Source organism: Oncorhynchus tshawytscha, linkage group LG16 (assembly GCF_018296145.1).
Source record: "Oncorhynchus tshawytscha isolate Ot180627B linkage group LG16, Otsh_v2.0, whole genome shotgun sequence".
Classification (NCBI taxonomy): domain Eukaryota; kingdom Metazoa; phylum Chordata; class Actinopteri; order Salmoniformes; family Salmonidae; genus Oncorhynchus; species Oncorhynchus tshawytscha.
The window spans coordinates 81331817-81403905 of record NC_056444.1 but is presented as its reverse complement, the minus strand read 5'-3'; the positions used below and the strand labels follow the sequence as shown (position 1 = coordinate 81403905).

The 72089-nt window shown below is 45.5% G+C and overlaps 1 protein-coding gene across 1 annotated transcript; it reads right to left on the bottom strand.

The window, feature by feature from the left end:
- Nucleotides 1-14275: 14275 nt before the first annotated feature.
- LOC112264180 (sodium-dependent neutral amino acid transporter SLC6A17) lies at nt 14276-59421 on the bottom strand. Its single transcript, XM_042299759.1, has 12 exons — nt 59113-59421; nt 43231-43641; nt 37335-37492; nt 35836-35965; nt 31375-31556; nt 26154-26264; nt 23648-23889; nt 22642-22834; nt 20504-20699; nt 16541-16700; nt 15000-15162; nt 14276-14783 (listed from the first exon to the last, which is right to left on the bottom strand). Exons 2-12 carry the CDS (start codon nt 43526-43528, stop codon nt 14409-14411), a joined length of 2208 nt encoding a protein of 735 aa, XP_042155693.1. The 5' UTR covers nt 43529-43641; nt 59113-59421; the 3' UTR covers nt 14276-14408.
- Nucleotides 59422-72089: the final 12668 nt, after the last annotated feature.

Sequence of the window (72089 nt, the reverse complement as noted above, 5' to 3'; positions counted from 1 at the left end):
ATCATGAGACTATCAGTCAATATCCAAAGGGAATATGGAAGACCTCAACAAGCTACTGTAGATTCAGTTGCTTGTTGACAGACAGATACAGTGTTAGACTCCATGTCTCTCCTCTGAAAAGATCAACAGAAATGTGATTTCTTCAACACTTTTCCTGAAGCGTTGAACATTCAGGCTAAGACTCACGTTCAAATTAAACATCTATGCTAAAATAAAGGACACGAACCTACACACTGTATAACGTGGTTCATACAAGTGGTAACTTTTATTTCAATTTTGTCAAAGACAAAAAGATAGATTGCTACAGTGCTAATGCTCATGAATTGTCACACAGTATTTTTATTTTGTGGGGAGGGGACCACGTTCAAGTTGTCATTTCTGTGGAGTCAGAAAGTTGTCCTAAAGAGCAACTGAAGAGACACATAACACTGATAGATTAGCTTAGCGTCACAACTGACTTCACATCAATGAAGGTGGAAATCAAGAAACACACAACCAGTTTTAAACAATGACATCTTACAGGTACACAGAACACGCACGCACGCACACACACACGCACGCACACACACACGTATTCACACACACACGTACACACACACACACACACACACACACACACACACACACACACAAATCAAAGTACAGTCTCTCCAGTTATTTTGACTGAGAACAACAAACTCACACTAATAATATATTTACATTGTAAATCTACAGACACAATAAGGGTACATTATACGTACAAAAATCGGAAATATCTAAAAATATACAATTATTATATACAGCTCAAGTATTCACCCTGTCACTCCTACTATATTTATAGATAGATATATTCATTTTGAATTTGACAGAATGTACATCAACATCTACAGAGTAAATATACAGGAAAAAGGGGACGTTAGGGGATTTTACAATTTGATGTTAAATGGTTCGTCTTCTAGGCCAGGAGAAACTGTAACCACCAATGAATACTGTTTTCTCTAAACAGAATCTACAAACTTTAGCTACTTTTAGCCACCGCTAGCTGACAATCAATGGAAGTGAATGGTACAAACTTTAGCTACCTTTAGCCACCGCTAGCTAACAATCAATGGAAGTGAATGGTACAAATTTTAGCTACCTTTAGCCATCGCTAGCTAACAATCAATGGCAGTGAATGGTGCATCTAGACTTCTACCAGGGTGAGGAACCAGCTAACATCAAGTTGTAGAATCCTAAACTTCCCCATTAACTACTGTAGTTCAATATATTGATCTTTCACAGAATAAAGCATATTATCACTGTTATATAAATACACTATCACTGTAATTTGAGAGAAATTGAGATAGTCTACACAGGATTAATGTATTGTACAAGGCAGTATTGAGACAGTGATAATACATACAGGCCCTGGAATTGACATTACATTACCTCAGTACGTGATTTAGGGAACTTAACGCGAATGAATTTTTAGGCAAATGAATGATTAAAGGTCATGTGCAATATACACCTTCTAGTCTCTGTCCACTTTGTCTCCTTTTAGACTGTATGTTTCTCTCTCTCTCTCAATCTCTCACTCACTCTCAATCTCTCTCTCTGGGTCTTTCTCTCTCTCTCTTTCCCTCATCTCTCTTGCTCTCTCTCTCTACTTCTTTCTCTCCTAGTCTCTTTCTCCCACTCTCTTCTTCTCTCTCTTTACCTCCTATCTCTCTCTCTTTTTCCTCCCTCCCTCCTTGGCCTCCTTCCATCAATAATAGTTCAAGTGATTCTAGCTCTCTAATTGGTAATAATTTCCTCTATGACCTTTTAGTATAATTCATTCATGAACCATGTTAGTCTGTTTAAGTGCTATACAATCCGTAACTTTTTTTTAAAAGGAGAAAGAGTTTAGGTTTCCTGTGTTTACGTCCCAAATGCACTATATAGGGAAAAGAATTCCATTTGGCATACAACCTGTGAGTTTCTGCCGTACACATTAGCCCATACACGTACTGTAGCCTGTATGGGTATGTAGCTAAGTGATCTGTTTGCTCGGCTTCCAACATGACCATTTAGTCCCTAGCAACCTGCGGCTGTGATCCACCAGTCAATACAACGCTATGAGTAAGTGCTGTGCTCTATTTGCTGGTAACAATGCAATAATCTATTCTGCTATCTCACTTCCTTTGTGCTTCCACAGGGGTGCTTCCACAGGTGTGCTTCCACAGGTGTGCTTCCACAGGTGTGCTTCCACAGGTGTGCGCTTTACTGCTGTGCTTTACTGCTGTGCTTTACTGCTGTGCTTTACTGGAATCTATAGAGGCGTTCTCTGTTTGTGCCTGGACTTTATATCCTGTGCTGGGTATTGTGTATTGGATTGGCTGCTACCATTAGAGATCTATCACTCCTAGGGGTTGAAACATTTCCCAAAATTCCCAGGTTTTCCCGAAATACTGGTTGAAAGATTCCCTGGAATGAAGTGAAGAAAAACCAGGGAATAAAGGAATCCTCCAAACTGTATTCTGGGAAAAAACCTGGTGGAATTTTGTTCAAGTTGCAACCCTGAGACAAGACAAGCTCTGTCACTGGTGTTCTGTTTGATCAGTGCATGGTGTTCAACTCCAGGGTCTCTACCTGCGGTACAGTGTCCACGTGGCTGGGACTATGTGCTATGTACTACATAACGTCTCCATAAAGACGACTTTAACAGAAGGCTAACAGACAGACACAGAGATGCTGTTCAGGCAACGGCAACAGGTTGGTCAAAGCCTGTAACAAACATTATAAACCATATCTGGGTCTCAGTCACTTAAAAATCTGTTCTCTCGTCATTTTCTTTCCTTCATCTGAACTGTTTAGAAAAGCACTTGGCCCGGATTCAATCTGTATCGCTGAAGTATCGAAGCAGATCTGAGTTAAAAGTTAATTAAATAAAGTAATTTCCAATTGAGCCGAGATACATGTATGCAGTGTTTACCGTGAATGCAGTGTTTACCGTGAATGCAGCGTTTACCGTTAATGCAGCGTTTACCGTGAATGCAGCGTTTACCGTGAATGCAGCGTTTACCGTGAATGCAGCGTTTACCGTGAATGCAGTGTTTACCGTGAATGCAGCGTTTACCGTGAATGCAGCGTTTACCGTGAATGCAGCGTTTACCGTGAATGCAGTGTTTACCGTGAATGCAGTGTTTACCGTGAATGCAGTGTTTACCGTGAATGCAGTGTTTACCGTGAATGCAGTGTTTACCATGAATGCAGTGTTTACCGTGAATGCAGTGTTTACCGTGAATGCAGCGTTTACCGTGAATGCAGCGTTTACCGTGAATGCGGGAACATTGTCTTTCAATTTCAATCAAGCTATAAAGTGAATGTTCCGCGCTACGTGAAGGCAGTGATTCAGCTTGTATCCAGTCTTTCCCCCTCCATGCCCCCCTCCAGTCCCCCCCTCCAGCCCCCTCCAGCCCCCTCCTAGTCATTTCTTTCAGATCAGAGTAATGAAGTAGAGGAGCCAAGGAGAGTAGGCAAGGAGAGGATGGATGTTTTTTTAGAAGAGCTACAGTGTGCTCTGTGTGTATCATCACTGTCTTCAGGGTGAGGCAGGAAACACACAGATACTGTCAGGAACTCCTCTGGTGGCCAACAGTGTCACCATGTGGTTCACGTCTGCTATTGCATCCCAAAAAAAAAAACGAGTTTCATTTTGTACACGACATTACACACGACATTATATCCACATAATAGTTATTATTTAGACAAATCTCACACTATCATACAAATATTTCAACCATGAAAATAAAATATATATATATTTTTTCAAACTTGACAATTCACAGAAATAAAATCTATTATTAGTGCCATTGATTGATCAGAGTGCTTATCGAAGAAGATAATTTGAGGAATGTACAATATTAATTAACCTTACATTTCCCATTGATCAATTTTTGACGGTCAACAGCCATCCCCTGGGTACATATTTATATTTCTAATACTGGGGTCACCTGGGCTGTCTGCAGAGCACACACAATGCCTGGTGATCAAACGCTAGCTGCTTGGCTTATCTGAGCACAGATGAATCATGCTGCCTTCTAGGACTGGATTAAAATGGGGGCCCTCTTCATCTAGTCTATGATAGATGAGGACTGCCATCAACATCCGTAGTGGCTCTGCTCTGTTTGGTTTCATAGGGGACTTGTTTTGTTTGGTTCAGTGGTTCAGTGGGATTTTAGGGGCGACGTGGGGGTTTAGGGGCGAAGTGGGGGTTTAGGGGCAACATGGGATTTTAGGGCCGACATGGGGTTTTAGGGGCGACATGGGGTTTAGGGGAGAAGTGGGGTAGAATGACACTACTGCTCTGTGTTAAGGCTTAGATATGGGGGGCTGTTCTTTACAGCTAGGTGAACAGTAGAGAGGGGGCTGTTCTTTACAGCTAGGTGAACAGTAGAGAGAGGGGGCTGTTCTTTACAGCTAGGTGAACAGTAGAGAGAGAGGGGGCTGTTCTTTACAGCTAGGTGAACAGTAGAGAGAGGGGGCTGTTCTTTACAGCAGGTGAACAGTAGAGAGGGGGGCTGTTCTTTACAGCTAGGTGAACAGTAGAGAGAGGGGGGCTGTTCTTTACAGCTAGGTGAACAGTAGAGAGGGGGGCTGTTCTTTACAGCTAGGTGAACAGTAGAGAGAGAAGGGGGCTGTTCTTTACAGCTAGGTGAACAGTAGAGAGAGGGGGCTGTTCTTTACAGCTATGTGAACAGTAGAGAGAGGGGGCTGTTCTTTACAGCTAGGTGAACAGTAGAGAGAGGGGGCTGTTCTTTACAGCTAGGTGAACAGTAGAGAGAGGGGGCTGTTCTTTACAGCTATGTGAACAGTAGAGAGAGGGGGCTGTTCTTTACAGCTAGGTGAACAGTAGAGAGGGGTGGGGGCTGATCTTTACAGCTAGGTGAACAGTAGAGAGAGGGGGCTGTTCTTTACAGCTAGGTGAACAGTAGAGAGAGAGGGGGGTGTTCTTTACAGCTAGGTGAACAGTAGAGAGAGGGGGCTGTTCTTTACAGCTAGGTGAACAGTAGAGAGAGAGGGGGCTGTTCTTTACAGCTAGGTGAACAGTAGAGAGAGGGGGCTGTTCTTTACAGCTAGGTGAACAGTAGAGAGAGGGGGCTGTTCTTTACAGCTAGGTGAACAGTAGAGAGAGGGGGCTGTTCTTTACAGCTAGGTGAACAGTAGAGAGAGGGGGCTGTTCTTTACAGCTAGGTGAACAGTAGAGAGAGGGGGCTGTTCTTTACAGCTAGGTGAACAGTAGAGAGAGGGGGGCTGTTCTTTACAGCTAGGTGAACAGTAGAGAGAGGGGCTGTTCTTTACAGCTAGGTGAACAGTAGAGAGAGGGGGCTGTTCTTTACAGCTAGGTGAACAGTAGAGAGAGGGGGCTGTTCTTTACAGCTAGGTGAACAGTAGAGAGAGGGGGCTGGCTAGGTGAACAGTAGAGAGAGGGGGGGGGGCTGTTCTTTACAGCTAGGTGAACAGTAGAGAGAGAGGGGGCTGTTCTTTACAGCTAGGTGAACAGTAGAGAGAGAGGGGGCTGTTCTTTACAGCTAGGTGAACAGTAGAGAGAGGGGGGTATGTTCTTTAGAGCTAGGTGAACAGTAGAGAGAGGGGGCTGTTCTTTACAGCTAGGTGAACAGTAGAGAGAGGGGGGGGGGCTGTTCTTTACAGCTAGGTGAACAGTAGAGAGAGGGGGCTGTTCTTTACAGCTAGGTGAACAGTAGAGAGAGGGGGGCTGTTCTTTACAGCTAGGTGAACAGTAGAGAGAGAGGGGGCTGTTCTTTACAGCTAGGTGAACAGTAGAGAGAGAGAGGGGGCTGTTCTTTACAGCTAGGTGAACAGTAGAGAGAGGGGGGGCTGTTCTTTACAGCTAGGTGAACAGTAGAGAGAGGGGGCTGTTCTTTACAGCTAGGTGAACAGTAGAGAGGGGGCTGTTCTTTACAGCTAGGTGAACAGTAGAGAGAGGGGGCTGTTCTTTACAGCTAGGTGAACAGTAGAGAGAGAGGGGCTGTTCTTTACAGCTAGGTGAACAGTAGAGAGAGAGGGGGCTGTTCTTTACAGCTAGGTGAACAGTAGAGAGAGAGGGGGCTGTTCTTTACAGCTAGGAGAACAGTAGAGAGAGAGGGGGCTGTTCTTTACAGCTAGGTGAACAGTAGAGAGAGAGGGGCTGTTCTTTACAGCTAGGTGAACAGTAGAGAGAGAGGGGGCTGTTCTTTACAGCTAGGTGAACAGTAGAGAGGGGGCTGTTCTTTACAACTAGGTGAACAGTAGAGAGAGGGGGCTGTTCTTTACAACTAGGTGAACAGTAGAGAGAGGGGGTGGGGGCTGTTCTTTACAGCTAGGTGAACAGTAGAGAGAGAGGGGGCTGTTCTTTACAGCTAGGTGAACAGTAGAGAGAGGGTGGGGGCTGTTCTTTACAGCTAGGTGAACAGTAGAGAGAGGGGGGGGCTGATCTTTACAGCTAGGTGAACAGTAGAGAAAGGGGGCTGTTCTTTACAGCTAGGTGAACAGTAGAGAGAGGGGGTCTGTTCTTTAGAGCTAGGTGAACAGTAGAGAGAGGGGGCTGTTCTTTACAGCTAGGTGAACAGTAGAGAGAGGGGGCTGTTCTTTACAGCTAGGTGAACAGTAGAGAGAGGGGGTCTGTTCTTTACAGCTAGGTGAACAGTAGAGAGAGGGGGGTCTGTTCTTTACAGCTAGGTGAACAGTAGAGAGAGGGGGGCTGTTCTTTACAGCTAGGTGAACAGTAGAGAGAGGGGGCTGTTCTTTACAGCTAGGTGAACAGTAGAGATTGGGGGCTGTTCTTTACAGCTAGGTGAACAGTAGAGAGAGGGGGCTGTTCTTTACAGCTAGGTGAACAGTAGAGAGAGGGGGGGCTGTTCTTTACAGCTAGGTGAACAGTAGAGAGAGGGGGGCTGTTCTTTACAGCTAGGTGAACAGTAGAGAGGGGGAGGGGGCTGATCTTTACAACTAGGTGAACAGTAGAGAGAGGGGGCTGTTCTTTACAGCTAGGTGAACAGTAGAGAGAGGGGGCTGTTCTTTACAGCTAGGTGAACAGTAGAGAGAGGGGGGGTGTTCTTTACAGCTAGGTGAACAGTAGAGAGAGGGGGCTGTTCTTTACAGCTAGGTGAACAGTAGAGAGAGGGGGCTGTTCTTTACAGCTAGGTGAACAGTAGAGAGGGGGGCTGTTCTTTACTGCTAGGTGAACAGTAGAGAGAGAGGGGGCTGTTCTTTACAGCTAGGTGAACAGTAGAGAGAGGGGCTGTTCTTTACAGCTAGGTGAACAGTAGAGAGAGGGGGCTGTTCTTTACAACTAGGTGAACAGTAGAGAGAGGGGGCTGTTCTTTACAGCTAGGTGAACAGTAGAGAGAGAGGGGGCTGTTCTTTACAGCTAGGTGAACAGTAGAGAGAGGGGGGGGTGTTCTTTACAGCTAGGTGAACAGTAGAGAGAGGGGAGGGGGCTGATCTTTACAACTAGGTGAACAGTAGAGAGAGGGGGCTGTTCTTTACAGCTAGGTGAACAGTAGAGAGAGGGGGCTGTTCTTTAGAGCTAGGTTAACAGTAGAGGGGGGCTGTTCTTTACAGCTAGGTGAACAGTAGAGAGAGGGGGATGTTCTTTACAGCTAGGTGAACAGTAGAGAGAGGGGGCTGTTCTTTACAGCTAGGTGAACAGTAGAGAGAGGGGGCTGTTCTTTACAGCTAGGTTAACAGTAGAGAGGGGGCTGTTCTTTACAGCTAGGTGAACAGTAGAGAGGGGGCTGTTCTTTACAGCTAGGTGAACAGTAGAGAGAGGGGGCTGTTCTTTACAGCTAGGTGAACAGTAGAGAGAGGGGGCTGTTCTTTACAGCAGGTGAACAGTAGAGAGAGGGGGCTGTTCTTTACAGCTAGGTGAACAGTAGAGAGAGGGGGCTGTTCTTTACAGCTAGGTGAACAGTAGAGAGAGGGGGCTGTTCTTTACAGCTAGGTGAACAGTAGAGAGAGGGGGCTGTTCTTTACGGCTAGGTGAACAGTAGAGAGAGGGGGCTGTTCTTTACAGCTAGGTGAACAGTAGAGAGAGAGGGGTCTGTTCTTTACAGCTAGGTGAACAGTAGAGAGAGGGGCTGTTCTTTACAGCTAGGTGAACAGTAGAGAGAGGGGGCTGTTCTTTACAGCTAGGTGAACAGTAGAGAGAGGGGGCTGTTCTTTACAGCTAGGTGAACAGTAGAGAGAGGGGTGGGGGCTGATCTTTACAACTAGGTTGAACAGTAGAGAGAGGGGCTGTTCTTTACAGCTAAGTGAACAGTAGAGAGAGGGGTGGGGGCTGATCTTTACAACTAGGTGAACAGTAGAGAGAGGGGGCTGTTCTTTACAGCTATGTGAACAGTAGAGAGAGGGGGCTGTTCTTTACAGCTAGGTGAACAGTAGAGAGAGAGGGGGCTGTTCTTTACAGGAGGTGAACAGTAGAGAGAGGGGGCTGTTCTTTACAGCTAGGTGAACAGTAGAGAGAGGGGGCTGTTCTTTACAGCTAGGTGAACAGTAGAGAGAGGGGGCTGTTCTTTACAGCTAGGTGAACAGTAGAGAGAGAGGGGGCTGTTCTTTACAGCTAGGTGAACAGTAGAGAGGGGGGGCTGTTCTTTACAGCTAGGTGAACAGTAGAGAGAGGGGGCTGTTCTTTACAGCTAGGTGAACAGTAGAGAGAGAAGGGGGCTGTTCTTTACAGCTAGGTGAACAGTAGAGAGAGGGGGGCTGTTCTTTACAGCTATGTGAACAGTAGAGAGAGGGGGCTGTTCTTTACAGCTAGGTGAACAGTAGAGAGAGGGGGCTGTTCTTTACAGCTAGGTGAACAGTAGAGAGAGGGGGCTGTTCTTTACAGCTCGGTGAACAGTAGAGAGATAGGGGGTGTTCTTTACAGCTAGGTGAACAGTCAGAGGGGGCTGTTCTTTACAGCTAGGTGAACAATAGAGAGAGGGGGCTGTTCTTTACAGCTAGGTGAACAGTAGAGAGAGGGGGCTGTTCTTTACAGCTAGGTGTACAGTAAGAGAGAGGGGCTGTTCTTTACAGCCAGGTGAACAGTAGAGAGAGGGGGCTGTTCTTTATAGCTAGGTGAACAGAGAGAGAGGGGGCTGTTCTTTACAGCTAGGTGAACAGTAGAGAGAGGGGGCTGTTCTTTACAACTAGGTGAACAGTAGAGAGAGGGGGTGGGGCTGTTCTTTACAGCTAGGTGAACAGTAGAGAGAGAGGGGGTTGTTCTTTACAACTAGGTGAACAGTAGAGAGAGAGCGGGGGCTGTTCTTTACAGCTAGGTGAACAGTAGAGAGGGGGTCTGTTCTTTAGAGCTAGGTGAACAGTAGAGAGGGGGGCTGTTCTTTACAGCTAGGTGAACAGTAGAGAGATTGGGGGCTGTTCTTTACAGCTAGGTGAACAGTACAGAGAGGGGGCTGTTCTTTACAGCTAGGTGAACAGTAGAGAGAGGGGGCTGTTCTTTACAGCTAGGTGAACAGTAGAGAGAGAGGGGGCTGTTCTTTACAGCCAGGTGAACAGTAGAGAGAGAGGGGGCTGTTCTTTACAGCTAGGTGAACAGTAGAGAGAGAGGGGGCTGTTCTTTACAGCTAGGTGAACAGTAGAGAGGGGGCTGTTCTTTACAGCTAGGTGAACAGTAGAGAGAGAGGGGGCTGTTCTTTACAGCTAGGTGAACAGTAGAGAGAGGGGGCTGTTCTTTACAGCTAGGTGAACAGTAGAGAGAGGGGTGGGGGCTGTTCTTTACAACTAGGTGAACAGTAGAGAGAGAGGGGGCTGTTCTTTACAACTAGGTGAACAGTAGAGAGAGAGGGGGCTGTTCTTTACAACTAGGTGAACAGTAGAGAGAGAGGGGGCTGTTCTTTACAACTAGGTGAACAGTAGAGAGAGGGGTGGGGGCTGTTCTTTACAGCTAGGTGAATAGTAGAGAGAGAGGGGGCTGTTCTTTACAGCTTGGTGAACAGTAGAGAGAGGGGTGGGGCTGTTCTTTACAGCTAGGTGAACAGTAGAGAGGGGGTGGGGGCTGATCTTTACAACTAGGTGAACAGTAGAGAAAGGGGGCTGTTCTTTACAGCTAGGTGAACAGTAGAGAGAGGGGGTCTGTTCTTTAGAGCTAGGTGAACAGTAGAGAGAGGGGGCTGTTCTTTACAGCTAGGTGAACAGTAGAGAGGGGGGTCTGTTCTTTACAGCTAGGTGAACAGTAGAGAGAGGGGGTCTGTTCTTTACAGCTAGGTGAACAGTAGAGAGGGGGGTCTGTTCTTTACAGCTAGGTGAACAGTAGAGAGGGGGGGCTGTTCTTTACAGCTAGGTGAACAGTAGAGAGGGGGGCTGTTCTTTACAGCTAGGTGAACAGTAGAGAGATTGGGGGGGCTGTTCTTTACAGCTAGGTGAACAGTAGAGAGAGGGGGCTGTTCTTTACAGCTAGGTGAACAGTAGAGAGAGGGGAGGCTGTTCTTTACAGCTAGGTGAACAGTAGAGAGAGGGGGCTGTTCTTTACAGCTAGGTGAACAGTAGAGAGGGGGGGTGGGGGCTGATCTTTACAACTAGGTGAACAGAGAGAGGGGGCTGTTCTTTACAGCTAGGTGAACAGTAGAGAGAGGGGGCTGTTCTTTACAGCTAGGTGAACAGTAGAGAGAGGGGGGTGTTCTTTACAGCTAGGTGAACAGTAGAGAGAGGGGGCTGTTCTTTACAGCTAGGTGAACAGTAGAGAGAGGGGGCTGTTCTTTACAGCTAGGTGAACAGTAGAGAGAGGGGGGCTGTTCTTTACAGCTAGGTGAACAGTAGAGAGAGGGGGCTGTTCTTTACAGCTAGGTGAACAGTAGAGAGGGGGGGCTGTTCTTTACAGCTAGGTGAACAGTAGAGAGAGGGGGCTGTTCTTTACAACTAGGTGAACAGTAGAGAGAGGGGGTGGGGGCTGTTCTTTACAGCTAGGTGAACAGTAGAGAGGGGGGCTGTTCTTTACAGCTAGGTGAACAGTAGAGAGAGGGGGTGGGGGTGTTCTTTACAGCTAGGTGAACAGTAGAGAGAGGGGGTGGGGGCTGATCTTTACAACTAGGTGAACAGTAGAGAGAGGGGGGATGTTCTTTACAGCTAGGTGAACAGTAGAGAGAGGGGGCTGTTCTTTACAGCTAGGTGAACAGTAGAGAGAGGGGAGGGCTGTTCTTTACAGCTAGGTGAACAGTAGAGAGAGGGGGCTGTTCTTTACAGCTAGGTGAACAGTAGAGAGGTTGGCTGTTCTTTACAGCAGGTGAACAGTAGAGAGAGAGGGGCTGTTCTTTACAGCTAGGTGAACAGTAGAGAGAGAGGGGCTGTTCTTTACAGCTAGGTGAACAGTAGAGAGAGGGGGGCTGTTCTTTACAGCTAGGTGAACAGTAGAGAGAGGGGGCTGTTCTTTACAGCTAGGTGAACAGTAGAGAGAGAGGGGGGATGTTCTTTACAGCTAGGTGAACAGTAGAGAGAGGGGGCTGTTCTTTACAGCTAGGTGAACAGTAGAGAGACTGTTCTTTACAGCTAGGTGAACAGTAGAGAGAGAGGGGATGTTCTTTACAGCTAGGTGAACAGTAGAGAGAGAGGGGGCTGTTCTTTACAGCTAGGAGAACAGTAGAGAGAGGGGGGCTGTTCTTTACAGCTAGGTGAACAGTAGAGAGAGGGGGGCTGTTCTTTACAGCTAGGTGAACAGTAGAGAGAGGGGGCTGTTCTTTACAGCTAGGTGAACAGTAGAGAGAGGGGGGCTGTTCTTTACAGCTAGGTGAACAGTAGAGAGAGGGGGACTGTTCTTTACAGCTAGGTGAACAGTAGAGAGAGGGGGGCTGTTCTTTACAGCTAGGTTAACAATAGAGAGAGGGGGGCTGTTCTTTACAGCTAGGTGAACAGTAGAGAGAGGGGGGGCTGTTCTTTACAACTAGGTGAACAGTAAACCTTCGTCTTCAGGCTAAACCTTCCTCTCCTAACATTTAGGTTTACATGTCAATATAATGATTTCTATGTCTCACAATACATTGTAAATAACGTAAAGATAGAAGGCGATCCATTTTACTGGATGGGTACAATAGCTCACATTTAAGAGTTAAGGTACGACGCTGTAGAAGACTGGTTTACTACTGAGGATGCGTCACAAATGGCACCCTATCCCCTATATATAGTGCACTACTTCTGACCAGAGTCCTATGGACCCCTCTTCCCTATATAGTGTGCTACTGTTGACCAGAGTCCTATGGACCCCTATTCCCTATATAGTGCACTACTGTTGCCCAGAGTCCTATGGACCCCTATTCCCTATATATAGTGTGCTACTGTTGACCAGAGTCCTATGGACCCCTCTTCCCTATATAGTGCACTACTGTTGCCCAGAGTCCTATGGACCCCTATTCCCTATATAGTGTGCTACTGTTGACCAGAGTCCTATGGACCCCTATCCCCTATATATAGTGTGCTACTGTTGACCAGAGTCCTATGGACCCCTCTTCCCTATATAGTGCACTACTGTTGCCCAGAGTCCTATGGACCCCTATTCCCTATATAGTGCACTACTTTTGACCAGAGTCCTATGGACCCCTCTTCCCTATATAGTGTGCTACTGTTGACCAGAGTCCTATAGACCCCTCTTCCCTATATAGTGCACTACTTTTGACCAGAGTCCTGTGGACCCCTCTTCCCTATATAGTGCACTACTTTTGACCAGAGTCCTATGGACCCCTCTTCCCTATATAGTGTGCTACTGTTGACCAGAGTCCTATGGACCCCTCTTCCCTATATAGTGTGCTACTTTTGACCAGAGTCCTATGGACCCCTCTTCCCTATATAGTGTGCTACTGTTGACCAGAGTCCTATGGACCCCTCTTCCCTATATAGTGTGCTACTTTTGACCAGAGTCCTATGGACCCCTCTTCCCTATATAGTGCACTACTTTTGACTAGAGTCCTATGGACCCCTCTTCCCTATATAGTGCACTACTTTTGACTAGAGTCCTATGGACCCCTCTTCCCTATATAGTGCACTACTTTTGACTAGAGTCCTATGGACCCCTCTTCCCTATATAGTGCACTACTTTTGACTAGAGTCCTATGGACCCCTCTTCCCTATATAGTGCACTACTTTTGACTAGAGTCCTATGGACCCATCTTCCCTATATAGTGCACTACTTTTGACTAGAGTCCTATGGACCCATCTTCCCTATATAGTGCACTACTTTAGACTAGAGTCCTATTCCCTATATAGTGCACTACTTTTGACCAGAGCCCTATTCCCTATATAGTGCACTACTTTTGACCAGAGCCCTATTCCCTATATAGTGCGCTACTTTTGACCAGAGCCCTATTCCCTATATAGTGCACTACTTTAGATCAAAGTCCTATGGACCCCTATTCCCTATATAGTGCACTACTTTTGACTAGAGCCCTATGGACCCCTCTTCCCTATATAGTGCACTACTTTAGACCAGAGCCCTATTCCCTATATAGTGCACTACTTTTGACCAGAGTCCTATGGACCCCTCTTCCCTATATAGTGCACTACTTTTGACTAGAGCCCTATGGACCCCTCTTCCCTATATTGTGCACTACTTTTGACTAGAGTCCTATGGACCCCTCTTCCCTATATAGTACACTACTTTTGACCAGAGCCCTATTCCCTATATAGTGCACTACTATAGACCAGAGCCCTATTCCCTATATAGTGCACTACTTTAGACCAGAGTCCTATGGACCCCTATTCCCTATATAGTGTGCTACTTTAGACCAGAGCCCATAGGATTCCATTCAGGATGCACCCCGGTCAGATTTCCACTAAGAGGGTCTGTAAAGATTGTTTCATGTGATAAAAGTGAGAGAAGAAAGTGATGCTTGGTGAAGTGGAAAATGCTGTGTGCTAGTCTGAATCCCCTTCTACTCTATGGGATATAATCCTCTTCTATGGAATGAAGAAAGGACTTTAAGAGCTTCCTGAGATAACACAGCTCCTTCCATCGCCCAAAATAAACCCACAAGGTCTATGATCAGTGTGGCCGTCGTATTGCAGTGTTTGACTTTAACACAGTTACACCAAAACACACCGTACCTCTTAACCACATTACCTGGAGAAGAAGAGATCCTAATTATTATGGATGGAGAGATGCTGTTCTGTAATGGAGGAATGAAGTGGAGGGGGTTAGGTTACACTGAAACCTCGTCAGTCACTCTGTCTCTGTCTCTCTCTCCGTCTCTCTCCGTCTCTCTCCTCTCTCTCTGTCTGTCTGTCTGTCTGTCTGTCTGTCTGTCTGTCTGTCTGTCTGTCGTCTGTCTGTCTGTCTGTCTGTCTGTCTGTCTGTCTGTCTGTCTGTCTGTCTCTCTCTCTTTCTCTCTCTCTCTCTCTCTCTCTCTCTCTCTCTCTCTCTGGATGGGTTTTCTTGAGTTGTGTTTGATAGATAGGGTGTCTTGTGCTTCAGTCAGTCAGATCAATCATAGTTCGGACTCTGGCGAATTAATATTCTGATAACCCGTCTTGGTCGGTGTCCCGGTACCATATCCAGCCGTGTTGGTCATCTCCTGGGCTCCGCCGGGCCCCAGGTAGGGGCGGTGAGAAGGCATGGGCGAGGGGCTGGGGCTGGGGGTGCCTTTACCGAGGATGAAGCGAGACTCGTTCTCCTCCTCTAGGCCAGAGAGTTCCTTGGTCATGCCTTTACGGTAGGAGACGGACAGCTTGTTGGAGCCGTCAGAGAGCAGGTTGAAGTGGCGCGCGATGAAGACGCAGGGGAGAGGAAGCATGGCGGCGATGATGAGGGAGTAGGCCACGCCCAGAGCCCACGGAGGATAGGAGAGGAACTTCTCCGATGCCTGGGGGGGGGGGCAAGAGGAAGGAGAGTGTGAGTGAATGTATTAAATAATTAAACATACATGTACTATCTAAACAATCATTAAACTGGCAGGAAAGTCTTAGAACAGAACATTTGAAAAGCAAATGCACATCTGAAATACAAAGCAGATAGTAAGACAGAGGATGAAAAAGAGAACGAGACAGAGAAGCTACCACGAGAGAGATGATTCACTGACCAGTTCCTCCACCCAGGCGTTGTACCCTGCAGGACTGACGGCCATCTCTATCACCGTGGCAACGATGAGCACGGTGAGACAGGCAGGAGACACGTACTTCCACATATAGAAATAGAAAGAGTAGGGTCTGAAACCCAACATGTCCTCTAGGTCCTGCATGAACCTGAGAGAGAGAGAGAGAGAGAGAGAGAGAGAGAGAGAGAGAGAGAGAGAGAGGAAAGAGAGAGAGGAAAGGGAGAGGGGAGAGAGGGGAGAGGGAGAGATAGAAAGGGGAGGAGAGAGGAGAGAGGGGGAGGGGGAGAGAGAGAGAGAGAGAGAGAGAGAGAGGGAAAGAGAGGGAAAGAGAGAGAGGGGGGAGGGGGAGAGGGAGAGATAGAAAGGGGGGGGAGAGAGGAGAGAGGGGGGAGGAGAGAGAGAGAGAGAGAGAGAGGGAAAGAGAGGGAAAGAGAGAGAGGGGGAGGGGGAGGGGGAGAGGGGGAGATAGAAAGGGGAGGAGAGAGGAGAGAGGGGGAAGGGGAGGAGAGAGGAGAGAGGGGGGAGTGGGAGAGGGAGAGAGAGAGAGAGAGAGAGAGAGAGAGAGAGAGGGAAAGAGAGGGAAAGAGAGAGAGGGGGAGGGGGAGAGGGAGAGATAGAAAGGGGAGGAGAGAGGAGAGAGGGGGGGGGAGGGGAGAGGAGAGAGAGAGAGAGAGAGGGAAAGAGAGAGGGGGAGGGGGAGAGGGGCGAGAGGGGGAGGGGGAGAGGGAGAGATAGAAAGGGGAGGAGAGAGGAGAGAGGGGGAGGGGGAGGGGAGAGAGAGAGAGAGAGAGAGAGAGAGAGGGAAAGAGAGGGAAAGAGAGAGAGGGGGGAGGGGGAGAGGGAGAGATAGAAAGGGGGAGAGGGAGAGAGGGGAGGGGAGGGAGGGAGATTAAGGTGGGGAGAGAGGAGAGAGGGGGAGGGGGGAGGGAGATTAAGGTGGGGAGAGAGGAGAGAGGGGGGGGAGGGAGGGAGATTAAGGTGGGGAGAGAGGAGAGAGGGGGGGGGGAGGGAGGGAGATTAAGGTGGGGAGAGAGGAGAGAGGGGGAGGGGGAGAGGGAGATTAAGGTGGGGAGAGAGGAGAGAGGGGGAGGGGAGGGAGGGAGATTAAGGTGGGGAGAGAGGAGAGAGGGGGAGGGAGGGAGATTAAGGTGGGGAGAGAGGAGAGAGGGGGAGGGGAGGGAGGGAGATTAAGGTGGGGAGAGAGGAGAGAGGGGGAGGGGCGGGAGGGAGATTAAGGTGGGGAGAGAGGAGAGAGGGGGAGGGGGAGAGGGAGATTAAGGTGGGGAGAGAGGAGAGGGGGAGGGGAGGGAGGGAGATTAAGGTGGGGAGAGAGGAGAGAGAGGGGGAGGGGAGGGAGGGAGATTAAGGTGGGGAGAGAGGAGAGGGGGAGGGGAGGGAGGGAGATTAAGGTGAGGAAGAACAAAAACGAGTTTTGAACACATTCATCATGATACAAATCTACAAATCCATTTCTCCATGGCTGTAAAGTAATATGTAAGTGCCGTGTCATGTTATGTATCCAGTACCTCTTGGTGCCGTAGATCCAGGCGACAGATATATTCTCCAATATAACCACCACAGTGAGAGGCAGGCCAGCTGAGTAGTCATCAAACATGGTCACAAAGTAGTTCCCGGAGCGCTGGACGAACAGCAGGCCACAGAAGAACGCCACAATGCAACAACCAACTGAGAAGAGGAGGAGGAAGAGGAGGAAGAGGACAAAGAGAGAAGGAGGATGAAGAGGAAGAGGAGGAATAGAAGGAAGAGGAGGACGAGAGGAATAAGGAGGAAGAGGAGGAAGAGAGAATGATGAAGAAGGAGGAGGAAGAAAGAAGGAGGAGGAAGATGAGGAATAAGGAGTAATAAGGAGGAAGAAGAGGAAGAGAGAATGAGGAAGATTGAGGAGGAAGAAGAAGGAGGAGGAAGAGGAGGATATATGAATAATCAAACATACAGACCACAAAAGAAGGCTACGACGCAACAGCCCACTGAGAGAGGAAGGTCCACTCTTCATCAGATCCATTATCACTATTCACACTGCCCTAACACATCTGAACAAGAGGAACACCTATGTGAGAATGCTGTTCATTGACTACAGTTCAGTACTCAACATTATTGTTTCCCTCTAAGGTCATCACCAAGCTCAGAGCCCTGGGTCTGGACACCACCCTCTGCAACTGGATCATGGACCTCCTGACGGGCCGACCACAGGCTGTGAGGATTGGGAACAACACTTCCTTCACACTCTTGATACAGGACATCAACTCTTAATACAGGACATCGGACGACATCAACTCCGTCATTAAGTTTGCTGACGACACTACGGTTATAGGCCTGCTAACCAACAATGATGAGTCATAGGGAGGAGGTAAGTGAACTGGCATTCTGGTGCCAGGACAACAACCTCTCCCTTGGTTGTTGACTTCAGGAAGTAAGGGAATACCCCCCTGAAGTGGACAAAAATGAATGGGAAGTCATTGGCATCGGACAAACCATATACACATTGGCCAATACCACCCAATTCGGCGTTGATTCATGCAAAGTGTATTGCAACTGCCATATGGCGATTGCCTATTGTAACACTTTAAAAATTCAACAGGTGGCGAATTCGCTCCACCATGGTTTTTCATATTGGAAATGTCACCCAAGTCAACATCCAAAAGCAACATTTTGAAAAAATGATTTTTTTGTCAAAAACTTATCACCCCTTAAAAAGTGCTTTCTGGACCGTTTTCGAAATTCTTTCGATTTTTTTGTCAATTACACATGTGTAAGAACTGTATGAATATACTTTTGTCCAATTTTATCATCATATTTTTTTTTTTTTTTTTTTTACATGGGCATAAGTAATATGTTTTGTCCATTTTCAATATGATTTCATAGGAAGTCAAAAGTCAAAAGTCAAAAATGTCAAAATTTTGTAAAAAACTTCACACACCCTTAAAAAGTGCTTTCTGGACCGTTTTTGTAATTTTGTGTCAATTACACACGTATAAGAACTGTATCAACATACTTTAGTTGTATTTTACCATATGAAATTTGACATGCTCAAAAATGCAAAATTGACTGGCCTGATGATGAACACAGGATGGCCGAGCAGTGATAGTTGTTCCTTTCCATCACTCGTTGTGTTGATTTCATCATGTCCATTTGGTGATGTTTTTCACATACAATCATATTGCAAGTGCACGTGCATTTGCAATATGGTTCAATGGGCATTTACCATATGAAATTTGACATGCTCAAAAATCCTGCAGAAATGCAAAATTGACTGGCCAGATGAACTCGGGATGGCCTGGCAGTGATAGTTGCTCCTTTCCATCGCTCGTTGTGTTGACTTCATCCTGTCCATTTTGTGATGTTTTTCACATACAATCATATTGCAAGTGCACGTGCATTTGCAATATGGTTCAATGGGCATTTACCATATGAAATTTGACATGCTCAAAAATGCAAAATTGACTGGCCTGATGAACACAGGATGGCCGAGCAGTGATAGTTGTTCCTTTCCATCACTCGTTGTGTTGATTTCATCATGTCCATTTGGTGGTGTTTTTTCACTATAGAATCATATTGCAAATGCACGTGCATTGTTGTGCAACTGGTAACCCAAAAATAAAAATATGGTTGTAAATGCATTTACCGGGACTCCTATTGTCCATGCCCGCTATGGGAGTACCCTACTACGGCCCTCTATCCATGGGGGCCGCCCGGAGTGCTTTATGGACTGTTTAAAATAGGCACCTGATAACCCAAAAATAAAAATATGGTTGTAAAATGTAAGCGAGCTACGGTCAAGCGGGATATCTCGTTGAACTCGGCACGGCCTAGGGTATATGGTAATGCCATTGCCTTCTCTCTGTGTCTTTAAGCACCGCACTTTGTCACTCCATCCTTGCTGTGTGTGTGTGTGAGAGCTTTTCTTTGACATCTGTTGGGAGAAATGACTGACTTACAGTTTATGGGGATTGCCTAATCACACATATGAAGTTTTGAAAAGATCTGACCTTTTTAACCCTTGGAAACTGCCACTATGACATCATTTAAGGCACTTCCGGTTGGCACAGGAAGCTATAAATAAACCCATATCCTGATTGGGGTATGCCTTTACAGAATCCTGAGTTTTAAGTCTTTACGTTAAGAACTGAGTTATTTACAGAGGGTTTAGTGAGTGTGTGTTATTTCAGAAAATCATAGAAAATCACAGAAATCTCGCAGAGCTCCGCAGCACACTTTAAAAAGATTCATAAGAACACCCTGCAACTGGATCTGTAACCGTTGAAAAAAAAAACACCTATCCGTGAACATCACCAATCTGTCATTGTACGATTTCTCTTCAAATGACGATAGATAAATGGCTGGTTCTTTTTTTATTGACACCGGAGGCTCCTTGACTTTGACATGAAGTGGAAAAATAATTTCTCTATTTTCATTTTGGACCTTTAATCCCAGATAAATGGCCATAACTCAAAAACCGTTGAGGCCTGGACGCCATCTTGTTCGGGGCCAACTGCCCATTATGCCAAACCTACGCTCACCGAGTTTCGGCTTCGAAATATTTTCCGTTTCGAGATAAGGCCCCGTCGTGAATCGTGATGTTTTGTCCGATAGCAATATGATTGCTTATGCCCCCTGTGGGATATTCTGGGACAGTGGAAAAATGACCAAAATCTTATTATTTTTGTGAAACGGAAACCGAATGTCCGACAAAGTTCATTTGATGACTTCCTGGTAGGTCCGGCCCTGCCGCTCGGCCCGACGCCGTCCGCGAATTTTACAAACGTTTTCGGACGTCTAGTAAGGGACCGTACATTTGCAATATGGACTTTCTCACTAACCATACGGCAAATGCCGAAATGTTCCCTTAAGGTATGTAGAGGAAGGAACATGGCCCAATCCTCATCAACAGGACTGCAGCAGAGAGAGTCAGTTCCTCAGCGTCCACATCACCGAGGACTTAACATGGACCAACACCACCATCCTCATCAACAGGACTGCAGTAGAGAGAGTCAGTTCCTCAGCGTCCACATCACCGAGGACTTAACATGGACCAACACCACCATCCTCATCAACAGGACTGCAGTAGAGAGAGTCAGTTCCTCAGCGTCCACATCACCGAGGACTTAACATGGAACAACACCTCCACAACTCTGGTCAAGAGGGCACAACAGCGCATCTACTTCCTAAAGGCGTCTGAAGAAATTCGGCATGCCATCCTCTCCAAAAACTACCGCTGCACTATCAAGAGCGTCCTGACCGGTTGCAACACAGCCTGGTACAGGAATTGCTCCGTCCACGACCCGAAAGGCCCATCCAGAGACCACAGGATGTTGGTGGCACTTTAATTGGGGAGGATGGGCTCATGGTAATTGCAGGAACCCCCCCCCCAACAGCCATTGGCTGATGCCAACAGACCTTTGACTAATGACTGATAAATAATCAATCTATCAATACCAATCAAACAACCAACCAATCAATAGAAGCCTCACCACAGAGGAACTCCTTGCGGATCTTGGGAAAGGCGTCCAGTACAGGTGTGGTGATCCCTGTCATGGTGCCGATCATGGACCCCAGCCCCAGGTTAATCAGCATGAAGAAGAACATGACAGACCAGAAGGGAGAGGCAGGGAAGTGGGTCATGGCCTCAGTGAAGGCAATGAAGGCCAGGCCTGTACCCTGCACTGCCTGGGGTAAGAGAGAGAGAGAGAGAGAGGTAGGTAGAGAGAGAGAGAGAGAGAGAGAGAGAGAGAGAGAGGTAGGGAGAGAGAGAGAGAGAGAGAGAGAGAGAGAGAGAGAGAGAGAGGTTGAGAGATAGAGAGAGGTAGGTAGGAGAGAGAGAGAGAGAGAGAGAGAGAGGTAGAGAGAGAGAGAGAGGTAGGTAGGAGAGAGAGAGAGAGAGAGAGAGAGAGAGAGAGAGAGAGGGAGAGAGAGAGAGGGAAAGAGATAGAGAGAGAGGGAAAGAGAGACAGAGAGAGAGAGGGAAAGAGATAGACAGAGAGAGAGAGAGAGAGAGAGAGAGAGAGAGAGAAACCAACAGAGATGTTTTATGTAGGGTAGAGTGGGGTAAGTTGAGCCATATTTTACATTCAGCATCACTCTGTCAAGCGGTATTCTTTCTAAAAGAGATATCTACATGTATTTCAGGATGTTTTTTTTATCCCTTGAAATAATCATGTAAACATGACAGTTTATTGTGCCAGTTTTGAAAACATTTGTCCAAAAAAAGTGGTCTCCTGGCACAATTTACGGGTATGGGGTAAGTTGAGCAGCGGTAAACTGAGCCTCAGGACAGGGTAAGATACGCCTTGAAATATTACCACTACCTTTTAAAAATCTATCTATCTTCATTTACCATAAACTACCAAAATAAAGAAAGTCGCATGCTCTATGTATAATCTCCCAGCAATTTAATGGGTATTTACCAACGTTTCAGCATCACTGTGCCTTCCCCATGTCCATTGGCTCAACTTACCCCATGCCCATTGGCTCAACTTACCCCATGGCCCATTGGCTCAACTTACCCCATGCCCATTGGCTCAACTTACCCCATGCCCATTGGCTCAACTTACCCCATGCCCATTGGCTCAACTTACCCCATGCCCATTGGCTCAACTTACCCCATGCCCATTGGCTCAACTTACCCCATGCCCATTGGCATGGCCAACTTACCCATGGCCATGGCTCAACTTACCCCATGCCCATTGGCTCAACTTACCCCATGGCCATTCATGGCCAATGGCTCAACTTACCCCATGGCCATTGGCTCAACCTCATGGCCAACCCCATGGCCATTGGCTCATACCCCATGGCCAACGGCTCATGGCCATTGGCTCAACTTACCCATGGCCATTGGCTCAACTTACCCCTGCCCATTGGCCAATGCCCATTGGCTCAACTTACCCCATGGCCATTGGCTCAACTTACCTCATGGCCAATGCCCATTGGCTCAACTTACCCCATGGCCATTGGCTCAACTTACCTCATGGCCAACGGCTCAACTTACCCCATGGCCATTGGCTCAACTTACCTCATGGCCATTGGCTCAACTTACCCCATGGCCATTGGCTCAACTTACCCCATGCCCATTGGCTCAACTTACCCCATGGCCATTGGCCCATTGGCTCAACTTACCCCATGCCCATTGGCTCAACTTACCCCATGCCCATTGGCTCAACTTACCCCATGCCCATTGGCTCAACTTACCTCATGGCCAACGGCTCAACTTACCCCATGCCCATTGGCTCAACTTACCCCATGGCCATTGGCTCAACTTACCTCATGGCCAACGGCTCAACTTACCCCATGGCCATTGGCTCAACTTACCTCATGGCCAACGGCTCAACTTACCCCATGGCCATTAGCTCAACTTACCCCATGGCCATTGGCTCAACTTACCTCATGGCCAACGGCTCAACTTACCCCATGGCCAACGGCTCAACTTACCCCATGGCCATTGGCTCAACTTACCTCATGGCCAACGGCTCAACTTACCTCATGGCCAACGGCTCAACTTACCCCATGGCCATTGGCTCAACTTACCCCATGGCCAACGGCTCAACTTACCTCATGGCCAACGGCTCAACTTACCCCATGGCCATTGGCTCAACTTACCCCGTGGCCAACATACCTTGTTGAGTTCATCCTCCAGTATACAGGGGTCCAGTCCTAGCTGATCGAAGCTGTCCTCCCTGACAGTCTTGATCACTCCATACATCTCCTGATAGTCCACAGCTGACAGGTGAGAGAAGTTGACGTGTGGAGGGATCAGCTCAAGACTCAACACACCTGACTTAAGGTAACCTAGGATCTTCTCTGCATTCCTGTAGACAGGAGGAGAGAGGAGAGGAGTGTAAGGTTAGTATTGAAAGAAGAACCTAATCTATTTTACAATGACAATATGCGATTGGTTATGCTATTTGAGTTTGATTAAATGATTTGAGTTTGGGTGAGTTCTCTGTTGACAAGATCGGAATTCAAACAAACACAGATTAACAATTAAAACAATTTTTTTTAAACACTTTACTTTGAAGTGTTTTTATACCTGAGCCAACATCTGCAGTGTTTACAGAGATCTCCATCTCAGCCAATGTCTGGTGGATTGTTTCTAAAAGTTTATTGCTGTGCCCAGGTCATTAGTCCTGCGTTGGATTGAATCTTGGCCTTTAAGCTTTTTAGAATTACTATGTACTGCAAAACAGACATAAATTGTCCCATAATGGATTCAAGCGTAAAGACAAGAGGAACGACTGAGCGGACAGCAGATTTACTCCAATGACACATAATAATAAATCAGGATTATGTAGCAGATTTACTCCAGCACAAACAGATCTGGGATCAGAAGACAGTACAAACAGATCTGGGATCAGAAGACAGCACAAACAAATCTGGGATCAGAAGACAGCACAAACAAATCTGGGATCAGAAGACAGTACAAACAGATCTGGGATCAGAAGACAGCACAAACAAATCTGGGATCAGAAGACAGCACAAACAATTCTGGGATCAGAAGATAGTACAAACAAATCTGGGATCAGAAGACAGCACAAACAAATCTGGGATCAGAAGACAGTACAAACAGGTCTGGGATCAGAAGACAGCAAAAATAGATCTGTGACCAGGCTAGATATACTCACTCCACAACACATTTCTCGTTCATGATGTTGGCCTTGAACCCCAGCACGGCGAACACCACCAGCGTAGCCAGGATGGAGGTGATGAAGTTGATGATAGAGACCAGCGCTGCGTCAAAGTGACAGTTGTTGTCCCGTTTGTTGTAGCTGGAGAAGGCTATGACCCCTCCGAACCCAAGGCCCAGAGCGAAGAACACCTGGGTGGCTGCCTCCCTCCAAACCTGGGGCTCCAGCATCTTTTCCAACTGGGGTTAAGATGTCAAAATAAAGTAGGTTTTATTGTCACGTACACCAGAAATGTGTTGTGTTACAGGGTCAGCCATAGTAGTACAGCGCCCCTGGAGGAAATCAGGGTGAAGTGACTTGCTCAAGGGCACATCAACAGATTTGTTCTTATGTTGTTGGCGCAGGTATTCAAACCAGCAACCTTTCAGTTACTGGTCCAACGCTCTAACCCCTAGGCTACCTGGCGCCTATTTGAGGTTAGAGGGCGGGGGGGTAGAGGGGGTAGAGGGGGCAAAGGTCAACAACTTAATGTTCCACACACAATCATTTCTGGCAAATGTCTACCTTCGGAGGAAAATTACATTATTACACATGAGTACCTCAGTCAGCCTTTAGAGGGCGCCAACAACCACGCGTTCATATTTTCAGTCGAAGTGTATACTGATGACACACAGTAAATGAAGGGTATGGTACAGTACAGTACAGAGGCTCTGAATCCATTCATTAATGACAGCTGAGTGTCCTTCATACAAAGCATATCCCTAATCCACTTTATAAATCGAGGATGAGGAACAAAATACCGCAGGACAAACACTGCACTGCGACTAGAGTTTCCTATCCCTACATAGAATCCGGTCCAGACAGACAAACAGACACGGCCATATCAGGAAACTGTCTCCTCTCAGTATGTGGGCTCTGTAACAATGCTCTCTTCTGTCTCCAGGCTGAGTCTGTGATGACATAACCGCGTGTTTGATACTGGGGTTAGCGTGTCAGACTGAGGTTAGCGTGTCAGACTGAGGTTAGCGTGTCAGACTGAGGTTAGCGTGTCAGACTGAGGTTAGCGTGTCAGACTGAGGTTAACGTGTCAGACTGAGGTTAACGTGTCAGACTGAGGTTAGCGTGTCAGACTGAGGTTAGCGTGTCAGACTGAGGTTAGCGTGTCAGACTGAGGTTAGCGTGTCAGACTGAGGTTAGCGTGTCAGACTGAGGTTAGCGTGTCAGACTGAGGTTAGCGTGTCAGACTGAGGTTAGCGTGTCAGACTGAGGTTAGCGTGTCAGACTGAGGTTAGCGTGTCAGACTGAGGTTAGCGTGTCAGACTGAGGTTAGCGTGTCAGACTGAGGTGTCAGACTGAGGTTAGCGTGTCAGACTGAGGTTAGCGTGTCAGACTGAGGTTAGCGTGTCAGACTCAGGTTAGCGTGTCAGACGTGTCAGACTGAGGTTAGCGTGTCAGACTGAGGTTAACGTGTCAGACTGAGGTTAGCGTGTCAGACTGAGGTTAGCGTGTCAGACTGAGGTTAGCGTGTCAGACTGAGGTTCAGCGTGTCAGACTGAGGTTAGCGTGTCAGACTGACTGAGGTTAGCGTGTCAGACTGAGGTTAGCGTGTCAGACGTGTCAGACTCAGGTTAGCGTGTCAGACTCAGGTTAGCGTGTCAGACTGAGGTTAGCGTGTCGTGTCGTGTCAGACTGAGGTTAGCGTGTCAGACTGAGGTTAGCGTGTCAGACTGAGGTTAGCGTGTCAGACTGAGGTTAGCGTGTCGTGTCAGACTGAGGTTAGCGTGTCAGCCTGAGGTTAGCGTGTCAGACTGAGGTTAGCGTGTCAGACTGAGGTTAACGTGTCAGACTGAGGTTAGCGTGTCAGACTGAGGTTAGCGTGTCAGACTGAGGTTAACGTGTCAGACTGAGGTTAACGTGTCAGACTGAGGTTAGCGTGTCAGACTGAGGTTAGCGTGTCAGACTGAGGTTAACGTGTCAGACTGAGGTTAGACTGAGGTTAGCGTGTCAGACAGAGGTTGAGCGTGTCAGACTGAGGTTAACGTGTCAGACTGAGGGTTCAGACGTGTCAGACTGAGGTTAGCGTGTCAGACTGAGGTTAGCGTGTCAGACTGAGGTTAGCGTGTCAGACTGAGGTTAGTGTGTCAGACTGAGGTTAGCATGTCAGACTGAGGTTAACGTGTCAGACTGAGGTTAACGTGTGTGTTATATTTTATAATGAATACATTAATCTTTGGGGCTGTAATTCTCAGAACCACAGATGAAGGATGGTGTGGTGTGTACCTTTGGAGTGTGTGAGTGTGTGTACCTTTGGAGTGTATGTGTGTACCTTTGGGGGTGTGTGTGTGTGTGTGTGTGTGTGTGTGTGTACCTTTTGAGTGTGTGAGTGTACCTTTGGAGTGTATGTGTGTACCTTTGGGGTGTGTGTGTGTGTGTGTGTGTGTGTGTGTGTGTGTGTGTGTGTGTGTGTGTGTGTGTGTGTGTGTGTGTGTGTGTGTGTGTGTACCTTTGGGGTGAACATGTGAGCGATGCCGTCAACAGATCCTTTGAGCATCAGGCCTCTGACGAGGAAACAGATCAACACCACGTAGGGGAAGAGAGAGCTGAAGTACATCACCTGAGGGGAGAGAACACACACGTACACACACACACACACACAAACTGTTATCATGAAGTATATGACCTGAGGGGGGTGACAGACAGAGGACGATACACACGTCACACTGTTACCATGGACACTACCACACTGTCGTAGTCTCACAGCGTAGAAGACGCGTGCACACTGTGGCGTGAACACACACACACGTACGCACACACACGCCATGTACAGTATGCACTATGTTGTGGTTGACACATCTGTGTAGTGTTCCCTAATGTAGAGAGGAATCCTTGAGGTTTTGACCGAGAGAAAGAGAGCGAGAGAGAGAGAGAGAAAGTAAGAGAGAGAGAGAGAGAAAGTAAGAGAGAGAGAGAGAGAGAGAGAGAGAGAGGGAGAGATTCTCTTCCTTAAGCATTTCTGCGAATGTCTTTGACCTTGCTACCCTAATGGGATTATGACAGAGTCCCATGTTTTAAAGTTTGCTTTCAAAATGGCACCCTATCTCCAATATAGTGCACTTCTTTCGACCAGGGCCACTGGAAACAGGTAGTGCACTATATAGAGAATAAGGTGCCATTAGGACCTCAGAGTGTGTCAGATCTTGGCAAAGTCTCTTAAATATTCCCCTATTCCACAATGTCTCTTATATATTCCCCTATTCCACAATGTATCGTATATATTCCCCTATTCCACAATGTCTCGTATATATTCCCCTATTCCACAATGTCTCGTATATATTCCCCTATTCCACAATGTCTCGTATATATTCCCCTATTCCACAATGTCTCGTATATATTCCCCTATTCCACAATATCTCGTATATATTCCCCTATTCCACAATGTCTCGTATATATTCCCCTATTCCACAATGTGGCTTGGATGTTGTGTTGTGATCATGAACTCATTGTTTGGACTGAGATGAATCCCAAATGAAGATGAATCCCAAATCCCAAACTTCAATCCCAAATGGCACCCTATGTCCTACATATTACACTATATAGGGAATAGGGCCCTGGTCTAAAGTAGTGCACTATATAGGGAATAGGGTGCCATTTGGGATGCAAAAACAGAGTTGTGAGCCATCTAACATACACTACATGACCAAAAGTATGTGGACATCTGCTCGTCGAACATCTCATTCCAAAATCATAAGCATTAAAATGGAGTTGGTCGCCCCCCTTGCTGCTATTACAGCTTGCAAAGCTTTCCACTCTCTGCCATCTATCTACCCACAGGGGTGGCAGGGTAGCCTAGTGGTTAGAGCGTTGGACTAGTAACCGGAAGGTTGCAAGTTCAAACCTCCGAGCTGACAAGGTACAAATCTGTTGTTCTGCCCCTGAACAGGCAGTTAACCCGCTGTCATTGAAAATAAGAATTTGTTCTTAACTGACTTGACTAGTTAAATAAAGGTTAAAAAAATTAAACATTGCTGCAGGAACTTGATTCTATTCAGCCCCAAGAGCATTAGTGAGGTTGTGCACTGATGTTGGGCGATTAGGCCCGGCTTGCAGTTGGCGGTCCAATTGATCCAAAAGGTGCTCATTGGAGTTGAGGTCAGGGCTCTGTGCAGGCCAGTAAAGTTCTTCCACAACAATCTCAACAAACCATTTCTGTTGTCATGCTGAAACAGGAAAGGCCTTCTTCAAATTGTTGCCACAAAGTTGGAAGCACAGAATCGTCTAGAATGTCATTGTATGCTGTAGCATTAAGATTTCCCTTCACTGGAACTAAGGGACCTAGCCCGAACCATGAAAAACAGCTCCAGACCATTATTCCTCCTCCACCAAACTTTACAGTTGTCACTCTACATTGGGGCATGTAACATTCTCCTGGCATCTGCCAAACCCAGATTCCTCTATTGGACTGCCAGATGGTGAAGCGTGATTCATCACTCCAGAGAACACGTTTCCACTGCTCCAGTCCAATGGCGGAGAGCTTTAAACCACTCCAGCTGACGCTTGGCATTGCGCATGGTTATCTTAGGCTTAGGCGTATGCGGCTGCTCGGACATGGAAACCCATTTCATGAAGTTCCTGACTAACAGTTCTTATGCTGACGTTGCTTCCAGAGGCAGTTTTGGAACTCTGTAGTGAGTGTTTCAACCGAGGACAGACTATTTTTACGCGCTATGCGCTTCAGCACTCAACGGTCCCTTTTTGTGAGCTTGTGTGTCCTACCACTTAGCGGCTGAGGCGTTGTTGTTACTAGATGTTTCCACTTCACACTAACAGCACTTACAGTTGACCAGGGCCGCTCTAGCAGGGAAGAAACCTGATGAACTGACTTGTTGGAAAGGTGGCATCCTATGATGGTGCCATGTTGAAAGTCACTTAGCTCCTCAGTAAGGCCATTCTATTGCCAACGTTTGTCTATGGAGATTGCATGGCGGTGGCTCGATTCTATACACCTGTCAGCAATGGGTGTGGCTGAAATGGCCCGAATCCACTCATTTGAAGGGGCTTCCACATACTGCTGTATATATAGTGTATTTTATAACCACACTGAGCCTAGTGGTCTCTTAAGACTAACCTCTTAAGACTTGCCTAGTTAAATAAAGGTTAAATCAAAAATAAAGACTAACCTCATACATTTTGCGTGCTTCTTTCTCCATAAACATAAGAAAATACACAAATAGTATTGAATCGTGATATGCTTAGCATTTTTAGCCTTTCTCAACATAAACTAGTTTAGCCAGTATAGTTTAGTGTAGTGTCATAGTTTAGCCAGTATAGTTTAGTGTAGTGTCATAGTTTAGCCAGTATAGTTTAGTGTAGTGTCATAGTTTAGCCAGTATAGTTTAGTATAGTGTCATAGTTTAGCCAGTATAAAACTCTTCATGAAAATCACTAGACGTATACACATGACAGGACACATATTTATACAGCGTGGAAGTTATTGAAAGTCTATAGGGAAAGTCTATAGGGAAAGTCTATAGGGAAATATCTGGATTTGAAACCGTAGAAACTCCAGCACACTAGTATTCTCTAACACTCCATAAGCAACTGAATAGATCTCTTGAGCCCTCAAAGAAGAAAGTTCAACAATACCAGTGTTTCTTTTTCAAGTAACCCCTCCCCCACAGAATCACGTGAATCACCCTGCACCTTTCCAGAGCCATATATACCTTCAGATAGTATATTTAAGCAATAAGGCACGAGGAGGTGTGGTATATAGCCAATTTCCCACAGCTAAGGGATATTCTTATGCAAGACGCAGAGTGCCTGGACACAGCCCTTAGCCGTGGTATATTGGCCATATATCACAGACCCCCGAGGTGCCTTATTGCTATTATAAACTGGTTACCAACGTAATTAGAGTTGTAAAAATAAATGTTTTGTCATACCTGTGGTATATGGTCTGATACACCACGGCTGTCAGCCAATCAGCATTCAGGGCTCAAACCACCCAGTTTATAAGCACATACTGTATGTACTATATGTACCGTTTAAGTCATTTAATCCTAGTAAAAATGACCTGTTTTAGGTCAGTTAGGATCAGTTGAAGTTTTTTTAATTTTATTTTACCTTTATTTAACTAGGCAAGTCAGTTAAGAACAAATTCTTATTTTCAATGACGGCCTAAGAACAGTGTGTTAACTGCCTGTTCAGGGGCAGAACGACAGATTTGTAACTTGTCAGCTGGGGGGTTTGAACTTGCAACCTTCCGGTTACTAGGCTAACCACTAGGCTACCCTGCCGCCCCTAGTAAAAATTACCTGTTTTAGGTCAGGTAGGATCACCACTTTATTTTAAGAATGTGAAATGTCAGAATAATATTAGAGAGAATGATTTTTTTAAGCTTCTATTTCTTTCATCACATTCCCAGTGGGTCAGAGGTTTACATGCACTCAATTAGTATTTGGTAGCATTGCCTTTAAATTGTTTAACTTGGGTCAAACGTTTCAGGTAGCCTTCCACAAGCTTTCCATGTTAAGTTGGGTGAAATTTGGCCCATTCCTCCTGATAGAGCTGGTGTAACTGAGTCAGGTTTGTAGGCCTCCTTGCTCGCACACGCTTTATCAGTTCTGCCCACAAATGTTCTATAGGATTGAGGTCAAGGCTTTGTGATGGCCACTCCAATAGCTTGACTTTGTTGTCCATAAGCCATTTTGCCACAACGTGGAAGTATGCTTGGGGTCATTGTCCATTTGGAAGACCCATTTGCGACCAAGCTTTAACTTCCTGACTGATGTCTTGAGATGTTGCTTCAATATATCCACATACTTTCCCCTCTTCATGATTCCATCTATTTTGTAAAGTGCACCAGTCCCTCCTGCAGCAGGAACCGCCACAACATGATGCCACCGCCCCAGTGCTTCACGGTTGGGATGGTGTTCTTCGGCTTGCAAGCCTCCCCTTTTTTCCTCCAAACATAACAATGGTCATTATGGCCAAACAGTTCTATTTTTGTTTAATCAGACCAGAGGACATTTCTCCAAAAAGTATGATCTTTGTCCTCAAGTGCAGTTGCAAACCAAAGTCTGGCTTTTTTTATGGCGGTTTTGGAGCAGTGGCTTCTCCCTTGCTGAGCGACCTTTCAGGTTATGTCGACATAGGACTTGTTTTACTGTGGATACAGATACTTTGTACCTGTTTCCTCCAGCATCTTCACAAGGTCATTTGCTGTTGTTCTGGGATTGATTTGAACTTTTCGCACCAAAGTACATTCATCTCTAGGAGACAGAACACGTCTCCTTCCTGAGCGGTATGAAGGTTGCGTGGTCCCATGGTGTTTATACTTGCGTACTACTGTTTGTACAGAACCTTCAGAACGTGGTACCTTCAGGCATTTGGAAATTGCTCTCAAGTATGAACCAGACTTGTGGAGGTCTACAATTTTTTTTTTCTGAGGTCTTGGCTGATTTCTTTTGATTTTCCCATGATGTCAAGCAAAGAGACACTGAGTTTGAAGGTAGGCCTTGAAATATATCCACAGGTACACCTCCAATTGACTCAAATGATGTCAATTAGCCTATCAGAAGCTTCTAAAGCCTTGACATTATATTCTGGAATTTTCCAAGCCGTTTAAAAGGCACAGTCAACTTTGTGTATGTAATGAGATTTAATGACTTCAACCTAAGTGTATGTAAACTTACGACTTCAACTGTACATATGTCTCGGCCTGTTACCTTCCCAGATGACTGAATACCCTTGATCACTGCCAGACAGACGATGAGCCAGGCGGCGAACAGGGACATGGTCATCTTCCAGTTGAGGCCTCCGCTATCCTCGATGGTGCTGGTGATGTTCAAGGTCTGCCGGTACCAGAAGTAGGTGGTGGCAGAAGACTTTTCACACTCCGGTTCGATTACTAGAAGAGGAGGGGAGAGGGGGGAAGAGAGAGGGGAGAGGTGAGAAGGGGAGTGTGGGGGAGGATGATGGGTAGAGGGGGAGGAGAGGAGAAGGGGAGAGGGGAAGATAAAGCGGGGGAGGAGAAAGGGAGAGGGGGAGGATATAAGTGAGAGGGAAGGAAAGAGGGGAGAGGCAGAGGAGAAAGAGAGAAGGGGATGAGATAGGTAGGAGAGAGGGGTGAGAGGGGGAGGAGAGAGGAGGACAAGGTTTGAGAAATGTGGAGTGAGAAATAGAATAGCTGTGAAATAGAGTGAAGTCTAAGATGGTGGTGAATCTGTCTGTCTGTCTGTCTGTCTGTCTGTCTGTCTGTCTGTCTGTCTGTCTGTCTGTCTGTCTGTCTGTCTGTCTGTCTGTCTGTCTGTCTGTCTGTCTGTCTGCTGATCTGAACTGGGTGGGATAGTCCTTAACTGATCTGAGAGAGCAGCTCTGATGCTGCATCATGTCAGAACATATGACCAAGTCTCTGTGAGTATTCAGCATACCCTGCAGCTGACAGCCGCCAAAGAGTGATGGCAGGCAGCCGCAGCACACAGTCAGTCAAGAGGTAGGAGGTAGGGAACCCTATGTTAGCCTTTAGCTCATCCACTCACCTCACATTAGCATTTACGTTAGCATGTTAGCATGTTAGTGTTAGTTGTCTGTACATTAGCATTTACGTTAGCATGTTAGCATGTTAGTGTTAGTTGTCTGTACATTAGCATTTACGTTAGCATGTTAGTATTAGTTGTCTGTACATTAGCATTTACGTTAGCATGTTAGTATTAGTTGTCTGTACATTAGCATTTACGTTAGCATGTTAGTGTTAGTTGTCTGTACATTAGCATTTACGTTAGCATGTTAGTATTAGATGTCTGTACATTAGCATTTACGTTAGCATGTTATTGTTAGTTGTCTGTGCATTAGCATTTACGTTAGCATGTTAGTGTTTTTAATTTTAATTTTAAAGGGGTGGATCAGCTTAATATTGCGGAAAGAAATCCATCAATGTAATTGTCTGCATCATTTCCAATCCCCCATATATTTTTTGGGGTAAATATATATATCCATACACGCATGCATACATACCTATATAGACTTTTTAAAAGAATATACCTTTATTATTATTCCCCGCAAACCCTACCACCGATCCCCCAATTGGAGTAAACTAATAAACACTTCGGCTTTTACCTTCAATTTATACATCTTACACACATTTTTACAGACACAGTCTATTTTACAATAGTTATATTTAGTTTGTTTTTAGTCCTTCCTCTATTTCTGATGTCCATCCGGTTTGATTCTATTTGTAACTGTGCTATTTCACAAAAGTTCTGAACCTATCTACATTTTACAGACCACGTATGTTTTACATTGGTTATCTTGTTAATATTCCCACCCTTCAGCTCCATTCAACCCCTCCCATTTATCTCTCAACACCATCCAGTCCCACCCTTCAGCTCCATTCAACCCCTCCCATCTGTCTCTCAACACCATCCAGTCCCACCCTTCAGCTCCATTCAACCCCTCCCATCTGTCTCTCAACACCATCCAGTCCCACCCTTCAGCTCCATTCAACCCCTCCCATCTGTCTCTCAACACCATCCAGTCCCACCCTTCAGCTCCATTCAACCCCTCCCATCTGTCTCTCAACACCATCCAGTCCCACCCTTCAACTCCATTCAACCCCTCCCATCTGTCTCTCAACACCATCCAGTCCCACCCTTCAGCTCCATTCAACCCCTCCCACCTGTCTCTCAACACCATCCAGTCTCTCAACATCCCAGTCCCACCCTTCAGCTCCATTCAACCCCTCCCATCTGTCTCTCAACACCATCAGTCCCACCCTTCAGCTCCATTCAACCCCTCCCATATGTCTCTCAACACCATCCAGTCCCACCTTTCAGCTCCATTCAACCCCTCCCATCTGTCTCTCAACACCATCCAGTCCCACCCTTCAGCTCCATTCAACCCCTCCCATATGTCTCTCAACACCATCCAGTCCCACCCTTCAGCTCCATTCAACCCCTCCCATATGTCTCTCAACACCATCCAGTCCCACCCTTCAGCTCCATTCAACCCCTCCCATCTGTCTCTCAACACCATCTAGTCCCACCCTTCAGCTCCATTCAACCCCTCCCATCGGTCTCTCAACATCATCCAGTCCCACCCTTCAGCTCCATTCAACCCCTCCCATCGGTCTCTCAACATCATCCAGTCCCACCCTTCAGCTCCATTCAACCCCTCCCATCGGTCTCTCAACATCATCCAGTCCCACCCTTCAGCTCCATTCAACCCCTCCCATCGGTCTCTCAACATCATCCAGTCCCACCCTTCAGCTCCATTCAACCCCTCCCATCGGTCTCTCAACATCATCCAGTCCCACCCTTCAGCTCCATTCAACCCCTCCCATCGGTCTCTCAACATCATCCAGTCCCACCCTTCAGCTCCATTCAACCCTCCCACCTGTCTCTCAACACCATCCAGTCCCACCCTTCAGCTCCATTCAACCCCTCCCATCGGTCTCTCAACATCATCCAGTCCCACCCTTCAGCTCCATTCAACCCCTCCCATCTGTCTCTCAACACCATCCAGTCCCACCCTTCAGCTCCATTCAACCCCTCCCATATGTCTCTCAACACCATCCAGTCCCACCCTTCAGCTCCATTCAACCCCTCCCATCTGTCTCTCAACACCATCTAGTCCCACCCTTCAGCTCCATTCAACCCCTCCCATCTGTCTCTCAATACCATCCAGTCCCACCCTTCAGCTCCATTCAACCCCTCCCATCTGTCTCTCAACATCATCCAGTCCCACCCTTCAGCTCCATTCAACCCCTCCCATCTGTCTCTCAATACCATCCAGTCCCACCCTTCAGCTCCATTCAACCCCTCCCATCTGTCTCTCAACACCATCTAGTCCCACCCTTCAGCTCCATTCAACCCCTCCCATCTGTCTCTCAACATCATCCATATTGGATTTCTATTTGCCATATATTTTTCAACTGTGCTGTGATGCTTCACAAACGTACTGAACCTTTCTATTCTCATAGCTTGTATAGATTGTAAATTAAAAATTAAAAACATTTGCTAAAATAATTATTATATTATTGATTGAATGATTGACTATGGCTTTTCAAATCACCCAGTATTGCTGTCTGTAGTGTTAGTTCTGGGTAAATGTTGCAATTCTTCAGCCATTCCTGGACCTGTGACCAAAAAAACGAGCTACATATGGACAATACCAAAATAAATGATCTAACGACTCTGCCTCCTCACAGCAGAATCTGCAGAGCTGGAAAGATTGTATCCCCCATATATATAACATTCTATTCGTTGAAAGAATTTTGTACAGTAATTTAAATAGAAAAATTAGACCTTTTGCATCCGGCGTTGTTTTGCGTATCAATTCATAAACCATGTGCCATGGAATGGGTACATCCAAAATCTCTTCCCAACTCTTTTGCAATTTATATGGCACAGCTGTCAGTTTTTTGGTCCTTAAATGAAATTGGTATAAGTTTTTATTTATCACACTTTTCTTTAACCATTTACGGTCTTTAATACAGGGCCGACATACAAGTTCCTTACTTTTTTTCCTTTCTACTTGCCTCTTCCATTTTGTGGTAATGCTGCAATTAATTGGTTGTAATTTTGGGTGGAGCAGACATTTCCATATGTCTGTGTTAGCTGCATGTGTGACATAACTCCACCAGTCCTATTTATGATGTCATTCACTAAAATTATACCTTTTTTAAACATTTTGAAAAATACATTTTTTAAAAATCAATTAGTATATTTGAATTTAACCACAATATTTGTTGTATTATTTGTTCTGTCTTTTCAGGTGGATTAAACTGAAATTGCTACCAACTTTCTAAGGCTTGTTTAAAAAAATTAAGCTATTTTGGAGATGATTTCCTTTTCAACCAACCGAAAGTGAGCAGGTGTAATCTGAATAAAGGGAAAAGGCCCTTCTTGAACATAGGGTGAGACATTCCTACCAATTTACTAGAGAACTAGCTTTTGATGAACCAGTTTGGATTTAAAAGGCCCTTTTCATTTTAGTTCAAATAAAACGGAATATTATGTTAGTGTTAGTTTTGTACATTAGCATTTGAGCTGATGCCTGTACATTAGCATTAGCATTTAGTTGTCGTACATTAGCATGTTAGTGTTAGTTGTCTGTACATTAGCATTTACGTTAGCATGTTAGTATTAGTTGTCTGTACATTTTGAGAGTATTTTGTGTTTTGTACTCACTGGCTTGGCTTCCATTGACCACCCTGATGGGGCACTCTGCCCAGGGCAGCGGGTACTGGAAGGACTGGAAAAAGTAGAAGATACTCCAGCCGATGATCACGTTGTAGTACAGGCCCACGAAGCCACACACCTGGAGGGAGAGGGAGAGGGAGAGGGAGAGGGAGAGAGAGAGAGAGAGAGAGAGGAAGAGGAAGAACAATCCTTAGGTCTTCCTGAGAAACCTTTGTCATTACTCAACATACAAACATCTATTTTTAGTATTCAGGTGTTTTTATATTGTTCATTTGCTATATTGTGGGAAACCCATAGCAATTCAGAGCATCCAATCAACCAAAAGGGTGGTGTAGTCTAGGTTACACAAACACACGGCTTTCTGAGCCAACACGACACACAACACAACACACAAAGCTAAACAAGGCAACTCAATTGACATTCTGTAGGCTATACGAACAGGACCGCCCTCTCCTGTGTTCTCTGCTCAGACACTCGTGTAGCCCACAGCTGAAGTGCCTATGAATAATAGAGGTGTGTTCTTCCAGCAGTGTTCTAGCTGGTCGTCAGTGGTCGTATTTATAGCTTCTGGGCAGAGCTGAGCTCCTCGTGTTACATCCAGCCTGCCTCAGCCCTCACTGCCTCTGCCTCAGCCCTCTCTGCCTCTGCCTCAGCCCTCACTGCCTCTGCCTCGGCCCTCAATGCCTCTGCCTCAATGCCCTCACTGCCCTGCCTGCCTCAGCCCTCACTGCCTCTGCCTCAGCCCTCACTGCCTCTGCCTCAGCCCTCACTGCCTCTGCCTCAGCCCTCACTGCCTCTGCCTCAGCCCTCACTGCCTCTGCCCTCACTGCCTCTGCCTCAGCCCTCAGGGAGTACCAGGTAATTCATGGCTACATACAGAAAGTACCAGTAACGAGTCGATTTGCAAGAGGTAACTGAGGTAGCTATGTACATATAGGCAGAGATAAAGTCATTAGACAACAGGATAGATAATAAACAGTAGCAGCAGCTGGTAGCCACAGTCTTATGGCTTGGGGGTAGAAGCTGTTCAGGGTCCTGTTGGTTCCAGACTTGGTGCACTGGTACCGCTTGCAGTGCGGTAGCAGACAGAACAGTCTGGCTTGGGTGGCTGAAGTCTTTGACAATTTTTGGGGCATTCCTTTGACACCGCCTGGTATAGAAGACCTGGATGGCAGGGAGCTCGGCCCCAGTGTATCGCCTTACGGTCAGGTGCCTTGCAGTCGCCGTACCAATTGGTGATGCAGCCAGTCAATATGCTCTCAATGGTGCAGCTGTAGAACTTTTTGAGGATCTGAGTGCCCATGCCAAATCTTTTTCAGTCTCCTAAGGGGGAAGAGGCGCTGTCATGCCCTCTTCACAACTGTGTGGGTGTGTGTGGACCATGTTAATTCCTTAGTGATAAGGACACCAAGGAACTTGAGTGAGTGTGTGTGTGTGTGTCTCTCTCTCTGTCTGTCTGTGTGTGTGTGTGTGTGCGCGCATCTCACCATTAGACTGGAGACCCCGATGCCTCCTAGCTGAGGGTAAACGTAGTTCCACACACCAATGCTCCCACGCCGGATCCTCTGTCCCACCGCCAGCTCCAGAAAGAACAGAGGGATCCCAATGAGAATGAGGAGGATAAAGTAAGGGACCAGGTACGCACCTGAGAGAGGTGAGGAGGGAGAGAGAGATAGGGAGAGAGAGAGAGAGAGAGAGAGAGAGAGAGAGAGAGAGAGAGGAGAGAGAGAGAGAGAGGGGGAGAGAGGGAGAGAGAGCGAGAGAGGAGAGGAGAGAGGGGGAGAGAGCGAGAGGGAGAGAGAGGGGAGGAGAGAGGGAGAGAGAGGGGAGAGAGAGAGGGAGAGACAGAGGGAGAGAGAGAGAGAGAGAGAGAGAGAGAGAGAGAGAGCAAGAGAGGGAGAGAGGGGAGAGAGAGGAGAGAGGGAGAGAGAGGCAAGAGAGAGAGGGAGGAAGGGAGAGAGAGAGAGAGAGGAGAGGGAAAGAGAGAGAGAGGGAGAGGGAGAGAGAGAGAGAGAGAGAGGGAGAGAGAGAGAGAGAGAGAGAGAGAGGGAGAGAGAGAGAGAGAGAGGGGAGAGAGAGAGAGAGAGAGAGAGAGAGAGAGCAAGAGAGAGGAGGGAGAGAGAGAGGAGAGAGGGAGAGAGAGAGAGAGAGAGGAGAGAGAGGAGAGAGAGAGAGAGAGGAGAGAGAGAGAGAGAGAGAGAGAGAGGAGAGAGAGAGAGAGAGAGAGAGCAAGAGAGGGAGAGGGAGAGAGGAGAGAGAGAGAGAGAGAGAGAGAGAGAGAGGAGAGAGAGAGAGAGAGAGAGGGGAGAGAGAGAGAGAGAGAGAGAGGAGAGAGAGAGAGAGAGAGAGAGAGAGAGAGAGAGAGAGAGAGAGAGAGAGAGAGAGAGAGAGAGAGAGAGAGAGAGTCAATTACAATCTGTAAAGGTCAAACTTGAAACAGCCTTCTGGATGGAAGGAAAAGGCCAGCTCAGAAATGTCTCAGGCTAAACAAACAAAGCCAGACTACTTTTTCATGTCCTCTATTATTGGTCTCCCGTGTGGCGCAGTGGTCTAAGGCACTGCATCTCAGTGCTGGAGATGTCACAGACCCTGATTTGATTCCAGGCTGTATCGCAACTGGCTGTGATTGGGAGTCCCATAGTGTGGTGCACAACTGTCACAGCGTCATCTGGGTTAGGGTTTGGCTGGGGTAGGCCGTCATTGTAAATAAGAATTTGTTCTTAACTGACTTGCCTAGTTAAATAAAGGTTAAATAAAAAGATTCCTACTTCTGCAGCCTCACCACCTCCTGTCTCTCTCTGTCTTCCACTATAACTGTACCTCTTTTAGTTCCACTGAGCATCATCACCATCACTCACAATCTACAAGTCCAGTTGAGAGAGAAGACAATGTAGCGGCACAATGGTGACAGAGGATTTCAGCCGGATAGAACACACACACACACACACACACACACACACACACACACACACACACACACACACACACACACACACACACACACACACACACACACACACACACACACACACACACACACACACACACACACACACACACACGTTCCACAGCCTATTCACACACACACAAGAGAAACATCACAGAAGATCAGACAGTGAGATATGAAACCTAAGACACACACACACACACTGTGATGTTCCATTTATGGCCTATTCACTCCTTCAAAAGGGATGGAAACATCAGAGAAGATCGAGACTCCTTCATCAGGGATGGATGAGAACCTAAGGGGGGGGGCTCTCACTCTTCATCAGGGATGGATCCAGAACATGGGGGAGGCTCCATGACTCCTCCATCAGGGATGGATGAGACCTGGGGGGGGGGCTCCATGACTCCTCCTTCATCAGGGATGGATGAGAACTGGGGGGAGGCTCCATGACTACTCCATCAGGGATGAATGAGAGCAGGGATGAATGGGGAGGCTCCATGACTCCTTCATCAGGGATGGATGAGAACTGGGGGAGGCTCCATGACTACTCCATCAGGGATGGATGAGAGCGGGGGGGGGCATGTTGCATGGTACCATAGTATGACTGCTTCATTGTCCTCCAAGCACATGGTGTCACTGTCACATTACAGAGAAAATACATCTGCAGCATTTAAGCTAATATCGCTCTCATTTCCTGAATGCCAAGTGCAGTTTATTGCAGATAGCCTAATGCACTCAATTATGACTGAGTATCTGTTCACAGAGCTGACACAGTGCAGTGTTCAGGGTAGGACAGTATCCCAGTGGAGGGTAGTACTATGGTGTACTAGGGTACTATTGTAATAGGGTATACTAGGGTACTATAGTAATACGGTATACTAGGGTACTATAGTAATACGGTATACTGGGGTACTATAGTAATAAGGTATACTGGGGTACTATAGTACTAGGGTATACTAGGGTACTATAGTACTAGGGTATACTAGGGCACTATAGTACACTGGGGTACTATAGTACTAGGGTATATTAGGGTACTTTATTACTAGTATAGCCTAGGGCAGTATCCCAGTGGAGGGTATACTGGGGTACTATAGTAATAGGGTATACTAGGGTACTATAGTAATAGTGTATATTAGGGTACTATAGTACTATAGTACTAGTATAGCCTAGGGTACTTGTAACGGCTTTCTTCTATCTCCTCCTCGGACGAGGAGGTGTAGCAAGGATCGGACCAAAATGCAGCGTGGCTATTGCAATTCATGTTTATTAAATAATAAAGAACCACGAACTTACAAAAAACAATAAACGTAATGTGAAAACCGAAACAGCCCTATCTGGTGCAAACACAAAGACAGGAACAATCACCCACAAAATACACAGTGAAACCCAGGCTACCTAAATATGGTTCCCAATCAGAGACAACGAGAATCACCTGACTCTGATTGAGAACCTCAGGCAGCCATAGACTATGCTAGACACCCCTACTCAGCCACAATCCCAATACCTACTAAAACCCCCAATACCACAACACAACACAAAATAACCCCATGTCACACCCTGGCCTGACCAAATAAATATATAAACACAAAATACTAAGACCAGGGCGTGACAGTACTATAGTACTAGGGTATACTAGGGTACTATAGTACTAGTGTATACTAGGGTACAGTCACTACTAGGGTACTACAGTGCTATGCTTTATCTTGGCCAGGTCGCAGTTGCAAATGAGAACTTGTTCTCAACTAGCCTGCCTGGTTAAATAAAGGTGAAATTAAAATTAAATTTAAAATTTAAAATTTAAATACGGTGTACCTTTAAGGTGTAATTTTGTCCACAGACTCATTAGAATATATCAAGAGAACGGGTTCAGAATCTTATGTAGGGATCGATAACAGAAAGCTAAATATATGAATATTCGTCTTCTGTTCAGTACCAACAGGTGATCAAAAAATACACTGATCTTGTAGATTGTTCAGGTTTAGGAAAGTATTTATGAATCATTTAAAAAAAAATGGTTTGGAGAGCCTTTTATGCATGAAAAAAAAACAAAAAACTAAGGTTTGATTCATTCTGAAAATTACCATATTCAGTTCTTCAACCCATGGTACTATGGTACTAGGGTATACTAGAAGATTATACTAGAAGATTATACTAGAAGATTATACTAGAAGATTGGAAGATTAGTGTACATATAATTCTAATAGGTGGAATAGTGTGCAATTAGTAGGCTATACCCTCGTCTACTGCCTGCACTAACCATGGAACTGTGGGATGTCACAGACAAGTATTGCACCCTCAGTGAGGTTCAAACTGTAAACGGCACGGTCTGCACCCCACTCCGTAATGATTTTTATTATCATTTTATTATCCTATGGCAACATGTGATCCTGTCATGACTCCTACCGAAGGTTGCTCCTCTTCCTGTTCTGGTGGTCCTATACGTTTATTTGTAGATTGTCAACTGTTACTAATGATCTTCCGCAACAACCTCACACCCATGACACCCTGTTCGGGTGGCCCTATACGTTTATTTGTAGATTGTCAACTGTTACCAATGATCTTCCGCAACAACCTTACACCCATGACACCCTGTTCGGGTGGCCCTATACGTTTATTTGTAGATTGTCAACTGTTACTAATGATCTTCCGCAACAACCTCACACCCATGACACCCTGTTCGGGTGGCCCTATACGTTTATTTGTAGATTGTCAACTGTTACTAATGATCTTCCGCAACAACCTCACACCCATGACACCCTGTTCGGGTGGCCCTATACGTTTATTTGTAGATTGTCAACTGTTACTAATGATCTTCCGCAACAACCTCACACCCATGACACCCTGTTCGGGTGGCCCTATACGTTTATTTGTAGTTCGGGTGGCCCTATACGTTTATTTGTAGATTGTCAACTGTTACCAATGATCTTCCGCAACAACCTTACACCCATGACACCCTGTTCGGGTGGCCCTTACGTTTATTTGTAGATTGTCAACTGTTACTAATGATCTTCCCAACAACCTCACACCCATGACACCCTGTTCGGGTGGCCCTATACGTTTATTTGTAGATTGTCAACTGTTACTAATGATCTTCCGCAACAACCTCACACCCATGACATACGTTTATTTGTAGATTGTCAACTGTTACTAATGATCTTCCGCAACAACCTCACACCCATGACACCCTGTTCGGGTGGCCCTATACGTTTATTTGTAGATTGTCCTGTTACTAATGATCTTCCGCAACAACCTCACACCCATGACACCCTGTTCGGGTGGCCCTATACGTTTATTTGTAGATTGTCAACTGTTACTAATGATCTTCCGCAACAACCTCACACCCATGACACCCTGTTCGGGTGGCCCTATACGTTTATTTGTAGATTGTCAACTGTTACTAATGATCTTCCGCAACAACCTCACACCCATGACACCCTGTTCGGGTGGCCCTATACGTTTATTTGTAGATTGTCAACTGTTACTAATTACCTTCCGCAACAACCTCACACCCATGCTGGCGTTTACAGAGGAAGTAAATGAATGTAAAATAAACCATGTTATTAAATGGAATGATTATGTAGGCTACACCAACTGAAGGGAACTAACAGTTGGTCAGGGGCGGCAGGTAGCCTAGTGGTTAGCACGTAGGGCCAATAACCCGAAAGTTTACTGGATCGAATCCCTGAGTTGACAAGGTAAAAATCTGTCATTCTGCCCCTGAACAAGGCAGTTAACCCACTGTTCCCTGGTAGGCTGTCACTGTAAAATAAGAATTTGTTCTTAACTGACTTGCCTAGTTAAATAAAGGTTAAATTTAAACAATAAATTGGCAGTTGGTTATTAGGCCTACTGACGGGTGATACTGATAGTGAATAATATTCAACAGGAAACAGGAACCTCTCACACTGTCATTACCACCTGCTCTCCACTGTGTAGGAGTCCTGAGAGGCTGATCCTATGGCAACATGTGATCCTGTCATGACTCCTACCGAAGGTTGCTCCTCTTCCTGTTCGGGTGGCCCTCGGCGCTCGTCGTCACCAGCCCACTAGCTGCCACTGATCCCTTTCCCCCCTTTCTGTTTATTGGTTTCACCTGTGTTCATTTTAGGCTGATTGGTCTGGCTTTATTTACCAGCATTAAAAGGTATAGCTCTACTACGTTACAGATCCACAGCACATTAAGTCATGATAGAAGCATATTTTCCACCTGCTAAATTGGGTCCTGTCACCCAATATCAGCCATAAGAGCTGGAGGGTTATCGTTTACTATGTCTGAACCCTGATTGTGAACATCATCATTACTGTCATCATCATCATCCTCATCCTCATCATCATCATCATTATAACACAGTTCACTTAGGTCAAATAAAGATACACTGGGTTCTCCCCATTATTCCCCACCAGAGACAACAGTACTCAGAATCTCCAGTACCCACCTCCTCCATTCTTCTGACACAGGTAAGGGAACCTCCAGACATTGCCCAAGCCAACAGAAAACCCAACCTGGGCCAGGATATACTGCAGCTTGCTGTTCCAGGCCGGCCTCCCCTCCTCGTCCCCTGGAGAAGGCAGCAGGCCCTTGCCCATGGCTGGCTGGGCCCCAGGGCTGAGACCCATACTCATCCGGCTGCTCTTATAGTCCAGGGGCTCGGCCAGGGTCAGGAGGTCCGCCACTGACTCAGTGACTGGATCACTGTGAGGGAGTCCCAGGGTCACCTTGCTGTTCTTAAGCATGGTGACGGTGGGTGGTAGGAGTCTGACGGGTCAGAGGTCAGAGATGTTCAGAGGGTCGAATCCACAGAGATGTGAAGAAGGACGCAGTTGGGGTACGCTGCTTTGTCCAGAATCTGTGAAGAGAAAGGTTTAGAGATGGTTACTGAATAAACTGTGTTATCTACAAGACCAAGGTGAAAATATGTTATTTCTGTTGGCCACCATTTCGGTGTATCAGTGGAACATTGTATTACAAACCACAGTCAAATCTGAAACACATTAAAGCTGAGTCATGTTGGGTGACATTGGTGATCACCTGAGTTGCAGCCAATGTGGGCGTCTGTTAGTGTGATTACTGGCCTTGAGAATATTGTGTAAACAAAGAAAAAGAATCTAATTTGTCCACGTCATATATTATTTAGAAAAAACATGTGTTTAATGTGGAGGTGAGTCCATGTCTGGAGTTACTGCTACAGTTTAGATTTGAATATTTTGTGTGACCAAGCTGTCTATGAACACCATTCAGCTCGACTACAACAGCCATTCCAGCGCCTGCAGTGCCTCTCCGGTACCAGCTTTGAAAAAACATCCCAGTTGCCCAAATGAAAAGGCAGCTGAGCAGTTCTACTTCTGGTTGAATGAGCTGTATTGTCCAGGCTCTATCACAATAAGGCCATTTGCATAGAAAATCTGACTGGAAATCGTCTGAGTTCTACTCCGTGCGTAATTGATTGTAACGCTGCCTGGCTGGGTGGGTGCTGGCTGGCTGGGTGGGTGGGTGCTGGCTGGCTGGGTGGTGGCTGCCTGGCTGGCTGGGTGGGTGCTGGCTGGCTGGGTGGTGGCTGCCTGGCTGGCTGGGTGGGTGCTGGCTGGCTGGCTGGGTGGGTGCTGGCTGGCTGGCTGGCTGGGTGCTGGCTGGCTGGCTGGCTGGCTGGCTGTGCTGGCTGGCTGGCTGGCTGGCTAGCTGGCTGATTGACTGGCTAGCTGGCTGGCTGGCTGGCTGGCTGGCTGGCTGGCTAGCTGGCTGGCTGGCTAGCTGGCTGGCTGGCTGGCTGGGTGGGTGCTGGCTGGCTGGCTGCCTGGCTGGGTGGGTGCTGGCTGGCTGGGTGGGTGCTGCCTGGCTGGGTGGGTGGTGGCTGCCTGGCTGGCTGGCTGGCTGGCTGGCTGGCTGGCTGGCTGGCTAGCTGGCTGGCTGGCTGGCTGACTGACTGGGTGCTGGTCAGCCAGCCAGCCAGCCAGCCAGGGTCCTTCACTTTTCTTCCTCAGAGGACTGTTGGTTTAGCCCAACAGCTGATGGAGAAAGCCTGTGCTAAGTAGACTGAGTAGAGGACCAGCGCACGCAAGATTTGATCCTGAGTTCTGGCACCACGGCACACAGCTCTGGCACCACGGCAGACAGCTCTGGCACCACAACAGACAGCAGAATGAGTTCTGGCACCACGGCACACAGTTCTGGCACCACAACAGACAGTTCTGGCACCACGGCAGAAAGTTCTGGCACTACAGCTGACAGTTCTGTCACCACAACAACTGACAGCAGAATGAGTTCTGACACCACAACAGCTGACATCATACTGAGGTCTGGCACCACAACAGCAGACAACAGACAGTAGACAGGCAGTCCCAAGTGCAACAGAGGTGGAGCTGTGAAGCTTGTCTGAGACCTGAAAACGTGCGTTAGCTCCTCGGGCTAATGCCTAGGCTTTACTCAGCAGGCTAACACAGTCGAAGCCACACAATGTTTGAATGGGCTTAAATACTTTAAATTGACATTAAATACTTGACATTTAAACGAAACAGCCAATAATGGGACGACAAGAACATCAACGGATTAAAATGCCAAGCAACAACTAAGCCAAGAGATACGACCTCAGATGGGGCATATATCTTGAAAGTCATGTTATCAGACTTTGAGGTAAACTTTCTGAGCTGTTTCAGTGACTGCCTCTAAAGACATCACCTGTCGGACGGCAGTTTGATCTAAACGGAGGACATTGAAGCTGTGAGGGTCAAGAGACCAGCTAGACGACATAATTAAACGTAGTCTCTCATGTGCAGCAGGGAGGGAGTTCTCACTGAGATGGCCACCCAGAGACCAGTCCAACTGCACTCTGTCTGCACCTAACATCACATTCCTTAGCTAGAACAATCTCCTGCAGTCACGACATGCTGCTTTCACATACTCCTCAGTGGACTCCGTCAGTATTCAATAAAACATGGCCCATCCCTTGGTTCTCACACACTCAGTACTCAACACCTCTTGACCTCTTCCAGAGAATAGATATTAGAGACAAATCAAGACTTTGTCCCAAATGACATCCAAATCCATATATAGTGCACTACTTCTGACCCCAGTCCTATGGTCCCTGGTCAAAAGTAGTGCACTATATAGGGTGCCATTTGGGGACTTACACAATACTGTATGTATCTCTGAAGTCTACAGCACTTCATCACATAGTCATCAGTTTAGTGTCCATCTCACTGTGGCAGCCTATACACAGTACATTGTAATTGGTTTAAAAAAATTGTTGGTAATAGTTGGTAACAAAATGTTCAAAGTCTCCAAGAGATGTGCATCCCAAATGGCACTCTACCACTGCATACAATAACCTGCAAGTAGTCCCATACAGACATGTACTGACTGCAGGTCAGACAGATGAGATGAAGCTACACAGACAGCAAGTAGTCCCATAAAGACATGTACTGACTGCAGGTCAGTCAACTGAGATGAAGCTACACAGACAGCGAGTAGTCCCATAAAGACATGTACTGACTGCAGGTCAGTCAACTGAGATGAAGCTACACAGACAGCAAGTAGTCCCATAAAGACATGTACTGACTGCAGGTCAGTCAGCTGAGATGAAGCTACACAGACAGCGAGTAGTCCCATAAAGACATGTACTGACTGCAGGTCAGTCAACTGAGATGAAAGCAGCGTCTTATACACAGTAGTCCACATAAAGACATGTACTGACTGCAAGTAGTCCCATAAATGAACACAGACGGCAAGTAGTCCCATAAAGACATGTACTGACTGCAGGTCAGTCAACTGAGATGAAGCTACACAGACAGCGAGTAGCCCCATAAAGACATGTACTGACTTTAGGTCAGTCAACTGAGATGAAGCTACACAGACAGCGAGTAGTCCCATAAAGACATGTACTGACTACAGGTCAGTCAACTGAGATGAAGCTACACAGACAGCGAGTAGTCCCATAAAGACATGTACTGACTGCAGGTCAGTCAACTGAGATGAAGCTACACAGACAGCGAGTAGTCCCATACAGACATGTACTGACAGTAACATTGTTCTACATCTTACAATATTCTCAAGGATTTTGATGCATATAACCACTGCTAATACACCACACGGACTCAGATGCAGCTGCACATCGGTATTGGAATGAAAGAAACAGGCATAAGTTGTCGTCGGACACCGCGCACGAAGAGAGCAAAGGAACGGGGAAATCAAATAGTGAAGCCGGCGGCACCAGAGACAGGTTACTTTATAAATGTAAACCAATCCATACATTTTAAATACAATACTTGAGTTTTGAAAAGTTGAGACTTGTTCCACAGATTTTAGTGTGCTTTTATAGATTTGAGATTCCCAGTGTTCCTTATTGAGATTCCAGTATTTCTTATTGAGATTCCAGTGTTGTTTATTGATATTCCAGAGTTGTTTATTGAGATTCCAGAGTTGTTTATTGATATTCCATTGTTGTTTATTGAGATTCCAGAGTTGTTTATTGAGATTCCAGAGTTGTTTATTGAGATTCCAGTGTTGTTTATTGAGATTCCAGAGTTGTTTATTGAGATTCCAGTGTTGTTTATTGAGATTCCAGTGTTGTTTATTGAGATTCCAGAGTTGTTTATTGAGATTCCAGTGTTTCTTATTGAGATTCCAGTGTTGTTTATTGAGAATCCAGAGTTGTTTATTGAGATTCCAGTGTTGTTTATTGAGATTCCAGAGTTGTTTATTGAGATTCCAGTATTGCTGATTGAGATTCCAGTGTTGCTTAATGGCAAAATAACTTGTCTCCTATAATTTGACAGAATCTGGAAAATCAGAATCTGGAAAGTCAGTCCAAAAATAACTCTGCTGAAGAGAAGCAGCGTTTTGCAGGTGCTACTGAAGACATGATGTCTGATGTGGAGACAGAATCAGAGGAGACGGATGCCTTTTGAAGAACTTCCCCACCCTGACACTTCCTTGAGTTTGAGGACCTGATTGCATCAGCAGACCGGAGAAGAAGGGCCTTACGGGAAGAAAAAGCCCCTACCCAGAACATCTGATTATGCAATAGACCACAGTCAATCACATGCACCTTAAGAGACGATTTTCACTGACTCTTCACACCTGCTTCTCAACTAAATTTTTGCACCTACTCTCACTCACCAACCAACTTACATATTCACAGCTTGAACATCACCCTCTTCTTCTAAATATTCTTATAAATGTGTTGATAGTGTATTTTATTATAAATGTGTTGATATTTTGTATTTTCTTATAAATGTGAGGGTATTGTGTATTTTTTTAAATAAATGTGTTGATATGGTGTATTTTTTGATGAATGTGTATTGCACTGTTGAGGAGAGCTTGCAATATTAGTTTTGTTTTATTTCCTTACTTAGTTTGGTAAAAAAAAAAATCTTATGTTATACATAAAATGTTATATTATTTCCTTAGAGATATTTTATTTAATAATTTGTTTGACTTTTTAACACTTGTTATTTTCTTTGGGGGGGGGTTAATAATACTTAAAAAAATTTATTTATTAACTTTCTTGGCTTATCTTGTATACTTTATTTGCCAAATAAAATAATTATTTCATATTTTGTTCGGTTACAGTCTTATTCTAAAACCGATTAAATACATGTGTTCCTCATCAATGTACACACAATACCCCATAATGACAGAGTGAAAACAGGTACCTTATTTACATAAGTATTCAGACCTTTTGCTATATGACTCGAAATTGAGCTCAGGTGCATCCTGTTTCCATTGATCATCCTTGAGATGTTTTCTACAATTTGATTGGAGTTCACCTGTGGTAAATTCAAATGATTGGACATGATTTGGAAAGGCACACACCTGTTTATATAAGGTCCCACAGTTGACAGTGCATGTCAGAGCAAAAACCAAGCCATGAGGTCAAATGAATTGTCCAAAGAGCTCCGAGACAGGATTGTGTCGAGGCACAGACCTGGGGAAGGGTACCATAAAATGTCTGCAGCGTTGAAGGTCCCCAAGAACACAGTGGCCTTCATCATTTTTAAATTGAAGAAATTTGGAACTACCAAGATTCTTCCTAGAGCTGGCCGCCCGGGCAAATTGAGCAATCGGGGGAAAAGGGCCTTGGTCAGGAGGTGACCAAGTACGTGATGGTCACTCTGACAGAGCTCCAGAGTTCCTCTGTGGAGATGATAGAACCTTTGCAAAAATGTCCAAAAACATGTTTTTTCAATGTCATTATGGGGTATTGTGTGTAAATTGATGAGGAAAAAACACAATTTAATCAAGGTGTAATCATTAGTTCAACAGTTGCAAACAAGAGTTTCTATTGGGCAAATTCAGGTATGTTGATCCCCGTTTTGTTCCGTTTGCTTACGTTTAAGAATTTTTTCAACGGAATCAGCGGAATGAATACAACCCTGATCACCCGTTAACACAGTTCACTTTCATAGCAGCCATGTTGTATTCCTTCTCACATCAATGCGCTCTCCTCCTCTCACCTCTTCCCTTCACTTGTGGACTTCAATGCACAACACATCAGCTGTATGTGACCAGGCGAAAAAAAACTTTCGAAGCCAAACCGCTACACACAGCCTATGTTGTTCTCGCCATGTTAGCTAAAGGAACGTCATAGTCACCTAATAGAACTAACAAGTTAGTAAACTCACTACAATCATGCAGCAATGTTACAGTGTACAGTCAGTAAGCAGTTACACTGGCGGGCCCCGGTGGCAATAAATTAGGAATACCAAAGGTTTCCCTTGACTTGGAAGAGTTCCAGTGTTGTGTTGGATAGTCATAGCCAGCCAGCTAACATTTGAGCAGGATGTTTCATTAGGTTGAACTAGCTAGCTGCATTTGCTAGTGAAGTAAGTGAAACTGAAAGTGAAGAAATAAATACGAAATCTCTATCTCTATTTCTTTCAAGCTTCTCCTTCATTTTGGAAGAAATTAATTTGTTTAATAAAACTGTTAAACTATTGTCTTTCTCTCTCTTTGAGTCAACAACTCATCACATTTTATGAACTGCAGTGCTAGCTAGCTGTAGCTTATGCTTTCAGAACTAGATTCATTATCTGATCCTTCGATTGCGTGGACAACATGTCAGTTCATGCTGCAAGAGCTCTGATAGTTGTCTCTGGCCCCCTCCCAGTTAGGGGGAGTGATGAGCTCTACAGCAGAGTCTCACAACTCAATCGCTGGTTGAAAACTGTTTTCTGCCCCTCCCAAAAGATAGAATTTGTAGATAATTGGCCCTCTTTCTGGGACTCACCCACAAACAGGACCAAGCCTGACCTGCTGAGGAGTGACGGACTCCATCCTAGCTGGAGGGGTGCTCTCATCTTATCTACCAACATAGACAGGGCTCTAACTCCTCTAGCTCCACAATGAAATAGGGTGCAGGCCAGGCAGCAGGCTGTTAGCCAGCCTGCCAGCATAGTGGAGTCTGCCACTAGCACAGTCAGTGTAGTCAGCTCAGCTATCACCATTGAGACCGTGTCTGTGCCTCGACCTAGGTTGGGCAAAACTAAACATGGCGGTGTTCGCCTTAGCAATCTCACTAGGATAAAGACCACCTCCATTCCTGTCATTACTGAAAGAGATCATGATACCTCACATCTCAAAATAGGGCTACTTAATGTTAGATCCCTTACTTCAAAGGCAATTATAGTCAATGAACTAATCACTGATCATAATCTTGATGTGATTGGCCTGACTGAAACATGGCTTAAGCCTGATGAATTTACTGTTTTAAATGAGGCCTCACCTCCTGGCTACACTAGTGACCATATCCCCCGTGCATCCCGCAAAGGCAGAGGGGTTGCTAACATTTACGATAGCAAATTTCAATTTACAAAAAAAAAATGACGTTTTCGTCTTTTGAGCTTCTAGTCATGAAATCTATGCAGCCTACTCAATCACTTTTTATAGCTACTGTTTTACAGGCCTCCTGGGCCATATACAGCGTTTCTCACTGAGTTCCCTGAATTCCTATCGGACCTTGTAGTCATAGCAGATAATATTCTAATCTTTGGTGACTTTAATATTCACATGGAAAAGTCCACAGACCCACTCCAAAAGGCTTTCGGAGCCATCATCGACTCAGTGGGTTTTGTCCAACATGTCTCTGGACCCACTCACTGTCACAGTCATACGCTGGACCTAGTTTTGTCCCATGGAATAAATGTGGTGGATCTTAATGTTTTTCCTCATAATCCTGGACTATCGGACCACCATTTTATTACGTTTGCAATTGCAACAAATAATCTGCTCAGACCCCAACCAAGGAACATCAAAAGTCGTGCTATAAATTCACAGACAACACAAAGATTCCTTGATGCCCTTCCAGACTCCCTCTGCCTACCCAAGGACACCAGAGGACAAAAATCAGTTAACCACCTAACTGAGGATCTCAATTTAACCTTGCGCAATACCCTAGATGCAGTTGCACCCCTAAAAACTAAAAAAAAATTCTCATAAGAAACTAGCTCCCTGGTACACAGAAAATACCCGAGCTCTGAAGCAAGCTTCCAGAAAATTGGAACGGAAATGGCGCCACACCAAACTGGAAGTCTTCCGACTAGCTTGGAAAGACAGTACCGTGCAGTACCGAAGAGCCCTTACTGCTGCTCGATCATCCTATTTTTCTAACTTAATTGAGGAAAATAAGAACAATCCGAAATTCCTTTTTGATACTGTCGCAAAGCTAACTAAAAAGCAGCATTCCCCAAGAGAGGATGACTTTCACTTTAGCAGTGATAAATTCATGAACTTCTTTGAGGAAAAGATTATGATTATTAGAAAGCAAATTACGAACTCTTCTTTAAACCTGCGTATTCCTCCAAACCTCAGTTGTCCTGAGTCTGCACAACTCTGCCAGGACCTAGGATCAAGAGAGACGCTCAAGTGTTTTAGTACTATATCTCTTGACACAATGATGAAAATAATCATGGCCTCTAAACCTTCAAGCTGCATACTGGACCCTATTCCAACTAAACTACTGAAAGAGCTGCTTCCTGTGCTTGGCCCTCCTATGTTGAACATAATAAACGGCTCTCTATCCACTGGATGTGTACCAAACTCACAAAAAGTGGCAATAATAAAGCCTCTCTTGAAAAAGCCAAACCTTGACCCAGAAAATATAAAAAACTATCGGCCTATATCGAATCTTCCATTCCTCTCAAAAATTTTAGAGAAGGCTGTTGCTCAGCAACTCACTGCCTTCCTGAAGACAAACAATGTATACGAAATGCTTCAGTCTGGTTTTAGACCCCATCATAGCACTGAGACGGCACTTGTGAAGGTGGTAAATGACATTTTAATGGCATCGGACCGAGGCTCTGCATCTGTCCTCGTGCTCCTAGACCTTAGTGCCGCTTTTGATACCATCGATCACCACATTCTTTTGGAGAGATTGGAAACCCAAATTGGTCTACACGGACAAGTTCTGGCCTGGTTTAGATCTTATCTGTCGGAAAGATATCAGTTTGTCTCTGTGAATGGTTTGTCCTCTGACAAATCAACTGTAAATTTCGGTGTTCCTCAAGGTTCCGTTTTAGGACCACTATTGTTCTCACTATATATTTTACCTCTTGGGGATGTTATTCGAAAACATAATGTAAACTTTCACTGCTATGCGGATGACACACAGCTGTACATTTCAATGAAACATGGTGAAGCCCCAAAATTGCCCTCGCTAGAAGCATGTGTTTCAGACATAAGGAAGTGGATGGCTGCAAACTTTCTACTATTAAACTCGGACAAAACAGAGATGCTTGTTCTAGGTCCCAAGAAACAAAGAGATATTCTGTTGAATCTGACAATTAATCTTAATGGTTGTACAGTCGTCTCAAATAAAATTGTGAAGGACCTCGGCGTTACTCTGGACCCTGATCTCTCTTTTGAAGAACATATCAAGACCATTTCAAGGACATCTTTTTTCCATCTACGTAACATTGCAAAAATCAGAAACTTTCTGTCCAAAAATGATGCAGAAAAATTAATCCATGCTTTTGTCACTTCTAGGTTAGACTACTGCAATGCTCTATTTTCCGGCTACCCGGATAAAGCACTAAATAAACTTCAGTTAGTGCTAAATACGGCTGCTAGAATCCTGACTAGAACCAAAAAAATTGATCATATTACTCCAGTGCTAGCCTCTCTACACTGGCTTCCTGTCAAAGCAAGGGCTGATTTCAAGGTTTTACTGCTAACCTACAAAGCATTACATGGGCTTGCTCCTACCTATCTCTCTGATTTGGTCCTGCCGTACATACCTACACGTACGCTACGGTCACAAGACGCAGGCCTCCTAATTGTCCCTAGAATTTCTAAGCAAACAGCTGGAGGCAGGGCTTTCTCCTATAGAGCTCCATTTTTATGGAACGGTCTGCCTACCCATGTCAGAGACGCAAACTCGGTCTCAACCTTTAAGTCTTTACTGAAGACTCATCTCTTCAGTGGGTCATATGATTGAGTGTAGTCTGGCCCAGGAGTGGGAAGGTGAACGGAAAGGCTCTGGAGCAACGAACCGCCCTTGCTGTCTCTGCCTGGCCGGTTCCCCTCTTTCCACTGGGATTCTCTGCCTCTAACCCTATTACAGGGGCTGGGTCACTGGCTTACTGGGGCTCTCTCATGCCGTCCCTGGAGGGGGTGCGTCACCTGAGTGGGTTGATTCACTGTTGTGGTCATCCTGTCTGGGTTGGCGCCCCTCCTTGGGTTGTGCCATGGCGGAGATCTTTGTGGGCTATACTCAGCCTTGTCTCAGGATGGTAAGTTGGTGGTTGAAGATATCCCTCTAGTGGTGTGGGGGCTGTGCTTTGGCAAAGTGGGTGGGGTTATATCCTTCCTGTTTGGCCCTGTCCGGGGGTGACCTCAGATGGGGCCACAGTGTCTCCTGACCCCTCCTGTCTCAGCCTCCAGTATTTATGCTGCAGTAGTTTATGTGTCGGGGGGCTGGGGTCAGTTTGTTATATCTGGAGTACTTCTCCTGTCCTATTCGGTGTCCTGTGTGAATCTAAGTGTGCGTTCTCTAATTCTCTCCTTCTCTCTTTCTTTCTTTCTCTCTCTCGGAGGACCCGAGCCCTAGGACCTGAGCTCCAGGACTACCTGACATGATGACTCCTTGCTGTCCCCAGTCCACCTGGCCATGCTGCTGTTCCAGTTTCAACTGACCTGAGCCCTAGGACCATGCCCCAGGACTACCTGACATGATGACTCCATGCTGTCCCCAGTCCACCTGGCCATGCTGCTGCTCCAGTTTCAACTTCCACCTGACTGTGCTGCTGCTCCAGTTTCAACTGTTCTGCCTTATTATTATTCGACCATGCTGGTCATTTATGAACATTTGAACATCTTGGCCATGTTCTGTTATAATCTCCACCCGGCACAGCCAGAAGAGGACTGGCCACCCCACATAGCCTGGTTCCTCTCTAGGTTTCTTCCTAGGTTTTGGCCTTTCTAGGGAGTTTTTCCTAGCCACCGTGCTTCTACACCTGCATTGCTTGCTGTTTGGGGTTTTAGGCTGGGTTTCTGTACAGCACTTTGAGATATCAGCTGATGTACGAAGGGCTATATAAATAAATTTGATTTGATTTGATTTGATAGGTTGGAGGACGTCCTCCGGAAGTTGTCATAATTACTGTGTAAGTCTATGGAAGTAGGTGAGAACCATGTGCCTCCAAGGTTTTGTAATGAAGTCAATGTACCCAGAGGAGGACGGAAGCTGGCTGTCCTCCGGCTACACCATGGTGCTACCCAACAGAGTGCTGTTGAGGCTACTGTAGACCTTCTTCGCAAAATGTGTTTTAATAAATTATTTGGTGACATGTGAATAGATTTATTGTAGTTTTATATAAAAATTATTACTTTTTAAATGTTTAAAAACATTTATTTTTATGAAATTCACTGAGGAGGATGGTCCTCCCCTTCCTCCTCTGAGGAACCTCCACTGATAATTTATGAATGGTGGCATTTCTACAGGTCAAATGACTGGATGGATCCTTGGTAGGCAATGGTTGGTATGCAATGGTTCTTCCTGTTAAATATCAATCTCATCCCTGCACCATCCAACCTCTCATAATTTCTTCTCCCATTCTCTTATCTTCCTCTCACTATCTCACATAATGACAGCTCATAAAAGACAGCTGCCAATCACATGAAGTCACTGTGACAAGATAGGAGTGAACTAGCAGTACGCTGCCAGACATCACACCGTCACAACTGGGGTCGAGGCTAAGAACGCATTAATGTTAGGACCAATGGCATGATGGGTGATGTCAAATCAAATCAAATGTTATTTGTCACATGCTTCGTAAACAGGCTTTAGACTACAAGTGAAATGCTTACTTATGGGCCCTTGCCAAAAAATGCCTAGAGAAAAACAAGAAATAATAGGAAAATAATAACAAGAGGAATAAATACACAATGAGTAACGATAACTTGGATATATACACAGGGTACCAGTTCCGAGACGATGTGCAGGGGTACGAGGTAATTGAGGTAGATATGTACATATAAAGTGCATTCGGAAAGTATTCAAACCCCAAGACATTATCCACATTTTGTTCCATTACAGGCTTATTCTAAAATTGATTAAATTGTTTTTCCCCTCTTTTCCCCCCGAAATATCATACTTACATAACTATTCAGACCTTTTACTAAGTACTTTGTTGAAGCACCTTTGGCAGCGATTACAGCCTAGAGTGTTCTTGGGTATGACGCTACAACCTTGGCACACCAGTATTTGGGGAGTTTCTCCCATTCTTCTCTGCAGATTATCTCAAGCTCTTTCAAGTTGGATTGGGAGAGTTGCTGCACAGCTATTTTCAGGTCTCTCTAGAGATGTTTGATCGAGTTCAAGTCCGTGCTCTGGCTGGGCCACTCATGGACATTCAGAGACTTGTCCCGAAGCTCATTGTGAGGTTGCAGAGAGAACAGTCTATGACTAGGGTGCCTGGAGTCTTTGGCAATTTTTCGGGCCTTCCTCTGACACCGCCTGGTATAGAGGTCCTGGATGGCAGGAAGCTTAGCCCCAGTGATGTATTGGGCATTTCGCACTACCCTCTTTAGTGCCTTGCGGTCGAAGGCTGAGCAGTTGCCATACCAGGCAGTGATGCAGCCAGTCAGGATGCTCTCAATGGTGCAGCTGTAGAACCTTTTGAGGATCTGAGGACTCATGCAAACTCTTTTCAGTCTCGTGAGGGGGAATAGGTTTTGTCTTGCCCTCTTCATGACTTTCTTGGTGTGCTTGGACCATGTTAGTTCGTTGGTGATGTGGACACCAAGGAACTTGAAGCTCTCAACCTGCTCCACTACAGCTCCATCAATGAGAATGGGAGCATGCTCAGTCCTCTTTTTCCTGTAGTCCACACTAATCTCCTTTGTCTTGATCACGTTGAGGGAGAGGTTGTTGTCCTGGCACCACACGGCCAGGTCTCTGACCTCCTCCCTATAGACTGTCTCATCGTTGTCGGTGATCAGGCCTATCACTGTTGTGTCATCTGCAAATGTAATGATGGTGCTGGAGTCGTTCCTGGCCATGCAGTCATGAGTGAACAGGGAGTACAGGAGGGGACTGAGAACGCACCCCTGAGGGGCTCCAGTGTTGAGGATAAGCATGGCAGATGTGTTGCTACCTACCCTTACCAACTGGGGGCGGCCCGTCAGGAAGTCCAGGATCCAGTTGCAGAGGGAGGTGTTCAAATCAAATCAAATGTATTTATATAGCCCTTCGTACATCAGCTGATATCTCAAAGTGCTGTACAGAAACCCAGCCTAAAACCCCAAACAGCAAGCAGCAGTGTTGAGATCCTTAGCTTAGTGATGAGCTTTGAGGACACTATGGTGTGGAACCCTGAGCTGTATTCAATGAATAGCATTCTCACATAGGTGTTCCTTTTTTCCAGGTGGGAATGGGCAGTGTGGAGTGCAATAGAGATTGCATCATCTGTGGATCTGTTGGGGTGGTATGCAAATTAGAGTGGGTCTAGGGTCTCTGGGGTGATTGTGTTGATGTGAGCCATGACCAGCCTTTCAAAGCACTTCGTGGCTACAGATGTGAGTGCTATGGGTCGGTAGTCATTTAGGCAGGTTACCTTAGTGTTCTTGGGCACATGGACTATGGTGGTCTGCCTTGTAATGAGGAGTGCCTTCCGTCTGGCCACTCTACCATAAAGGCCTGATTGGTGGAGTGCTGCAGAGATGGTTGTCCTTCTGGAAAGTTCTGCCATCTACACAGAAGAACTCTGGAGCTTTGTCAGTGAACATCGGGTTCTTGTTCACCTCCCTGACCAAGGCTTTTGTCCCCCGATGGCCGGGCGGCCATCTCTACGAAGAGGCTTGGTGGTTCCAAATTTATTCCATTTAAGAATGATTGAGGACACTGTTCTTAGGGACCGTCAATGCTACAGAAATGTTTTGGTACCCTTATCCAGATCTGAGCCTTGTCCAATCATTTGAATTTACCGCAGGTGGACTCCAATCAAGTTATAGAAACATCTCAAGGATGATCAATAGAAACAGGATGCACCTGAGCTCAATTTCAATTCTCATAGCAAAGGGTCTGAATACTTATGTAAATAAGGTAATACTTATGTAAATACTGTATTTCTGTTTATGTTTTGTATTTTTTTGTGGCAAAATTGTAAAAAAAAATAATAATAATAATAATCACTTTGTTATTATGGGGTATTGTGTGTTGCTGAGGATTATTCTTTTTTAATCCATTTTAGATAAGTCTGTAACATAACAAAATGTGGAGAAGTCAAGGAGTCTGTATACTTTCCGAAGGCATCAAAATGTTGAGAATCAGATCTCCACCCTAGCTGATCATTGTATGCAGCTTGTTCTGATTGAAGAGTAATGAAACAGGCAGGGAAATTGAGCTTGTCTGTGGCGGTCGGTGAACCCTCAACCTTCTGGCTCGTAGCCCTGCGTGGCATTGACTGTGGCTGAAGTGGCAATGTCGATATCCACATTTATAAACACAGGGTCACTCCAGTTATTGTAGTTTTTTTTTTAACCTTTATTTAACCAGGCAAGTCAGTTAAGAACACATTCTTATTTTCAATGACAGCCTAGGAACAGTGGGTTAACTGCCTTGTACAGGGGCAGAACAACAGATTTGTACCTTGTCAGCTCGGGGGTTTGAACTCACAACCTTCCGGTTGCTAGTCCAACGCTCTAACGCTCTAACCACTAGGCTACGCTGCCGCCCCAAGTTATGGTCGTAAACATTATTTTTTGTTTATTATATGAGAGGGAAAGTGTTCCATTTATTTTACAGTACAAGGTGAGGGTCATGTGAAAATACATGTCACTTTGGGGGATGGGGAGGGTGCATTTGCTTTTGGATGACACCTTGACTTGGACCAGCCCCTCCCCCACGATCAATTTTGATCTGTCCCTTATGTTTACCCTTTATTTAACTAGGCAAGTCAGTTAAGAACTAAATCTTATTTTACAATGACGGCCTACCCCGGCCAAACCCTCCCCTAACCTGGACGACACTGGGCCAATTGTGTGCCGCCCTATGGATCTCCCGATCACGGTCGGTTGTGATACAGCCCGTGATCGAACCAGGGTCTGTAATGTCAAACTCAAAACAACTGGGGGAAAGAATGGCCTTCTCTGAGGACAACAAATTATTATATTCTATAGAATCTATTATATTCTATTCCATGTGGTTCCCGAGTCGATTTGGGTAAAAAAAAAAAACGGAGTAAAAATCCCATAGCATCTTGACTTCTAGCATCTTGATTAGATAGGTGTGCATCCTCCAGGCCGAACTGAGAGACATCATCATCACGTGTCCACAGGCACACTGCGTAATGTGACGCTCCATAGTGGAATTGGTTTTATCATTGCTTCAAACAGTTCAAAAACAGATGGAGGAGACATGAATTGTCGCCAAGGTCAAATCAAGAAAAACCGAATAGGACATCCACATCCGTGCATCCAAAGACGGAGCAAAGTAGAATATTTCCTCAGTCACTGACTGACCTGATCACCAAATACGTTTGATACCTGGCATGAAAGACGCAGACGCGCATCGTAGGCCCATTATCGAACTAAATATTGTAGACCATACCGCAACCTATATGCTATGAGGGCTCATCTCGCACCGAAAAGGGCGAACGGTTTCTATAGGCAAACCTACAGTATAAAATAACCTAATGCAACAATCATGCAGAAATGCCAACACGTATTATAGACATATTTGACAGGGTGAGAAATAACGGTTAATTTCCATTGACTGTAACAATGATCTCATTATTGCAGCCTATAGATATGTCATGATGCAATCGAATAACGCGTTTCTAGTTGGAAGATGGAAATTAGAGTCGTAAAGGCTCAATGCCATTCTTACCTTATTCGCAGTTGAACAACAGTCTATATTTAAATCCCCACGTTCAGTAAGGCAAATATTCACCCATCTCTCCTCTGTGCGCACTGAGATGCGAAATCACCGAGAGCTCCGTGATGGAAATTGACATGCGGTGAGGCGCGTAAAGTCTGACGCAAACAGACATCCACCGGTTCTCATTGGCAAGTTTAGCGGCTAATAACGGTCACTTTTACACACATTAACGACCATTTATTTTATTACTTTATCAATACAACAATGATATTGTCTATATTATCACAGTGATAATATAGACACTGCAGGTTTATTCCACGTGGCTGATGTTGGTGGGACAACTCCCACGTATTTAGGGATTACTATGGGGAAGGATTTTTCCATCACGATGCCTGACGCAGGTTTGAGTCATCCTAACTTCTTACGTCAGCAGATGTTTACAAACCTATTTTAAAGCATCTGACTGCAGTATATTCAGTCCTGTGGGAAAATAACAAGACAGGTGTTCTGTGTAACCCGAGTGAGGGCTTTCATTGACTAAAAGAGATGATGCATGTTGTTCGAAGCAGGTATCAGATTGTTTTGTTACAGCTGGTTGAAGTGGAGCAAAACACGCCTTATGATCACAGGTGCAGGGGTCAACCAACATTACGCTATGCTATATGATACTCATTTGGTGTGTGATTTAGCACCCCATCAAACAAGTTTGACAGAAAGACATCACATGCTCAATTAGCGCTTGTAAATATGTAATAGGACATTTGCATATCCAAACAGTGTATTTTGTCCAATTACACCTAGCTGTAGGGCGTTGTCTTCTGACAAAGAAACATTCAAATTAATGAGCAAATATATTGTTCATATCATCGTTATTACTGGTAATTGCACGTTATAGATATGGTTACTGTATAGTGAGACATCACTGCCATTTTAAACATGCTGTGGCATGCCATGATGTGTTGTATTTCTGTGTAATATGTTGTCGCAACAACATCACATGTGTCTTTCGGGCTATTTCTTTATTGCCTCCACTGTCCTCCTGAGTTGTTTTGACCATCCATTTTTTGGCACAGACATTTTTTCTTTTTTTGACATCAGGGATTTATTCTGACCTTGGCCCTATCTATCTAGCCCTGCTCTGTTGAGACTATTTATTACACTGTATATGGCATGTTACAGCCCCGCTCTGTTGAGACCAGTGGAGGCTCCTCAGAGGAGGAAGGGAGGACCATCCTCCTCAGTGAATTTCATAAAACACTTTTTTAGATTAAACTATGCTAAATATAAAAACTTGTCACCAAATAATTTATTAAAAACACACTATTATGCAAATAAGGTTTACAGTAGCCTCCGCAGCATTCTGTAGGGGTAGCACCATGGTGTAGCCGGAGGACAGCTAGCTTCCGTCCTCCTCTGGGTACATTGACTTCAATACAAAACCTAGGAGCCTCATGGTTCTCACCCCCTTCCATAGACTTACACAGTCATTATGACAACTTCCGGAGGACATCCTCCAACCTATCAGAGCTCTTGCAGCATGAACTGACATGTTGTCCACCCAATCAAAGGATCAGAGAATGAATCGAGCTATGAAAGCATAAGCTACAGATAGCTAGCACTCAGTGCATAAAATATGGTGAGTAGTTGACGCAAAGATAGAGAAAGACAATAGTTGAACAGTTTTGAACAAATGAATTTCTTCCCAAATGAAGGAGAAGCAAGAGAGATTGTCATTTGTTTTTAAACTTTCAGTTTCACTTACTTAGCTAGCAAATGCAGCTAGCTAGTTTACTACTGAAACACCCTGCTCAAACAGAGGGATGCTATGTTAGCTAGCTGGCTATGACTATCCAACACAACACTGGAACTCTTCCAAGTCAAGGTAAACATTTGGTGAGGAGGATGGTCCTCCCCTTCATCCTGTGAGGAGGTTCCACTGGTGTATTATGGGTAAACACCTGAAACGTAAATCCATTCTCCTACTGTCTTTTCTCTTTCTTCAGAGATAACAAACACAGAGATCAGCCTTTTGTAGGGTATCCTCTGGATATCCTACCCGCTACCCCCATATCGCTGGGTACCCCGACCCCTAGGCAGGCAGGCAGCAGTGTGTGAGACAGCAGCCGTAAAAACTTCAAACAGTCTGGATATCCTACCCGCTACCCCCGTATCGCTGGGTACCCCGACCCCTAGGCAGGCAGCAGTGTGTGAGACAGCAGCCGTAAAAACTTCAAACAGTCTGGATATTCTACCCGCTACCCCCGTATCGCTGGGTACCCCGACCCCTAGGCAGGCAGCAGTGTGTGAGACAGCAGCCATAAAAACTTCAAACAGTCTGGATATCCTACCCGCTACCCCCGTATCGCTGGGTACCCCGACCCCTAGGCAGGCAGCAGTGTGTGAGACAGCAGCCGTAAAAACTTCAAACAGTCTGGATATTCTACCCGCTACCCCCGTATCGCTGGGTACCCCGACCCCTAGGCAGGCAGCAGTGTGTGAGACAGCAGCCGTAAAAACTTCAAACAGTCTGGATATCCCCAGTTTAGAACAGTGGAAGTTTGGCTGCTGTCCTAAGCAGATGTGTTGTCGAATGACTAAAACAAGTTCAACTGGGCTGAAAGATTAGGGAGATGTTAAGAGGTTAACTGTCACATCCTGACCTTAGTTCCTTTTTTATGTCTCTATTTTAGGTTGGTCAGGGCGTGAGTTGGGGTGGGCATTCTATGTGTTGTTCTATGTTTTGGTATTTCTGTGTTTGGCCTGGTATAGTTCCCAATCAGAGGCAGCTGTTTATCGTTGTCTCTGACTGAGAACCATACTTAGGCAGCCTGTTTTCCCACTATGATTTGCGGGTAGTTGTTTTCTGTCTCTGTGTCTGCACCAGACAGAACTGTTTCGTTTTCGTTCGTTCTCCTTGTTATTTTGTTTTGTGTGTTCAGTTTAAATAAATATTAACATGGACACGTACCACGCTTTATATTGGTCCAATCCTTCCTACTCCTCCTCAGAAGAGGAGGAAAACCGTTACATGAACCATGTACTACTATTAGAGCTGATGACAGGAGAGAACTTATTCCTGAAGAATATAAATAGACCACACATTATTACATTATTATTATTACATTTCAGATGCTAAATTTAGATGTTATTAATGAGTGTTTTTCCAGGGACAATGCTGTACAGTTAATATGCTGTTTATTGCAGCAAAAACATTCATGCAAAACCAGGAGCAAAGGTCAAAATGAAGGCTGTAGGCTGAGGATGTGTCACGGTCGTGTATTTACGCATTCAGTCTAGTCTACGTCTGTCAGTATCAGAACGTGTGAAACGCTGTGTGTTTGGTTTTGTGTAAGAGAGGAGGTGTTGCTGATTAAGACCCTGTCATCTCTGACGATGGGTTGGCTTGTTCATGCTTATCTCTCTCTCGCTCTGTGTCTCTCTCTCTCTCTCTGTCTCTGTCTCTCTCTCTCTCTCGCTCTGTCTCTCTCTCTCGCTCTCTCTCTTTCTCTCGCTCTGTCTCTCTCTCTCTCTCTCTCTCTCGCTCTGTCTCTGTCTCTCTCTGTCTCTGTCTCTGTCTCTCTCGCTCTGTCTCTCTCTCTCTCTGTCTCTCTCGCTCTGTCTCTCTCTCTCTCTCTTCCTCTCTACCCTCCTCCCTCCCTGCCCTCCTCCCCCTACCCTCAGAAGCTAAAGCTGGAAGCATGGTGGAACATCCTCATCCTACAGCATGGTGGAGCATCCTCAGCCTATAGCATGGTGGAACATCCTCAGGCTATAGCATGGTGGAACATCCCCAGCCTATAAGCATGGTGGAACATCCCCAGCCTATAAGCATGGTGGAACATCCTCAGCCTATAGCATGGTGGAACATCCTCAGCCTATAGCATGGTGGAACATCCTCAGCCTATAGCATGGTGGAACATCCCCAGCCTATAAGCATGGTGGAACATCCTCAGCCTATAGCATGGTGGTGCATCCTCAGCCTATAGCATGGTGGAACATCCTCAGCCTATAGCATGGTGGAACATCCTCAGCCTACAGCATGGTGGATGTGTGTGTCATAGCACTTTATTATCCTCTGTGCATCACGAGGCAATGTGTGAATGAACACACACACACACACACACACAAACACAATACACACACGCACAATACACAGTAAGCTTGTTGCGGTATGCCTGCCTGTCCGCCCGCCAGCCCGCCTGCCTACTTCCATTCACTCATGTGGCTCACTTTCCAAGGGCTCGGCTGCTGGGATCAGTCGCTATGGCAACCGTAGATCAAATGATAGTCACTAACTGTGTTCCAACACCTTAGCAGCTTATGGCCTCTGGGCTTAATGCAGCGAGACTGTGAATGAATGTCCAACCTTGAGGAAATCCTGGAGATACCAGAGAAAGATGACAGGCATTTCAGACTAAAATGTCTGCTACAGGGGGGTGTTTAAAAACAGGGTGGGCAGGGTGGAGATTGTAACAGAACATGGTCAAGATGTCAAAAAATTATATATATATATATTTTTTAAATACATGACACGGGCAATAACTCTGCTTCAGTAATACTCATCCTCTGTTGCCAGCGTTGGGTTTAGCCTTCATCATCCTCAGACACAACAAGATGGTGTCATTTTTCATGCATGAATATTAATATAAAGCCACCTGACATTTACTCCTGAGGTGCTGACTTGCTGCACCCTCGACAACTACTGTGATTATTATTATTTGACCATGCTGGTCATTTATGAACATTAGAACATCTCGACCATGTTCTGTTATAATCTCCACCCGGCACAGCCAGAAGAGGACTGGCCACCCCTCATAGCCTGGTTCCTCTCTAGGTTTCTTCCTAGGTTTTGGCCTTTCTAGGGAGTTTTTCCTAGCCACCGTGCTTCTACACCTGCATTGCTTGCTGTCTGGGGTTTTAGGCTGGGTTTCTGTACAGCACTTTGAGATATCAGCTGATGTAAGGGCTATATAAATACATTTGATTTGATTTGATTATAATTATTGCAACAACAACAACAACAACAACAACATGAAAGTCTAGGTAAATATAAATGTTTTATTTCAAATATGATCAAATCTACATAATAAACCTAATAAACCACAATCAGATATGCGCAAACACAGTGGACATCAGATTGAGATTTCTCCGGAGAAGCAGCATGGCATCTATAGATAATAAAGTGGCGGTCTGTATGCTGGTTTGACCATGACGCTTACCAGACCTGCTAATATGCATGTCTGATGACCAGATTGTGGGGCGGCAGGGTAGCCTAGTGGTTAGAGCGTTGGACTAGTAACTGGAATGTTGCAAGTTCAAATCCCCGAGCTGACAAGGTACAAATCTGTTGTTCTACCCCTGAACAGGCAGTTAACCCACTGTTCCTAGGCCGTCATTGAAAATAAGAATTTGTTCTTAACTGACTTGCCTAATTAAATAAAGGTAAAAAATAATAATAATACAAAATTACGGTTGATAAATTCAGACAGATTACAAGGAATAAACACCAAAGACATTAAAGGGAACATGCATACACTAGGCTGTATCACAACAGGCCATGATTTGGAGTCCCGTGGGTGCGGTGCACAATTGGCCCCAACGTCATCCGGGTTAGGGGAGGATTTGGCTAGGGGGTAGGCCGTCATTTTAAATAAGAATTTGTTCTTAACTGACTTTCCTAGTTAAATAAAGGTTAAATATATATATATTTTTTTATAAAGAAATACAAAAATATTCCACACACTGTTAAAAGCAGAAGCTCTACTGATGCAGTCATGTGAGTGCAATAAGCATGTTACGTTCCCCAGTTTCTGTGTTGTGGGTTTGTGTATATGTCACGCCCTGACCTTAGTTATCCTTGTTTTCTTTATGATGTTGGTTAGGTCAGGGTGTGACAAGGGTGGTTTGTTTAGTTTTGTATTGTCTAGGGGTTTTTCTAGTCTAGGTGTTTATATATCTATGGTTGCCTAGATTGGTTCTCAATCAGAGGCAGCTGTTAATCGTTGTCTCTGATTGGGAACCATATTTAGGTAGCCATATTCCTTGGTTATTTTGTGGGTTGTTATTCTATGTTTAGTTGCCTGTTCTGCATTAGCCATATTGCTTCACGGTTCGTTTAGTTAGTTTTGTTCAGTGTTCGTAAATAAGTATGTTCGCTTACCACGCTGCACCTTGGTCTCCTCTTTATGACGACCGTGACAGTATATGTATGTGTGTATTTCAGGTAATGGCTTCCTGGATTCCCCCAAGCTGCTGATTGGTCGGCCCCAATGCAGATTGGAGCTCTGATCCCGCCCTCTCGTTAGGGGATACAGCTGTCGGCAATTACAAACTCCTTCTGCAGCTGGATAAAAGCCAGTGTTCCTTTATTAGGAGACAGAGCTTCTTTGTTGGTCTGTATAAGATTGTAAAGGATTTTGTAGCTGGTCCTGCTGAGGTATGTGTATGCCAAAAGGACTGTTTTTGGTTATTAAAATGGTTCACTTTAAGTTTGTATTATTCTGCTTCATTTGTTCCCAGGGGGGAAGGGGAAGGCATCTTGGGAGTGTTTAGGCAAGAGGCTTGTCGGCATACATATACCCGTAGTATGTACTCCGTCACACTCGGTAAGACCTGGGCGAACCACCCCCTGTATTTTGTTTAGCGCTCTAGGTGGCATTAAGGTTAGGTAAGTAGTGGGAAGGTAGGAAAGGGGGCTCTAACTTTTACTTTCTTTGCTTTGCTTCCGTCCTTTCCCCTACATTTACTGTGTAAAGGAAATAAATTCCCTGTAAACGGTAATATTCTCCGCCTCGGTCATCCTTACCTGCACCTACAATCACATACCTCTCACTCCACGGGGAGTTGAGTGTAGCAGGGTGCTGTGTTTGAGTGTTAACAGAACCATAGGCCACAAACCAATTGGTTCCCTATTCCCTTCATTGGTTCCCTATTCCCTTCATTGGTTCCCTATTCCCTTCATTGGTTCCCTATTCCCTTCATAGTGGCATTTAGGACACACCTATAGTTTACAATCTTTTGTTTTTTTAAATGTATTAAACCTTTAACTAGTCAGTTAAGAATAAATTCTTATTTACAACGACGGCCCGGAATCGAACCAGGGTCTGTAGTGACGCCTCTAGCGCTGAGATGCAGTGCCTTAGACAGCTGCGCCACTGGGGAGGTAACGGGGCATAGAGCCGGGAGCTGATTTACAATCAAGCTATTACAGTGAATACTTCTGATCCCAATCGCTGGCATTCACAACAGAAGAGGTGGAGTGTTGTCGAGCTGTTAAAGAGAGGTAAGAGGAGGAAGCCTCACACACCATCCATACACTGTACTCCTGGCAGATAGCACCGTGTCCATCACCTAGTGATGTCACTAGCCCCTATCTTCAGCTTCAATAGAGTAACTTAGGGGCTGGTTGCCTGGTCACACAGACGGGCTGAACCACCACTTCCATGTCTCATGGGTTTGAGTGTGTGTGTGTGTGTACAACAAGCTACCATTGATAATTCAGTCCACCCCGCACCCTGTTCTCCCCCGGGAATGGAATGGTGCAGTCCTAACACCGTCAATGCAAAAGGCAAAATAACTCAGCCAGTCCCTTAACTACCTCCTCCTTTAGCCTAATAGAGAGACTGAACAAAATACAAAGCCAAGGGCAGACTCACACGTACACACACACCACTCCAGACTCCCTCCCTATATCTTTCCCATCATACTGCAATTCTAGCAAAAAAATAATTGAACATGGTGACTGTGAAAAAATCACTGTCTCTTTAGTATCTTTAACATTCAGCCCCTCTCCTTTCCATCTGCTAATAGTCTAGTCCTGCTTAGAGAAGCCTTGTTAACTCACTGACAAACTCTCCCCCTCTCTCTGCTGCCTCCTTCCCCTTCTATCCTCTTTCTCTCCCCCTTTCCCCTCTTTCTCCATCTCTCTCCCCCTCTCTGCCGCCTCCTTCCCCTTCTATCCTCTCTCTCCCCCTTTCTTTCCCCCTCTCTCCATCTCTCTCCCCCTCTCTCTGCCACCTCCTATCCTCTCTCTCTCTCCCCCTTTCCCCCTCTCTCTCCCCCCTTTCCCCCTCTCTCTCCATCTCTCTCTCCCCCTTTCCCCCCCTCTCTCTCCATCTCTCTCCCCCTCTCTCTGCCGCCTCCTTCCCTTTCTATCCTCTGTCTCCCCCTTTCTTTCCCCCCTCTCTCCATCTCTCTCCCCCTCTCTCTGCCGCCTCCTTCCCCTTCTATCCTTTCTCTCTCTCCCCCTTTCTTTCCCCCCTCTCTCCATCTCTCCCCCTCTCTCTGCCACCTCCTATCCTCTCTTTCTTCTCTCTCTCCCCCTTTCCCCCTCTCTCTCTCCCCCTTTCCCCCTCTCTCTCTCCCCCTTTCCCCCTCTCTCTCCATCTCTCTCTCCCCTTTCCCCCTCTCTCTCCATCTCTCTCCCCCTTTCTCCCCTCTCTCTCCATCTCTCTCCCCCTTTCCCCCTCTCTCTCCATCTCTCTCCCCCTTTCCCCCTCTCTCTCCATCTCTCTCCCCCTTTCCCCCTCTCTCCCTTTCCCCCTCTCTCTCCCTCCCCCCCTCTCTCTCCATCTCTCTCCCCCTTTCCCCCTCTCTCCCCATCTCTCTCCCCCTCTCCCCATCTCTCTCCCCTTTCCCCATCTCTCTCCCTTTCCCCCCTCTCTCTCCCTTTCCCCCTCTCTCTCCATCTCTCTCCCCCTTTCCCCCTCTCTCCCCATCTCTCTCCCCCCTCTCCCCATCTCTCTCCCCCTCTCCCCATCTCTCTCCCCCTTTCCCCCTCTCTCCCCATCTCTCTCCCCCTTTCCCCCCCTTTCCCCCTCTCTCCCCATTTCCCCCTTTCCCCCCTTTCCCCATCTCTCCCCATTTCCCCCTCTTTCCCCATCTCTCTCCCCCTTTCCCCCTCTTTCCCCATCTCTCCCCCTTTCCCCCTCTTTCCCCATCTCTCTCCCCATCTCTCTCCCCATCTTTCCCCTTTCCCCTCTCTCCATCTCTCTCCCCCTTTCCCCCTCTCTCTCTGGTTTTACTGAGATTTACTGTCAGGGCCCAGTTCTGGCAGAATTTGTGCAGAACATCTAGGTGCTGCTGTAGGCCCTCCTTGGTTGGTGACAGAAGCACCAGATCATCAACAAACAGTAGACATTTGACTTCAGATTCTAGTAGGGTGAGGCTGGGTGCTGCAGACTGTTCTAGTGCCCTCGCCAATTCACTGATATACAGTTGAAGTCGGAAGTTTACATACACTTAAGTTGGAGTCATTAAAACTCTTTTTACAACCACCCCACAAATGTCTTGTTAATAAACAAACTATAGATTTGGCAAGTCGGTTAGGATATCTACTTTGTGCATGACACAAGTCATTTTTCCAACAATTGTTTACAGACAGATTATTTCACTTATAATTCACTGTATCACAATTCCAGTGGGTCAGACGTTTACATACATTAAGTTGACTGTGCATTTAAACAGCTTGGAAAATTGAGAAAATTACGTCATGCCTTTAGAAGCTTCTGATAGGCTAATTGACATAATTTGAGTCAATTGAAGATGTACCTGTGGATGTATTTCGAGCCCAACCTTCAAACTCAGTGCCTCTTTGCTTGACATCATGGGTTAATCAAAATGGACAATGACGCCAGGTATACTTCCAAAGTTGTGACAAAATGGCTTAAGGACAACAAAGTTAAGGTATTGGAGTGGCCATCACAAAGCCTGACCTCAACCCTATAGAAAATGTATGGGCAGAACTGAAAAAGCGGGTGCAAGCAAGGAGGTCTACAAACCTGACTCAGCTCTGTCAGGAGGAATGGGCCAAAATTCACCCAACTTATTGTGGGAAGCTTGTGGAAGGCTACCCTGTTACGGTTTTCTTCCGTTGAAGGAGAGTCGGACCAAAATGCAGCGTGGTTAATTCGATACATGTTTAATGAAGACAAACCACGATCAATACAAAACAACAAACGGAATGTGAAAACCTATACAGCCTGTCTGGTGACAACTAACACAGAGACAGGAACAATCACCCACGAAACACTCAAAGAATATGGCTGCCTAAATATGGTTCCCAATCAGAGACAACGAGAATCACCTGCCTCTGATTGAGAACCGCCTCAGGCAACCATAGACTTTGCTAGAACACCCCACTAAGCCACAATCCCAAAACCTACGAAAAACCCCAATACACAAACACACCACAAAATAAACCCATGTCACACCCTGGCCTGACCAAATAAATAAAGAAAACACAAAATACTAAGACCAGGGCGTGACATACCCGAGACGTTTGACCCAAGTGACAATTTAAAGGCAATGCTACCAAATACTAATTGAGTGTATGTAAACTTCTGACCCACTGGAAATGTGATGAAATAAATAAAAGCTGAAATAAATCATTATCTCTATTATTATTCTGACATTTCACATTCTTAAAATAAAGTGGTGATCATAACTGACCTAAGACAAGGAATTTTTACTCGGATTAAATGTCAAGAATTGTGAAAAACTGAGTTTAAATGTAATTGGCTATGGTGTATGTAAACTTCTGGCTTCAACTGTATATGTTGAAGATGGTGAGGCTTAAGTTGCATCCTTGTCTCACCCCATGGCCCTGTGGGGAAAGAAATGTGTGTGTTTTTTTGCCAATTTTAACCCCACACTTGTTGTTAGTGTACACATAATGTTGTATGTTTTTCCCCAACACCACTTTCCATAAATTTGTATAGCAAACCCTCATGCCAAATTGAGTTGAAGGCTTTTTAAAAAATCAACAAAGCATGAGAAGAATTTGCCTTTGTTTTGTTTTGTGTGTTTGTCTGTCAATTAGGGTGTGCAGGATGAATATGTGGTCTGTTGTACGATAATTTGGTAAAAAAGCCAAATTGACATTTGCTCAGTACATTGTTTTCACTGAGTAAATGTAAAAGTCTGCTGTTAATGATAATGATAACGGATTTTCCTAAGATTGCTGTTGACGCATATCCCACGGTAGTTATGGGGGTCAAAATTGTCTCCACTTTTGTGGATTGGGGTGATCAGTCTTTGGTTCCAAATATTGGTCAATGACCTGAAGAGAGCTGGGACCACAGTCTCAAAGAAAACCATTAGTAACACACTACGCTGTCATGGATTAAAATCCTGCAGCGCACGCAAGGTCCTCCTGCTCAAGCCAGCGCATGTCCAGGCCCGTCTGAAGTTTGCCAATGATCATCTGGATGATCCAGAGGAGGAATGGGAGAAGGTCATGTGGTGTGATGAGACAAAAATAGAGCTTTTTGGTCTAAACTCCACTCGCCGTGTTTGGAGGAAGAAGAAGGATGAGTACAACCCCAAGAACACCATCCCAACCGTGAAGCATGGAGATGGAAACATCATTCTTTGGGGATGCTTTTCTGCAAAGGGGACAGGACGACTGCACCGTATTGAGGGGAGGATGGATGGGGCCATGTATCGCGAGATCTTGGCCAACAACCTCCTTCCCTCAGTAAGAGCATTGAAGTTGGGTCGTGGCTGGGTCTTCCAGTATGACAACGACCCGAAACACACAGCCAGGGCAACTAAGGAGAGGCTCCTTAAGAAGCATCTCAAGGTCCTGGAGTGGCCTAGCCAGTCTCCAGACCTGAACCCAATAGAAAATCTTTGGAGGGAGCTGAAAGTCCATATTGCCCAGCGACAGCTCCGAAACCTGAAGGATCTGGAGAAGGTCTGTATGGAGGAGTGGGCCAAAATCCCTGCTGCAGTGTGTGCAAACCTGGTCAAGAACTACAGAAAACATATGATCTCTGTAATTGCAAACAAAGGTTTCTGTACCAAATATTAAGTGCTGCTTTTCTGATGTATCAAATACTTATGTAATGCAATAAAATGCAAATGAATTACTTAAAAATCATACAATATGATTTTTCTGGATTTTTGTTTTAGATTCCGTCTCTCACAGTTGAAGTGTACCTATGATATAAATTACAGACCTCTACATGCTTTGTAAGTAGGAAACACTGCCGATTTTGCAGGTTATCAAATACTCGTTCTCCACACTCCCCACTGAGCTATACCATCTGTCTCCTATGTCTGCATTCGGGTCTTGCCTTGTGCCCTTATAGACTCAGTCCTCATTGTCTAGCATCCTGAGTTTCCACCCCTCGGTAACACCCACCTCTTAGCAGAGGGGTAGTGTGCTAACATAGCACTGTGCCATGCCAGTAAAAAGTGTCTCTTTATTTCCCATAACTTCTTTTGGAGACTGTTTTTTGTTGACAATTTCAGATGACTGACATGTCCAAAGTAAACTGCATGTTACTCAGGCTCAGAAGCTAGGATATGTATATACTTGGTAGAATTGGATGGTAAACACTCTGTAGTTTCCAAAATTGTTAAAATAATGTCTGTGAGTATAACAGAACTGATATGGCAGGCAAAAATCTGAGGAACATCCATCCAGAATTTTTTTTTTTTTTAGGTAACAGGCCATTTCAGTGCTAGCCTATGGGAAATACAAATAGATAGGACCCATATTGCAGTTCCTATGGCTTCCACTAGATGTCAACAGTCTTTAGAAAGGGTTTCAGGCTTGTTTTTGAAAAATGAGCAAGTAGTTGGAAAAACTACTAGGTGTCTCTCATTAGAAAAGTAGTCTGAGGTGTACGCTCTTCGTTATTTATCTTCCCTGTTGAACATACTATTATCCGTCTTAAATATGAGCGTTTATTTAGATATTAGAGTACCTGAGGATTAATTAGAAACATCGTTTGACTTGTTTGGACAAACTTTACCAGTAACTTTTTTGATTTGTTTGTATGCATGTTGAACGAGTGGATTACTGAGATCATTGGCGCCAACTAAACAGACTTTTTTGGATATAAAGAAGGACTTTATCGAAACAAATCAACCATTTATTGTGTAGCTGGAAGCCTTGGGATTGCAAACAGGGGAAGATCTTCAAAGGCAAGTGATTTATTTAATCGCTATTTGTGATTTTGTGATGCCTGTGCTGGTTG

What these genes read in the sequence shown, in the direction of transcription:
- LOC112264180 (XM_042299759.1), bottom strand. Translation starts at nt 43,528, where the DNA reads ATGCTTAAGAACAGCAAGGTGACCCTGGGACTCCCTCACAGTGATCCA. An exon ending in CTCACATGTTCACCCCAAAG is followed by an intron (nt 23,890 to 26,153) that starts GTACACACACAC and finishes TCTTAACCCCAG; the next exon opens with TTGGAAAAGATGCTGGAGCC. An exon ending in TGGATCTACGGCACCAAGAG is followed by an intron (nt 15,163 to 16,540) that starts GTACTGGATACA and finishes TCTCTCTCTCAG; the next exon opens with GTTCATGCAGGACCTAGAGG.